Source organism: Peromyscus maniculatus, chromosome 11 (genome assembly GCF_049852395.1).
Source record: "Peromyscus maniculatus bairdii isolate BWxNUB_F1_BW_parent chromosome 11, HU_Pman_BW_mat_3.1, whole genome shotgun sequence".
In the NCBI taxonomy this organism is placed as follows: domain Eukaryota; kingdom Metazoa; phylum Chordata; class Mammalia; order Rodentia; family Cricetidae; genus Peromyscus; species Peromyscus maniculatus.
The window spans coordinates 88,866,503-88,937,881 of NC_134862.1; the positions used below are offsets into that span (position 1 = coordinate 88,866,503).

The 71,379-nt window shown below is 49.6% G+C and overlaps 1 protein-coding gene across 7 annotated transcripts; it reads right to left on the minus strand.

The window, feature by feature from the left end:
- Positions 1-12,451: 12,451 nt before the first annotated feature.
- On the minus strand, positions 12,452-39,957 carry Psen2 (presenilin 2). 7 transcript variants are annotated; one of them, XM_076548081.1, is made up of 12 exons: positions 39,856-39,957; positions 28,652-28,812; positions 26,637-26,851; positions 24,847-24,988; positions 20,938-21,005; positions 20,085-20,305; positions 19,099-19,197; positions 15,264-15,347; positions 14,823-14,924; positions 14,226-14,344; positions 12,975-13,157; positions 12,452-12,875 (listed from the first exon to the last, which is right to left on the minus strand). In XM_076548081.1, the coding sequence occupies exons 2-11, from the start codon at positions 28,790-28,792 to the stop codon at positions 13,002-13,004; spliced, it is 1,347 nt and encodes a 448-aa protein (XP_076404196.1). In that variant the 5' UTR covers positions 28,793-28,812; positions 39,856-39,957; the 3' UTR covers positions 12,452-12,875; positions 12,975-13,001. The 7 variants fall into 7 exon arrangements, with proteins under 7 accessions (XP_076404196.1, XP_076404199.1, XP_076404197.1 ...); XM_076548084.1 differs by lacking the exon at positions 39,856-39,957 and adding an exon at positions 39,519-39,853; XM_076548082.1 differs by having other exon boundaries at positions 12,452-13,157; positions 14,823-14,921.
- Between the last annotated feature and the right edge of the window lie 31,422 nt (positions 39,958-71,379).

The following is a 71,379-nucleotide window of genomic DNA, read 5'->3' on the forward strand; positions in this document are numbered from 1 at the left end:
GTGCTGGGAACCAAGCTCTGGCCCTGTGCAAGTGTCCTTGACCACTGAACCATCACTTCCAGTTCTTGTCATCATCAGGACAAGATAAAGATTCACGTATCCCTCGTGGCCCTGCAATGATCTGCAATGATGAGAAGAGGGAGCACGGAGAGCACAGTCAGGAGGAAGCCTGCTGCCCGCAGAGGGAGCACGGAGAGCACAGTCAGGAGGAAGCCTGCTGCCCGCAGAGGGAGCACGGAGAGCACAGTCAGGAGGAAGCCTGCTGCCCGCAGAGGGAGCACGGAGAGCACAGTCAGGAGGAAGCCTGCTGCCCACAGAGGGAGCACGGAGAGCAGAGTCAGGAGGAAGCCTGCTGCCCACAGACGGAGCACGGAGAGCACAGTCAGGAGGAAGCCTGCTGCCCACAGAGGGAGCACGGAGAGCAGAGTCAGGAGGAAGCCTGCTGCCCGCAGAGGGAGCACAGTCAGGAGGAAGCCTGCTGCCCACAGAGGGAGCACGGAGAGCAGAGTCAGGAGGAAGCCTGCTGCCCGCAGAGGGAGCACAGTCAGGAGGAAGCCTGCTGCCCACAGAGGGAGCACGGGGAGCACAGCCAGGAGGAAGCCTGCTGCCCGCAGAGGGAGCACGGGGAGCACAGCCAGGAGGAAGCCTGCTGCCCACAGACGGAGCACGGAGAGCACAGTCAGGAGGAAGCCTGCTGCCCGCAGAGGGAGCACGGGGAGCACAGCCAAGAGGAAGCCTGCTGCCCGCAGAGGGAGCACGGGGAGCACAGTCAGGAGGAAGCCTGCTGCCCGCAGAGGGAGCACGGGGAGCACAGTCAGGAGGAAGCCTGCTGCCCGCAGAGGGAGCACGGGGAGCACAGTCAGGAGGAAGCCTGCTGCCCGCAGAGGGAGCACGGAGGAGCACAGTCAGGAGGAAGCCTGCTGCCCGCAGAGGGAGCACACTCAGGAGGAAGCCTGCTGCCCGCAGAGGGAGCACGGAGAAGCACACTCAAGAGGGAGCCTGCTGCCCACAGAGGGAGCACAGTCAGGAGGAAGCCTGCTGCCCGCAGAGGGAGCACGGAGAGCACAGTCAGGAGGAAGCCTGCTGCCCACAGAGGGAGCACGGGGAGCACAGTCAGGAGGAAGCCTGCTGCCCGCAGAGGGAGCACGGAGAGCACAGTCAGGAGGAAGCCTGCTGCCCACAGAGGGAGCACGGAGAGCACAGTCAGGAGGAAGCCTGCTGCCCGCAGAGGGAGCACGGAGAGCACAGCCAGGAGGAAGCCTGCTGCCCGCAGAGGGAGCACGGGGAGCACAGCCAAGAGGAAGCCTGCTGCCCGCAGAGGGAGCACGAGGAGCACAGTCAGGAGGAAGCCTGCTGCCCGCAGAGGGAGCACGAGGAGCACAGTCAAGAGGAAGCCTGCTGCCCGCCGAGGAGTCTAGAAACACAAAGCCTCTCCGCACAGCCTCACAGCCTTCTTTCATCCTGAGCTGTGATCCGTGCAGTGTGAATGTTTTCACGGACACACACCACAATTTTCTTGGCCAGAAGGAGATTGGCTGCAGTGAAGCCGTCAGGATTATGAGTTGCCCACACAGCTAGGTTTCCAGCATTTTCCCTGCTCTCCTTGATTATCTCCCAGGGATTCACAACAGAGCTGTTTCAGAAAAAGTAAATGAACGTCAAGAATCCTTGGAAATTAGCAACTCTTAGGACTGTACCAATCGGGTCCCAATGAAAGAAATGTAACAGGGGGGCCCGAGAGATGGCTCAGTGGGTAAGGCTTGACCTAAGCGCAACCCCCAGGACCCACAGTGGAAGCAGAAAAGCGACTCCCCAAAGCGGGGCTTCCTCTGAGCTCCACACGTGCGCTCTGGCATGTGCCTGGGCCCACCGCCCACATACGCTAAAGGTAAGAAGACATCTTTAAACCGCAACAAGACACACACCCGCACGCACAGGACTGGAAGCGGATGCCCACCATGAATGACGTGTGTGGGGGTAAGATGGAGACACTGGTGTGGTGATATTGTGTTCCCCCAAATATTGTGCATGCTAATAAACTGATCAGGGGTCAGAGACAGAACAGCCACAATATTAAACATAGAGGATAAGCAGTGGTAGCACACGCCTTTAATCCTAACATTCCAGAGGCAGAAATCCATGTGTTCAAGGATACAGCCAAGCATGGTGACTCATGCCTTTAATCCCAGGGAGTGGTGGCAGAAAGCAGAAAGGTATATAAGGCGTGAGGACCAGAAACTAGAAGCATTTGGCTGGTTAAGCTTTCAGGCTTTGGAGCAGCAGTTCAGCTGAGATTCATTCTGGATGAGGACTCAGATGGATCCAGTCTGAGGAAACAGGATCAGCTGAAAAACTGGCCAGGTGAGGTAACTGTGGCTTGTTCTGCTTCTCTGATCTTCCAGCTTCACCCCAATACCTGGCTCCAGGTTTGATTTTATTGATAAAACCTTTTAAGATTCATGCTACACACTGGCATCTGGACTCCTGCCCCTGTCAGACACCGAGAGGGCCCAGCCAACATGGAAGATCCCGAGGGCCACATGGGGTAGGAGCTTCATGCAGATACCACAGGACATGGGATCCAAAGACATAATGACCATATCCTTACTACCCTGCTCCACACGGTGACCAGTGACATGAACTTAGCGATGACCTTGTCCCCAAGGACACAGCTATAGAAACACTTCTGACTGTGGCGCTGCATGACAATGGAGAATCTCACAGCCCGGAGTTATGTGACCTGGCACTTTCTGCATCAGGGTGGCCGCTTGGAAAGCGATGGTGCCGTGCCTTTCTCAACAGGAAAGCCGTGTGAGGGGCAAAGGGACGAGCCCGGGCTGGGCTGCCTTTATCCCTGTTCACGGTGATACAGGACTTTAATCTGAAACCTCTGGCTGATCCAGAGGCCAGTGACACCACCTCCGCTGCCAGCTCACTGGCCGTGTGCCACCCGGCCACAGCTCCTCTTCTTTGCCATCTGAAGGCAGCTGGCCCACACAGCGCCCGCTGTACTGCAGTCTGTAACTCCCTCTTCTGGAACACCTCCTTCCCCGTGATGGAGGTGAGGTTCTCTAACCCTCTCCCCTCTCTCTCGTGGCTCCACTACCTCAAGACCCAGGCAGCAGCTCTGTCTGTGCTGAAGCATTTCCAGGGGGCACATTTCTGTTCCCTGTGCTATGTTAACACCCAGCTGTTCGTGTAGTGCTAGAGCATGCCCAGTGCTGGGCGAATTCTTTTTTTTTTTTTTTTTCCGAGACAGGGTTTCTCTGTGTAGCTTTGCGCCTTTCCTTGATCTCGCTCTGTAGCCCAGGCTGGCCTCCAACTCACAGAGATCCGCCTGCCTCTGCCTCCCGAGTGCTGGGATTAAAGGCGTGCGCCACCACCGCCCGGCGAAGCAATGCCATTGCTAGGGGTGGGGGCAAATCCACAAGGCCGTCAAGCAGACCTGAGGGCACCTGTGTTCATGACGGAACCACTCAGGATAAGGCTCGCCGTATGGCTCAGCAGGTAGAAGAGCCGGATGCAGCACACGAGGTAGAAGAGAACTGGCTTCCACGGGTTGTCCCGCGATTGCCATGCATGCACCACGGCGTGTGCAGTCTCCTCCATACGATAAGTGATGGAAAAAAACGTAAAACAAAACACAGCAACTCACAAGGTGGATGCAACCCACATGTCCACCAGTAAAGATAAAGAACAAGCCTGTGCACCCAGTGGAATATTACTCAGCCTCTTACAAGGGGCGAGAAGCTCTTTACACCCTGCCACACAGACAGGACCCTGAGGACATTGTGACAATTTAAATAAGCCAGACACAGAGTGACAGACACCGCACGAACCGGCTCATAGGAAGGATCTAGAGCAGTCAAAACCATAGAAACAGCTAACGGTGAGTAGGTGCAGGAGCCTGGGGGTTGGGGTGGCGGGGGTGGGGGTGGGGGGTTGTTTAATGAGTACAGAGTTTCAGTTTTGCAAGATGGGAAAGTTTCAAAGCTGTTTCACAAACCAAATGCAATCGGCACTGCTGAACTATACGCTTCAAACTGGTGGAGATGATACATTGTATGGTTTGTGTTTACACACACACACACACACACACACACACACACACACACACACACACTGAATCCCACATGTACCCATTAGATTCCATCCCTCAGTGTTGCTGTCACACGGGCCATAGGGACAAAGAAAAAGGTGACCCACAGGAATTTACCAGGAATTAGTTGAGAGTCTATTTTTCATCTCTAGACAACATGGTACTTAAGTTATAGAAAAATGAAGGAAGTTACTGAAGCAAACAGTTAGCCATCCTCCTTTCTACCATTTCTTCCTCACTAACTGAACTCTGTTTTGTATGTTGGTGCCCACCCCTCCCCCATGAAGTTGGTCTAGCCATGACAGCCATGACAATTCATGTCCATTAGCCACGGTTGGTTTAGGCATGGGATATGATACAGTTCTGACCAATGAGGTTCAAGGGGTTGGGGGAGGTTCAAGGGGTTGGGGGAACTGCCTGGGGGTTTCTAAGAATAGTTTTTATTGACCTTAAAGAGTGACTTATCTCATTTTCCATTGCTATAACAAAATACAAGACCTAGCAATTTATGAAGAACAGAAGTCTGTCTGGCCCATGGTTCTTGAGCACAGGAAATCCTAGAGAATGGTGCCTGTATTTTTTTTTTAGCATCTGGTAAGGGCTTTCTTGGTGCTTCATAACAGAGTGGGAAGCTTTCCCTATAGAAGACACAGTGAATGTCAATCAAGCTGGTCTTCTTCCTTTCGTTCCCAGGTAGCTGCAGCCTCCCGGTTGTTCCTTGTTTCCACTCACTGATACCTGGTGTTGAGCCGTCCCGTGGTGAGGCTGGCTGGGGTCCCCTCACATACTCCAACCTGCATGCGTCCAAGCAGTTCTCCTTTTGCCTCTGGAAATGGAAACATCTTTCAGAGAATCAAAACCGAAGACTGTGAGACCCAGGCTCTGTCTCCACATTGCCTAGGACACACCAGGTAGATGGCAAGCAAGTTCTGGTGTAGATGAAGGACTTTTGACCTCAATTCAGAACTGCACAGGTCCTGTCCCTGACCACTGTTCATGGAGTCCCTTAGCCACACTACCCTGAGCACTGCCCTTAACCCATGTGGGCCTGGGATGGTAAGATCTGATCGCCGGGACTGAATAGCGGGCAGAGCCCTGCCAGTGTCTGGTGCCCGCCTCATTCCTTTCCTGTGTGCAGTGCACCAGACCCATGTGTTATTCTCGGGAGCAGACTCTCGATGCCATTAGGAAATAGTTTGAGCAATTCTGTCATAGTCTTTAAACCCACTGAAATACTATTTGGCTTATACCTGTACCCTTTTACCCCTCACTCTTTTTTTTTAAGTAGTCCTGGAGACTGAAGCCAGGATCTCTAAGTTGCCCATACTAGCCTTGAACTTGTGATCCTCCTACCTCAACCTCCTCAGTAGTTGGGCATGGGCTCTAGAACCCTGTAGTTTGGGGATCTGCAATACGTCTTAAACCCTTCACTTTATAAACATTAAGAAACAAGAGCCCAGAGAGATGCAGTGGACATCTGCCCATGGCTATCAGTGGAATAGAAAGGAATCTGTGGATACCACATTCCCATGATTTCTTATTGTTTTAGGGCTGGCGACTGGAGGCCAATCCCTGTGTCCACCTTCCTGTCTTTAGGAAGATACATCTTGAGTTACTGAGATGGGAAACAACAGAGGACCTGGTTAACCTGGCAAGTGTTTCCAGCAGCAGACTTGAACCAGGACTGGGTGTACCAAGTTCCTGCTTGCCATGAAGAACTCTCAGAAATGGGGCTGGCAAGATGTCTCTTAGGTTAAGAGCACTGGCTGCTCTTGCAGAGGACTTGGGCTCTGTTCCCAGCACCCACAGGGCAGCTGGCAAACATCTGTAACTCCCGTTCCAGGGGTTGAGAGACCTAATATGAGAGGGAATGTCTGGAGAGAAAGCAGAGCATAAGTAGGAAAATCTTCTGAATTCCAAAGATGCAGACATCCAAAGTGAGCAGACCGAGGTGTGCCGAGCACCATGGTTTGGCAGAACCACATCCTCACCAAGACTCCCATAAGCCCCCTGTTCATTCTCACCACAGCAGGTTGGGTGATTTGGTCCAAGGTTAGGAAAGTGTCCTCCTAGTCAGGGTTACTATTGCTGAGCATGACCAAAACAACCTGGAGAGGAAAGGGTTTATTGACTTACATCCCACATTGTAGTGTATCACTGAAGGAAGTCAGGGCAGGAACCTGGAGGCAGGAGCTGATGCAGAGACCATGGAAGAGTGCTGCTTACTGGCATGCTCCCTATGGCTTGCTCAGCCTGCTTTCTTATAGAACCCAGGACCACCTGCCCAGGGATGGCACCACCCAGAATGGGCTGGGCCCTCCTGTGGTGGTATTGTGTTCCCCAAAATATTGTGCACGCTAATAAACTTATCTGGGGTCAGAGAACAGAAAAGCCAATAGATACTTAGGCTAGAAAATGTTGGCACTCACACCTTTAATCCTAGCATTCCAGAGGCAGAAATCCATCTGGGATCTCTGAGTTCAAGGCCACATTGGAAACAGCCAAGCATGGTGACTCACACCTTTAACCCCAGGGAGTGATGGTAGAAGGCAGAAAGATATATAAGACATGAGGACCAGGAACTAGAAGCACTTGGCTGGTTAAGCTTTTAGGTTTTGAGCAGCACAGTTCAGCTGAGACCCATTCTAGATGAGGACTCAGAGGCCTCCAGTCTGAGGAAACAAGACCGGCTGAGGATCCGGCGAGGTGAGGTAGCTGTGGCTTGTTCTGTTTCTCTGATTTTCCAGTGTTCACCCCAATACTTGCCCTCAGGTTTGATTTTATTAACAAGAAATTTTAAGATTCCTGCTACACCCTCCAACATCAATTACTAATCAAGAAAATGCCCTACAGCCGGGTCTTATGGAGGCATTTTTTTCAATTGAGGTTCCCTTCTTTCAGATAACTCTGGCTTGTGTTAAGTTGAAACCAAACTAGACAACAAAGAGAGCTTGTCTTCTTCTCTTCTGAGGCCACAGCTGATGCTTCTCTAAGAATTATTCTGCAGGGCAATTCAGCTCCCATTGCCTGACCAGACACTGTATCAACAGAAGCCAAACAGGACTCATTTTTTCTTACAAGTCAATTGGGTTATAAACAGAAAGACAATCTGTCATGTGTATGGTTAGCTGCTGTCACAAGGTCGTCTAAATGGCTCTATGCCTTCTAACCAAATGAAGTTCGGATCTGCTACCAGGGTGGGGATGCTGGAGATAACTATTGGAGAAATTATTTTGGCCACTCCACGTAGTTAAAAGGATATTTATTTAATGGCGTAACTCACAAATTAAGTAATGGGTAGGTCGCAGGGTCTGGGGAAGGTGTAATGCAGTCCAGCGGTGTTCTCCGGAGCTCTGCACAGTCAATCTCCACCGGTCAGCGTTCCGGCACCGAGAGAGCGCCCAGCGAGAGCGCTCGCCCATCCAGTTCTCGGGTCCCCAGGCGCCTCCCCTCCCCACGCCTCGTAGGCGTGACAGTTGCCAGAGTCTCAATGGGGGTTGGAACTTCCAGAACCAAGCTGGAATGGCTACCCACTACAATAACCCTCAGAGGGAACATGTGTCTATGATGCCCTGTCTGCTGGGATGCATGAGAAGTTCCTCATTTAGGAGACAAAGTTCATGTTCAAGAGGTTACATCAGAATCCTGCCCAATACCTTTCCTTTGTTTCTCTCCTGTCTACCCAAGCTGATGCTTTTTATTGCGGCTTTTTTGTTGTGTTTTAAATAAAGCTGCTTGCTAAGAAGATTGTGGGCAAGCTGCTAAGACAAGCACTTTGGGGTAGTGAACCCGAGGGGAGCATTTCTGGGGTGTTGGAGGAAGGCGGAGAGGGGAGATGGAGATACTGAGGTAGAATGGTGATGGGGTGAGCTGGGACATCTGACATAGAAACACATTTGAAAATTGGATCAGGGTTGCATTTAATTTTATGTCCTAGAAACACTGCAATGGTTCAGTCAGAGGAAGGTTTGTGTTTTTATAGTGTCCCAAGGCCGCAGGAAGCTGGGATAGCTGCTCAAGGAAGTCACCAAGTCTCCAGCCTCCTTGGAATTCCCTTCTCTGCTGTGTACACTTTGCTGGTGGCACTTATCTTCACGGTTGCAAAGAGGCTGTGACATCTCACAACATCACGTTTGTGTCCCACACAGGAAGAAAATAAGAAGGCATAAGGCAGATCACCATCATCAAGAAAACAGCTTCAGGGCGGCTCAGCCCTGGACTTCTGCTTAGCCCTCAACGGCCAGCGCTGAGTCAGATTTCCACAGTGCTCGGGAGCTGAGGCGGTGAGTATCATAAAGCAAAGGATGACAGAGTCGACAGAGATGAGGGGAAAAAAGCAGACCCCTCCTCCCCAAAACCCCACATTTAGAGTAAAAGTAGAAAATCGTCAAAGAAAGAATGGGGAGGGGGTTGACTTCTAAATGAAAACAGAAATGGATTTAGTAGGGTTTTGAGTCAGGAAGGATGTTACAGAGGGATGCCTGTGAGTAAGCGCCAGTCTGGAAACGGCCTTTTCTTTTGATGGGGGAGAGAGATGATTAGGAAGCCCAGGGGTGGGAAGTGGGAGGGAAGGGTGGCCGGGGGGTGTGACAGTTGAGGGGTGACATGCAGGTACACCTGCCACTGTCCTACCCACAGTGGTGAGCAGGGACACAGGGGAGAAAGGACTGGGGCTCCACTCCAGTCCCCCTCTCATACGGTGGCCACGTGTGCTGATCCCTGTGTTCCACGCTGCGCCGCTGGGAAGCTTTGCATCTTTTGGGTGGCCTGGGCAGAGTTCTAGACTGACCTCCCTCTGCCTCAAGGTCCTGGGGCTGGGTACTCTCAGGGGTGCTATCCCCCCACCAAAGAGTTCTGTGGCTTCATTCACCTGGCAGACCCTGGTCTGGGAGAGCCAGTGCCATAGGACGGAGCAAAGAGTCCAGGAATCCACTGCCCCCCTATGAAAACTTGGCATATGTTGAGAGAGTTTCACAATACACTGAACACCTGGGTACAGATCCAGACAACACCAGTAAGCTCCCTCCTAAACAACCATAAAAATCTCAGATGAATTAAAAATCGTATCATCATAACAAAAACTCAACTTTTAGAAAACACTTGAGGGTGCAGAAAGACTTAGTAAGATTCAAAGGCACATAAACAACAAAGACAAAAGATTCGTTAAGCAAAGCACATTTTCAAACTAATTTGGCATAGCAAAAGCCCCCCCCCCCCCCCCCCCCCCCCGTGGAGGGGCGTGGGTAGGAGGGCCAGCCATAGCCACACATAAGACATTTTGCAACACATTTACAGCCAGGCTTCAAGATGGACAAGAAAGTACAGGTAAGGGACAGTGACATGACTCAATCCATAAAGACAGTTACCACCAAGCCTGATGGCGTGAGTTCAAACTCCTGGGACAGATTTAGTGCAAGGAAAGAACTAATTCATGCATATTGTCCTCCAGCTTCTAGATGTGTGCTATGTGTGCACACACATGTATGCGTGCACATACACACACACACACACACACACACACATGCACTTGCATAAAGTAAATGTTAGAAAAGAAATAAATGAAAGAGCATGCTGCATGCTGACATGTTTTTGTTCATCGGTCAGACATCACAGAACATACTCAAATGGTGATGGCTGTGACATCACTAATAATGTAGTTTGTTATTATCTGAAATGTCAATGTGCTGTGGTGATTGTGAGTGACGACCGAGCTAGCTAGCATGTCTCCAGAGTTGTGCATTTTTAGAGACATGGAGGCTGGTAAGTAAAAGACAAAATGCAAAATGGGCAAAGGATGTGAACACAGAGCTAGCGGAAGACGAGAACTGCAGCCACATGCGTGGATAACTCCATCGCCCCGCAGTCACCAACCTGAAAGAGATGACACCCAATCCCCTAGACCACAGGGAAAAAGTGTGCCACCACCAAGTGCTGGCAGAGCCAGGGAGGAGGGGGCTCTGAGATTACTCCTGGGAAGTACAAACAGTCACAAAGCACTAAGGGGGCCTCCAGGACATCTCCGAATTCACAAAACGGGATGTACTGCTCATTGCCGAAACACCGCAAAAGCCCAGACGGCCCGTCAACAGAGGAGGATACAGTGGAATCTCCCACCGTGAAAGAGCTGTACAAAATCAGACATCAGAACCAGCGTTCATACACATGTCTCTGGAATACAACAGGGAAAAATCATCAGGCTAGGAGTGTGGCTCAGTGCTTGATTAGCACGAGACTACACATTCATCCCTACCATGTGCGCACCAGCCCGGAATACAAACTGACTTCAGGCCTATCAACAGTCCATCCTGGATGGGGGAAGGCTGTGCAAGGCCCCGCCCCTCCCTGAGGAGTTACCAGCCAATCACAGTTGCTGGGGAGGAGTCACAGTTCTGTAATCACCAGCAATTTGCCCTTAATGGGACAAACAACCCCTCACCCATGCTCAAGCTCCAGCCTTAATCAAATGCAGTGAGCCACAGAGACTGTAAGAGGGTGACTGGGCGGGAAGAGGGTTCCCGTGGGAAGGGGGAGGGGAAGGGATTACAGGAAAATGGAGAAGATCAACGTATATCACATATGAAATTGTCAAAGGATCTTTCAAAAAATGAACTGACCCGGCTGGATGGTGGTGGCACATGCCTTTAATCTCTGTGAGTTCGAGGCTAGCCTGGTCTACAGAGTGAGCCTGGTCTACAGAGCAAGATTCAGGATAGGCACCAAAACTACACTGAGAAACCCTGTCTGGAAAAAACAAAACATAAAAAATGGATTGACTCGAGGGTGGGGACAAGCAATAGGATTGATGCATCATTTTTTTTTTTTTTTTTTTTTTTTTGGTTTTTCAAGACAGGGTTTCTCTGTGTAGCTTTGCGCCTTTCCTGGAGCTCACTTGGTAGCCCAGGCTGGCCTCGAACTCACAGAGATCCGCCTGCCTCTGCCTCCCGAGTGCTGGGATTAAAGGCGTGCGCCACCAACGCCCGGCCTTGATGCATCATTTTTAAAAATCACTTTAGAACCCTGCAGTTTTGTTTCTGGGACAAATAAGGAAGCTGTTAGCTCACTGGCTCCTTGGGGGCAGGTATGGGGTTTGCAGACCTGCTCACCCTCCCTTTTGGAATGCTGGAATCTATCCTGCTTTCTGTCTTTTCCACTCCGGTCCTGGGTCCTCCCGCTGTGAAGACATCAGGTTGAATGACTCAAGGAGCTTTCCTCTCTCTCCCGTGATTCTTCACAGACGTGTTTTCCCAACCTTTACACCGAGTCTTAGCCGGGAACCACTGGGCCCTTCAAGGACCAAGCATGCTCACTCCCCTGGTGTCAGCATGTTTACACGGTGGGGTGCTGGGGACACACACACCTCTGCTGCCACTTTGACCTCCCAATGTGGCCTCGTCCCCAGCATCCCCTGGCTAGCTCTTTCAGAAACCTCTCTTTAAGCTGCTAAGATGAAAACATTTATCCGATCTTCTCCTTGGATGCGTCTCCCCAGAACCACTCTGTGTAAGATTAACATTCCCATAACTGACAGATTTAGTGAACTTCTCGGTTTTTTTCCCTCCAGCCCCTGGGAGCTTTTACCACCAGGGACCATCTCAGCATCCTCGGCTGCTCCCTGGTCTCACAGGCTCTGTATCAGTCACCAGGCACACCCCAGCTTCCAACCACCTCCCACCCCAGCAGCATGTGGCCTCTGCCGGTCTTCTGGGGTCTCCTCTGTCTCAGCAGGTAGCTCGGCAGGGGTGGGGGTTGGGGGTGGGGGAATCTCCCATCAAACACCAAGACACACACAAGTTCGTCCCTCTTTCCTTACCCGGCATTCCACAGTGTTCCCTCTGGAGCAAAGGACAGAGCTAGCACACACCCGGGTTTCCTCAGCAGCCCCAGAAGGACAGCCACGTGCTCAGCAGCTTCTGTGGCCTCATATCCCCACCCAGAGGCACTTCTGAGATTCTGAAACCCATGCCAGGCTGACGCAGAGCAAGGGCAAAGCTGGCCTGCCTTTCACCACAGACACGGACTGGGAGCAGCTCTCTGAACCCAGACGGACCCTGGTTCTGGGCCTGCTGGCTCCTGAGAACAGGCATCTGTCAAAGGAACCACTGCGCATTTTAGCAACTACCCTGCAGCATTTCCCTACATACAACCTACCAAGGCCAAGGCCAGGGCTCTGTGGGGTCCCAGTGCCTCCCAATACCCTGCTGTGGAACTTTCTAGTTAAAGAACCGGGTGGTTAAGGCTCTCTCCTTGATAATGGGTTAAGTCCCTCCCTCCCCCGCACACCGTGAGCATCACCTCGGGAGAGCCCTGGGATGCAGGGAGGGACAGTGTTAACAAAGGGGCCAAACACTAGCATTCCAACAGGAGCATCTGTTTATTGGTAGTGATAATAAGCCACTCCCCAGCAGTCACTGCTGTAGTAAGACAGGACTCGGTGTCTAAAGGTACTAAAGTGACAGAGACATCACAAAGCACTGGGGACATTCATGACTGCAAACTGGCTCTTCTCCTCTGGTCAGGGTGATGGCACTTAGTGTCCTTCCTGACCACGCCTCCTGGTCCCCGCTGATGCACACGTTCCTTCCGTTCGACCCTGGAGGATAACAGACCTGCTCCACGCATGTGACCTCATCTCTGAAGATAATCTCGCGGAGCATCCAGCTGGTGCCACAGACGCTCCAGCAGGGACGCCACAGTCTGGTGACAAGATGGTTAGCACCAAAGAGCAGCTTCTGCTTCCTCGTCACGAGTAAACACGACACTTTTTAAATTCTTTTTTCTTTTTTTTTTTGTAAGGAAAGAAAAGTTGTCTTTTAAAAAATATATGGCACTAGAGTGTAAAACTATACACCTGCATCCAGGGAAGCTTCCTACGGACCTCAGAGCCATCCATGCCTGTCTCCCGTCAGATGTAGAGCTGGTGAGAAGCCAGAGTGTCCATGAAAGGACGCACCAGGTTGTCTGTGGAGAAGTAAAAGATGAGCCCGAAGGTGATGGAGATGGGGAGGGCGGGCAGGGCCTTCTTGAACACGGCGAGCAGCAGGAGAGTCAGACACAGACCCTGCAGGACATCAAGGTGAGGAAAGGCGGTGACGCGTGGTGGGTGGCGCAATCCCTCAGACTAGCCTGAACTGCCACAGACATGCAACCGTCTTTTCTTGATACGCAAGAGCCCCTCCAAGTGCACGGGCCAGGCTCCTCTCTCACACACCTCCCTCAGTCAGGACACCTGGGTGTCGGCTAAGTGTGGACACAGCCCTGGCCAGGCCATGTTGCCTCTCCATCTGGGGACAGCAGTCACACAGGATGGCAAGAGTGTCTCTCCAAGGAACATGCATTTACAAGAGACCCAGATAGGCTAAAGTGAAATCCTCCTGAGGTGCTAAGCAGAAGACACCACGGAAATCATAGATGCCATGTAATCCAGCCCTTTGGAGGCAAGCATGGTGGTGGCCCTTGCCACCTCCACCCTTGGTGTCCAGGGTAAGGACAAGGCACCAAAGTCCCCTGCCCATGGGACAACAAGTCCCAAGTCAGATAGTATGGTATGGGAGGAGCCCAGGGTCTATTATCCCGTGTGGGCACAAACAAGCTCTCCGGAGCACTGGATGACAGGCCTCTCAGGGACTCTCCCAACATCTAAAAGGAAGCATTCTCTAAGATGGCACTGCGGGATATGTCCCCCAGCTTGAGTACCAGCCATCAGAGCCTCCAGATGACACTGTTGCTGGGGTCGGAGAAGCCAGGATTCAGCCTTTATGGGGTCCTGGTGGCACAGAGAACGTGTAGCTGTGGAATGGGCGGGGAGTCCTTCCACACTCCTCCCTGGCGGCATCGAGGTAAAGGCCTTTGGCTATTCCGTCTCCCATAAATCTCAGGCAATTTGCAATCTAGGAATCAGGGACCAGGGCCCGAAGCTTTCATCCAGAGCCCAGAGTGAGTGAGGTACATGTGGCCAGGGAGACGGAAGCCTCTTGTCCCTCCCCGGGTGCTCTCTCTCAGAAGGGAGCAGGTCCTGGAGACCACACTCTGGGCGAGGCACCTCTCCCCTCACAGCCCTTGCCCTAAGAGGGAAGACAGCAGCCACAAATGCCCTGTGCGGCCCCCCTGCACCACGCAGCCCACTCACAATGAGGATGGCGATAAAGCAGGCCAGGGTGGTGTTCCAGTCTCCATTGCCGGCGGCCGCCGCCTTGCCCACCAGGACACTGTAGAAGATGAAGTCTCCCAGGCCCAGCTTTACGCCCCCTATATGGAGAAAAGAAAGCGGCCCCTGTCCAATCCCACTGATGGGAAACCTCAGCAGGAAGCAGGCAAAAACAAAACAAAAACTGGAAGTGAAGGGCTAGGACACTAGCCGAGGGACCCAGCAAACGGGTCAAGGGGCAAGATGAATGTACCCCTCAGTAGCACCGCGGCAGACTGGGTACAAGATGAACTACCTAGGAAAAGATGGGGGCGGGGACAAGGACTGAGTGACTGGCAGCCTAGGCAGAAGCCTGGAATTGAGGAGAGCCACTTAGCTAGAGAAAGGAGAAAGAGACAATCGCTCCCTGCCGGGGCTGCAGGCTGCTGTGTGGTTTAGCATGGAATCCGACTACAGGGATTTTTAAATAAATTTACAGTCACCACCCTCCAGAACAGGGATAATGCGGTGACAGGAGACTCGAGGAGGCCCCCACCCTGCTGTCCCGTGAAGCATGCCATCTGAACTCGGGCACCTTACTTTCCTCCTCTTCCTCCAGCTCTTCCCCTGGGTAGCCAGGAAGGGGGGCTTCAAAGGCTTCAGGGTATGAGGGCTCCCCAAAACTGTCATAGGAGTCTTCTTCTGAGCATCCAAGGAGAAAGGACCCCCGTCATCACACACCGTGGGGAATGGCAGGGAGAGACGAAGGCTGGTCAGAAGGTACAAAAATCCAGAAGATTCTCCAGCACCCCCCCCCACCTCAGGGCTCCCCACCACCAGCCCCCAACACTATCCAGCAAAACTGAGGTAAAAAACTGGGCACAGGATGGACAGTCCAACTGTCACTGTCTAGGACAGGTGGCAACGTCTGGCTCTCAGATAACGTGACCGCCATTCTGAACCTTAACCCATAGAGGGGCCAGGCCAAGCGGGGTGCAGGAGAGGCTCTCCCCTGAGACAAGGCTTGAGTCCTACACTCACCCATCTCTGGGTCATAGGGGAGCTGCAGTGTTCCTTGAGAGGAGGGATCCAGCTTCGCCATGCCCACGGTCCACACCATGGCCGCTGCAGAAAGAGCAAAGGGACGCACCTCAGGTAGTACTCACAGGAGCTGCCCCTGGCCCGGAGGAAGTGGAGCCAGTGTGAGTCCCCAGAAAGGCAGCACAGCCCCTCCATCCTGCAGGGGTGCTCATGCTTGGCCGATAGGGGCCACGGGGGCAGGAGTCCAGGGTCACTGGCTGGGTGGGCATGGGTATTTCACCTTTGTCTTTTTTACCCTCCTCTCAAATAACAACAGCGACAAGAGTGATCAGCGAACAGCGTGCTGGACTGTGTCTTTTTAAAAATAGTCTTTTATCGTATTTTTTAGGTTTCAGTTTATCACAAAAAGGGAGGCGTGGAAATGATTTACATGATGAAGTAGTTCAGAACGTCCGTGGGATGGGCGGCTTCTTGTGGCGTCATTTCAACAGTGATTTCAGTCCACAGACTTTCCAAGAATGTCACCACCTCCAAATGAGAAGTAATTCTTGTTGCCTAGAACAACTTCCCTGCCTCCGTGGTCTGGGAGATAAACTTGTCTCTGACTTTCACACTAACTGGCTGGATCCCTCCACCCCTTCCTTTAGAGACTGATAGTACTGCTGCTTGCAAACTCTTCCGTGAAATTTTTTCTGAATGCATAATGCCATCTTTGGTCTTCAACCAATACTCTGTCAAACAACAGAAGAAACCTTCGAGAAGCCTGTCATGATTCTTGCCATCGCAGCTAGAACCTAATAGTCTTTTTTTTTTTTTTTTTTTTTTTATGCAACATAAAAATGCAACCATGAAGGGCTGGAGAGATGACTCGGTGGTTAAAAACACAGATTGCTCTTGCAAAGGTCCTGGGTTCGTTTCCCAGCACCCACATGGTGGCTCCCAAGTGTCTGTAACTGCAGTTCTGAGGGAGCCAATGCCCTCTTCTGGCCTCATGGGTACTGCATGCATGTGGTGCACAGATGGCCATGTAGGTCAAACACTTACATACATAATAAAGACAAAGCTTTTTAAAAACAACTTTTAAAAGTTCGGTCCTGGGGCTGAAGAGCTGGTTCCGTGATTGGGAGCCCCTGCGGCACAGTCATGAGAAGCAGAGCTCACAATGACTCCAGGGCCCTTAACAAAGCTAGAGGTCTTGTAAATGCCACCGCCGATGCCAGCCCTGAGGGAGCTGATGCCTGCCTTCTGGCCTCTGTGTACATGGGGTGCATATATGTTCAGATGCTCATACAGACACACCTGTACACATAAAATAAACATTTTAAAATGCAATGTCTGCAGATCTGTGTATTCAGATCTGTGAAACTAACCCCAGTTCTTTTCATCTTATAAGATGGGAACTCTGTACCCTCTAAACACCCCCCCGCTCCCTACAACAGGCCTCTTGTGGGAGGCCAGCTCCCACCTTTTCAAGGGTTCCTATGAGGAGGCCAGAGGGGTAAGAAAATATTAGACAGAAAGAGAGTGAAGAGGAGATAGCTTCAGGAGGACCTGGGTCAACACCCAATGGCCTTTTCTGTTTATTCAAAAGGGCTTTTTATAACAATGCCAAGGGGTGGGACAAAAGACCTCCCCCTTGCTAAATCAAAGTACATCATACAGCCAAGTGAGGACCCTTCCAAACACCTGGTAACCCCACCGGTGGTCAAATCATCCCCTTATGCAGCCCTGCTGGGTAAAGCAAGCCCAGATTCTCAGACCCTGAGTAAGTTCTCACCAGGAAACCTCTGTGGGTCTCCACAGGCCCTGTATTCACCACCCACTTGATTTTATGTCTTTAATTTCACCTACTCTTGATCCACCTGTAATTTAATTTGCTTATGCCAGTGTCCACAAGGTTTAACCACATCACCATCTCAGTCAGAATCTCCTTTTGTAAAGGAAAAGCAATATTCCACTGTATGGGAATCCCACATTTTGGCCATCCATTCACCCTCTGGACACCTGGATACTGCTAGCTCTGAGTGGCTAAGGATGATGTTGACATGGACACAATGTCCCAACACTTGTTTAGTCCCCGCTCTTCATCCTCTCGGGTATACAGGCACCATGGAAACATCAGGGTCACATGGTACTGACTGAACTGTTTCTCTCCACAACTTAGGCTCCCCTCGGAGTTTATTACTCCGCGTTTCCACTTCCCCAGTGGGACGTTCACACTGCACACAGCCCAAACCCACGCTCAACACCCCCACCACCTGCCCTCCCAGCCTGTCCATCTCTGCAAAAGGCAGTGGGTCTTCCCTGTCGTCTGGACACAAAGCACTGCCATTAACCTTAACTTACAGCCCTGGCAAGCCCTGCTCAAAAACTGTCCCAGAATTCACTTCCCCTCATAGTCTCTACTGGTCCCCCATACAAACCCCGCTTGCCCTTCGTGGGTTGTTTCTTGGCCTTCACACTGGCTCTGGACTGGACTACTGTCCTTGCACATTTTACTCTCCCCTTAGTAGGCAGGGTGATCCTGTGAAAGGGTTGGCCCAAAGCTTTCAGGGGCTTATCTCTCCTTCAAGAAGAAGGGCCAGAGTGTCACACCGTGGTCTGCAGAGCTCACACTGTCAGGACCCTTCTTCCGTTATCCCCTCCCATCTGCTCTAGCCACAGACTCTGGGTGCCCTCTGAGCACACCTAGCCCAGGCCTACCTCAGGCTCTTTAAATCTACTGTTGCCCCCCCTTACCCCAAGCGCTGGCCTTCAGATTTCTACCTAGCGCTAACCCCTAGCAAAGTCAGGTCTCTGGCCAAGTGAGACCTATGAATGAAGGCTCCCTGGTCACCTTTAGCAAAAGAGCCTCCCCCATGGCCCCGAGGAAGTCCTTGGCCCCTTGCCTTCCTCTAGTCTTTAACGGCATTTGCTACCTCCTGGCTTACACTTGTCTACCTCCCTAGTTTATGTCCACCCAAGAATGAATCCTCCTTCACACACAAGGGAATGCACGGCCTCAGACACCCAGACTGACCAGAACCGTCCATCCCTCATCCTTACAGCATCCTGGGATGTGCTTTCCAGCCAAGGGGCATGCTGCTGCCAATCCTCCGCTCGGAGCTGGATTCCTCACTCGTTATGATTACCCAGGTCTGCAGATGGTTTCCTGGGTACCCGAGGCATCAGAACCCGGAATCACGGGCTCTATACTTACAAAGACCCACTGTCAACAGAGAGCGGCCGCTGCCACCACAGGGAGAGAACTCTGTGAGCTATAAGCTTGCCTCCTGCAAGACCTCTATGTTGTACACAGGGCCTACCAGCAAGTAGGGGCTCGACGTAAAGTGGTAACATTCATTAAATACATATATAAGCCACATCCCTCAAACGCGACCCCAAGGCTGGAGGCAATCCCTGTGCCTTCCCACTGCCAAGCTGCTGTCCGTGAACCCCAGAGAGAAACCGGGGACCCTGTCCCCCAAAGCTCATAGGACTCTGGCGGTTACAAGGCTCTAAACGCTGCAGGTTCATAGGGATGTGGCCTATACAGTGCAGACTGCCAGATGGTAGACAGAATATGGCCACAGGACTGTCCACACCCCCCTAGGCACCCCCTTCCAGCCCTGATTTCCAAACCTTCTTCCTGGCAAGGTCCAGCCCACCAGGGTCTCTAGAAGCAGAACCCTCCTGTAGGTGGTGACCCTCACAGTGTTACCATGACTTGATCCTCGCCTCTGGTTGAGATGGAGTACATATCCTGTCAACTAGCAAAACCATGGCCAACTACCATGTCTCCACCAAAGGCTACCTGCTGACCCCCCTGGTCTAGCAGAGGCATGGAACCACTCACATGAGTATATCAGGGCAGGAAATATGGGCTCATTTCTCTCCTGGGCAGTTTCCACCAGCATCCTCAGTGGCCCCTTGGGGCATAGCACAGCCACAAGATCTGGGAAAACAGAGATATCCTTGTCATATTAAAGGGGACCTTTATTTCACAGTAGTGCGAAGAGGAACCACCCCTCCGTCACCAGGAACCTAAGTGAGCTCCAGGTCACACCTTGCTGCTGGCCTGGTGTCCCAAGCCCACCAATCTGGAGTTTGCACTGGCTGGAGCCAAAGCCAAAGTAGAGAGAGCAAGGTGTCGAGACCCACAAGACGGTCTTGGAAGTCCTACTTCCCTGCGTCCCCAAATGTTCACCCTTAAAATGGGCGTGGTGGCACAGGCATGGTACTGATGCTACTTAAACAACCGCTCAGACCTGAGGAACCATGGCTCGCTCCTGCACATCCACACTTGATGAGTATATTGGCAGTTTCGGGCAGTAAGAGTGGTCACTTTGGGGTGTGTGCCTCAAGTATCACAAAGGGGAGTCTGTGGGAAGGCCTTCTCAGGACAGGAGGTGGAATGTCCCGCGTGCCTTCCCACCTGTTATCATCTGAATGTGAAATGTCCGCTGGAGGCTCATGTTTTGAATGCTTCTTCTCTAGCTGGTGACACAATTTTAGGAGGCTTTGGACTCTTCAGGAGGTGGCCGCTAGCTAAGGGGTGCAGATCACTAGAGGTGGCCTTTTAAGGTCAGACCCATCCCCGAGCCCCCATAAGTTCCCTGTTTCCTGGGCCACTATAGGAAACCTCTGTCACTTGCTCCTAGTGAGCCACGCCCCTCCTATGATGGACTGACACCCTCCGACACTGTGAGCCAAAATAAATCTTTCTTCCCTTAAACTGTTTCTGTCAACTATTCTGGTCACAGCAATGCAAGGGTAACTGAGATACCACTCCACCATTGAGGCAGATTCACCCAGGTTTCGCACCAGGCCCCAGCTACCTACCATACACAGAGATAGCACCCAAGATGACCCAGGCAGACCACTCCGGCAGGTACTTGATGAACACCAGGGCCATGAGTGCGCTGATCACGATGAGGTAAGCCTGCTGCAGCATCAGCGGCCCCTTCCAATGGATGCATACCATGCCCACAGCTCCGAAGTTCCAGATGGCCAGGAAGAGTGTGGGGTAGTCCATGGCCACGTTGTAGGTCTTGAGTACTTCTCTGCAGTCCCAAGGTGAAGCAGGGCATGGGATACTCGGGGTGGGGGTAGGGAGGGTGCCACACCCTAAGGTGTTGGACACCCTCTGCTCTCAGCCATTAAATCCCAATTATTTATTTTCAACATTCCCATCCTCCATCTCCATGGGCCCCCACTCCTAACCACTCAGCATTTTCCAGAATGTGGTGGTGGTGGTGGGGGTGATAGCTGATACGTGGGTCACACAGCCATGCAATGGACCCACCTGGACAGCCCTGTGCAAAGGTGAGGACCTAAAAAAAGTGTTTCTCTTTGAGCCTCTGGGTTAGGCTGATATCCAAAATCAAAGGGCAAGGGGGGCAGATAAACTAGGAAGGACCCAGGCTTAGCCCACCCCTCTCCCCAAACAGAACGTCACTTGGAGAGGTTTCCACCTGCTCAGTGTTCTCGGAAGGCTTTACCATGCTTCCTTTGCTCATTGTAAATCAGGAGTCAGAAAGAAACCTATGACCTACCACGGAGCCCACGCCTGTGTCAAAGCCTGGAGGCCTGAGCTCCTGGAGCAGCTGACACTGAGGGAGACCACCTTTCCCCACCCAGGTCCCTCTTATGCCGCTGTGCCATAGGGAGCGGCTGCTCAGCAGCCAGCACTCACCCGAGGTAGATGTAGGTGAACAGGAACAGGAGCATGAGGGACGACATAATCAGCCAGCCATGGATGAACTGGACAACAGAGACAAGAGTGCCATTAGTGCCGGGCGGTGGTGGCGCACGCCTTTAATCCCAGCACTTGGGAGGCAGAGCCAGGCAAATCTCTGTGAGTTCGAGGCCAGCCTGGTCTACAAAGCGAGATCCAGGAAATGCGCAAAGCTGCACAGAGAAACCCTGTCTCGAAAAACCAAAAAAAAAAAAAAAGAGTGCCATTAGCGCCGGGCGGTGGTGGCACACACCTTTAATCCCCGCACTGGGGAGGCAGAGCCAGGCAGATCTCTGTGAGTTTGAGGCCAACCTGGTCTACAGAACGAGAATCAGGAAAGGCTCCAAAGCTACACAGAGAAACCCTGTCTCGAAAAACCAAAAAAAAAAAAAAAAAAAAAAAAAAAAGAGTGCCATTAGCAGGATGGAGATACGCCAGAGAGATAGATACTTTCATCTGTCCTTCCATCTGGCTACCAAAGGTGGCACTGGGTGGTGGTGGCACACGCCTTTAATCCCAGCACTTGGGAGGCAGAGATAGGTGGATCTCCAAGTTCGAGGCCATCCTGGTCTACATAGAGAGTTCCAGGACAGCCAGGGCTATACAGAGAAACCCTGTTGTTTTTTGTTTTTTTTTTTGGGGGGGGGGGAGTTGGACCCCAAAGAATTAAAATTTCCCTAGGAATTTCATGCTTTCAAAAGGAAAACAATGAAGGTTGGCACTGGCCAGAGGAACTGGTCTCCAGGAAAAAGACTTCACATACTTCTGACAGAGCATCAGGATGAGTGAAGCCCAGATAGTGATGGGCAGGACCGGGTCTTGACTGAGACTGTTTAACTACGCATACCCTCATGTTAGGACTGGAAGACAGACCTGATGGGGCGTCAATTGCTGTGGAACATCCTTTTCTACAGTGTGAACATGTACTACTCTCACTGGTTAATAAAAAGCTGGCAGGCCAGTAGCTGGGCAGGAAGTTAGGTGGCGCGACCAAACTAAGGATGCTGGGAAGAAGGACCTAGTCAGGAGTCACCAGCCAGACACAGAGGAAGCAGGATGAGAATGCTGTACTGAGAAAAGGTACCAAGCCATGTGACTAAATATAGATTACAATTATGGGCTAATTTAAGTGTAAGAGCTAGTTAGTATACCCCAGCAGAGCATGTCTAAGTAATATTAAGCCTCTGAGTCAATTATTTGGGAAATGGCTGCTGGGTATTTGGGAGTTGCTGGGGGACAGAAACTTCCGCCTACAGCCAATGGATTTGGAGGGCCACTGGATCTCCTTGTCCCACTTCCCAATATGGCCACACTGAATAAATCTCCCATTTCTGCTTTTTTACTATTGATTTGACTTTTTAAAACTGGCTTATGGCTAACAAGCAGCCAAGTCTAGCTTCTTAGGGTTGCCAGAGGCACAGGTTCCAATGCTAACTCTGGTAACTAGAGCCTAGACATGCTTCTTGATTAGCCTACTTTGGGCCTATTACAGGAAAGGAGGGCCAGGCCCCTTAGGGGGTTCTCCCTAGTCACCTACAAGCGTCTAGGGGAGACGAGAGTCCTAAGAGTCTGTTGAGCCCCAACCTGTGCTGGCCTACCTCTGCACATTCATCATGGGCAAAGAATATGCTGTGTGGGTGACCAGCCCCCACTTTTACAGGGTTCCTATGAGGAGGAGAGAGGAATAAGGAACTTGTACATAGAATGATAGGCCTAGCTGAGAAGAAGACAGACAGAAACACAAGATAGCTTCAGGAGGACCTGAGTCAATTCCCAATAGCCCCTTCTGTCTCTTCTAAAGGGCTTTTGAAAGGAATGCCAAGGGGTGGAGCAAAAGACTTCCTCCTAACACAGCCAAGCACAGACCCTTCCAAATACCTGGTAACCACACATGCACATGGTCAACCCAAACCTTTATGCAGCCCTGCTAGGTAAAGCAAGCTCAGATCTCACTAGGAAACCTCTGTGGGCTCCCACAATGCTGGTAGTCATTACTTCCAGATAGCATTCTAACTCCCTGAAGAGAGCCTTCAAAGTTCTGGCTGGAAGACATCACAAAAACAGGCGATATTTAATAGGTAAGATGAAGGCTAATCCAGACAGAGTCAGGGGACTCACTAGCTGCTGTTTAGAATGAGTGACCAGGGCAAGCCTCCTGAGGGGCCTGACAGAAGGAAAGTCACTTCCCACTAAGGAGCTCCAGACAGGCCCTCAGGAGAGCTGTCTCTCCTTCCCTGGCTGAGCATAGAGGGGTCAAGGACAAGACTCAACTCTCAAGGGTAAGCTGTGACACTTCCTCCCAGCCTCTCTTCACTTCTAAGGACTAACCTTGGTCACCAGCTCAGCCCACTGGGTCTCCATCAGACCCAGTCTACCTGGAGGAAGGGCCACGGCTGAACTGTACACCCAGCCTTACAGAAAGTGTGGCCTTTGGAACCTACTCAAAGTCTTCACCCCAACCATGATGTGTCTGGGGTACGTCATCTTGGAACTTCCCAATGACCCTGACTGAAAGGGTGGTCAAGCCACTTCTATGGGTCTGGCCATGTGACATATACTGACCCCAGCAGGGTCACTCCCCATGCTATTTCTACTTTGTTGTCATGTTCTCATTGTCTAACCAGCCCTCCCTCGCACTCTGACCACATCCGCCCCTCCTTCCTCTCTAGTACATATGGAAGCCCTACCTCGTTCACATGGGCAATTGTCACTGATGAGCTAAGCTTGGGTTCCTGGAACATTTCCTGACAGCCCCTCTTGTGGGTCAACCCCTATCACCCAGCGGAGCCAATGGCTGGCTCCCTCTATCACCATGGCTTCCTCTTCTTCTCCTGCTCCATAAACACAGCTGCCAGAACACAAAGGACCACAAAGCCTGTGGCAGCAGTTTTGAATAGGTAATGCCTAGCACAACTTCCTGTTAGTCTTAGGGTTTCAAAGCCTACAAGGCTCAATCCAGTGTCGGAAAGTTGACGGCACAGTTAGACCTAGTAGCACGGGTCTGTAACACCAGTCATAGTTCACTGGTGAAGCTGAGGAGTTTGTCTACAAAATTATATATAGAAAGTGGGCAGGAGAGATGGGTCAGAGGGTAAAGGCCATTGCTGCCAAGCCTGGGGACCTGAGTTTAATCCCTGGAACCCACAGGATAAAAGGAGAAAGCTGACTCCAGACCACATCGGGCACCCGCTCCGCTTCCAAGCCAGAAGTGTTGAGGGTACAGCTCAGTGGTTTAACTAGTGTGTGCAAGGTCCAAAATTGAATCCCCATTTGGGGGTGCTGGGGTGGGGAGTATGACATCACTGGGGATGATGCTGTCTATAACTGGGGTCACACAGGATGTGACTCTTCCAGTACTCCACGGGGAGGCTCAAGGGCTACAGAAGAACGTGACCCAAAGGGTTCTCAGAGTCAGGAGACCTTCACACGGCACATGAGCATCTCTATCTTAGGGGAGATGGAAAGATAAAAATAAGCCTAGAGAAAGTCTTGGGGTGAGGCAAACTAAAACAGAACTGCAGAAGAAATAAAATTAACTGCAGAGCAGGAGAGTGTGTCAGGAACGCGGCAATGGAGCGCTCAGAAGACAGTGGGTGGGGGGGGCATGCCGTTTAAAAGTCAGCTTTAGGTCAACTTCCCACGGGGTCAGAGAGCACGAAAAGGCAACCCACTCTGCAGAAGGAAGGAACCTGGGTAGGGTTTAGACAGTTGCCATGTGGTAGTGGCTCCATCCACATCTCACAGCAGGGGTGGGGTAGAGGGGGCGGGGCAGAGGGCAGGGCAGGGCAGGGGGCGGGGCAGAGGGGCGGGGCAGAGGGCAGGTAAGGGGCGGGGCAGAGGGGCGGGGCAGAGGGCCACAGACCTCACCTTGTAACATCGATACTTGTAGAGTACCACTAGGAAGATGGTCATGACCACGATGACGCTGATCATGATGAGGGTGTTGAGCACAGAGTTGAGGAGACGCTGGCCCACCGAGGGCGTGTCCTCAGTGAAGGGCGTGTAGATGCTGAAGAGGTCACCGGAAGAGCTCAGTTAGAACCCTGGCACTGGCTGGGCCCTGATGGGGCCATTGCTATCCATGAGTGTCCTCTGCCTCTAGGGCCCGTGACCTGTAGCACTCTGATAACTGGAACCATCATGGCAGCAAGGACAGGCGGTACCCCATTGAGACCTGGCTCTTCCACTGGACTTTCCCACTTCCAGGCCCTCAGCTCTCGTCCCTACCGACAAGACTGGCTGCCTGCTTCTCCCCGTGATGATTAATTTTGATTGTCACTGTGAGTGGATCTGGAATCCACTAAGTAGCATGCCTCTGCGTGGGTCTGTGAAGGCGTTTCTGGGCAAGATTAACCCTCCCCAGGGTGGGCAGCCTAGGTAGAAAGAGGTTAAAGCAAACAGTGCTCTTTGCCTGCTGTCCTTTGTTGCTCCTTGCCAGTTAGAGAATCCACCCTGCTGCTGCTGCTGCTGCTGCTGCTGCTGCTGGGACCCTTCACTAACAGCAGAACCTCTGTCTTCCAAAGTGCACTAAAGACTCTCTGGGGATCTTCCAGGCATTCAGCAACAGATTGGGACTGCTGAGGTATCCAGCCTTGTGGACTAAGCGGCTATGGGGTTCTCGGCCTCTTTAATGTGCAAACAGCCATTGTTGGACTACCTACACTGTTGTACACGCCAATCTAGTATATCCCTTAACGCTACTTTATTGGATAAGCCGATTTAATAGATCCTTTTTCGTATTTGGTTTCTGATCCTCTAGAGAACCCCAACGACACATTCCATCGACGTTCTGCAGCCTCACACTCCCAAACCCCCTGCTCCCCCAACTGCTGCCACAGGCACTGCCCCTACTCTGGAACCGAGTCACAGGCATCCTGCTCTTCCCAGCTCCGAGTGCGGGAGCTATGCTGGCCCCGCCCTCCCAAGGCCTTCCATCCATATTACTATGAGTCCCCCGCAGGCTACCAGCCTCTTAGGAGTGGGGACTCTCCTACCTCCTCCTTTCTAAAAAGGAAAAAGGATCCAAATCCAAAGTGAACAGTAAGTCTCTAATGGCAACGATGTTGACGATGTGCTCAGCAGTGAGGAGCCAGGGAGGGAGAGGAAAGGGCTGAGGTTAGGGAGTGCTCAGTTCTCTGTTGTATTTATTAAAGTAATAGAAGGGCCTGATAAATCTCCCTCGTCTGCTGGAAGCGTGCTAAGAAATCATATGGTCCGACTCTGTCACCTCACATCTAAGGGAGCAGAGACCCAGACAGGACGCGACTCCCCTGGGGTCACATGGTGTTTGAGACACAGTGGGCCAGGACCAGGTACTTGGTACATGGAGCTCAGTGCTCTGATACCAAAGCCAGTCTGTATTCAGACTCAACTTGGCCTTCAGTGAACACTGTGGGACCTTTCATGCGGATTAGCCCACTTAATTCTCCAGGGAGCCCCATAATTAAACCCGAGAAACAAACAAGGAAATGGAGGTGGCACAGAGATCAGACACATGCCCAGACAAGTCACATGACAGGAGGCAGTGAGTCAGGGTGTGAGCCTGGTCTTGGTCACTGTTCTCCATGGCCACCAGCACAGAGCTACAGGCACAGTAGCCGAGGGAGCCTATCAATCACCACCCCAACCTCCCAATGCCAACCCGGCCCCCAACTCACAGCTGCCCATTCTTCTCTGTGTAGAAGCGCACGGACTTGATGGTGGCCACCACCACAATCATACACAGCGTGACAGGCACAAACAGCATGATCACATGCTTCGCCCCATACTTGAGGGTCAGTTCTTCCTCCAGGCCCGGCGGACGCCCAGGAACCCCGCTGCAGGTGTAGCGGTCTGGGTCCTCCTCCCCGTCTTCCTCGGTGTCCTGGCTCCTCTGTGGGAAACCACATAGTGAGGGCCCCAGAGGCCCCCACGGCAAGCTGCTCCTGCAGGGGCTTTTGGAAGTAGAACTGAGAAGGCCAATTGCTGCTTTCTAGACATGAGGAGTGTGAGCTCCGATTTGGGTCTTGGGACATATAAAAGGTTTAGGACAGTGGTGGAGAAGGTTTAGAGCTAGCCTGCGTAGCCACAGAAGGGCACATCAGAGACCCTTATGCTTCCCAAGGACAGGGACTAAGGCCGCTAACCAACACGGTCACTTTGGACAGATGGGTAGGAGAAGGGAAACTGAGGCCAGACATTTTGATTGGCTAACTGGCAGAACCAGCATGGAGGGGACTTTCTCTGAGCATCAAGATACAGGGCTCCTTCAATACCAGTTCTTGGCATGGAGCACTCCAAGTTAGCTGTTCACTTGAGGCCAAGGAAGAAAAAAAATCCAGTAGACAGGAAAGGAAGTAACTAAAAGGCACAAACACCCAGGAGATAAGAGAAGAAACCACGGAGAACCAGTTGGTAGTGTGACCTTGAACTGTGAGAACCCACCAGGGCTCAGAGGCTAGGCTTGATGAGAGCAAGGGAAAGGATTAAGGGTGGCTGGAGGGGAAAGGGGCCTCTGAGCCTGGAAAGGTTTTAAATTCCTACAAGGAATAAAATGGAATGAGATCCAGGCAACCTCAGATGCGGTTCGCCTGACCAGGAGGGAGACGGCCAAGTCAACCAGCGGACTCTACCGTTGTCCTGGCCTGAGGCTGCAGCAGTCAGGGTCACAGTGTGGCACCTTTCCCGGCACACAGTCAAGCCTGACTCAGGCCAACTCAGCTTGTGGTTACCCTGTCTGGCTATCGACCCAAATCCTTCCCTTTCAAGTAGCTTTCATTCCTATCAGCTTAATGTCTCTGTGTCATTGGCCTGTCCCAAGCACCCAAACTCATGGTACCTGGAAACAGCAGCCTGCATTTGAAAGGTAGGTGAGGGGTGGGAGGGGAAGGGGAATGTGTCAGCCAGCCCACTGTATACCATAATTGTATACAAAGCCCTTACAGATAGAAGATGCAGATGTATCATGGCCAGTAGACACCACTTTGGCCAATTTCTATGTTTATTTGCTCTTCCTGAATGGAAGAATGCCTGGTTTCATCCACAGGTTAGTAAGCTCTCTCGCTATAAGAAACACCTGAGATAATTCAGCTTATAAAGGAAAGGGTCTAGAGGTCTCAGTCTGTGATGGATTGACCCTGTTGCCTTGTGCCTGTGATAACCACACTGTGGCAGAAACCACGGAAAGGTGTAAGCTGCTCCCCTCATCGTCAGGACACAGAAAGAGGAGGCAGCGGGGGCTGGGGGTACAGTTAAGCTCCACCCCTTCCAATGACCTGAAGCTCTGCACAAGGTTGCAGTCCTTAAAGGTTCTGCTGCCTCCCAATCATAGCACACGAGGAACCAAGGTTCAGCACCAAAGTCTTCGGGACGCATCTCAGCTCCAAATTCGGTAACCCGTAAGACACAGGCGGGGTTGGAGAGATGGCTCATCAGTTAGATGTAGAAGACCTGAGTTCAGCTGCCCAAGTTAGGAAGCTCACAACTATTTCTCCAGCTCCAGGGGTTATGATGCCTCATTCTGGCCTCCATGGATACATGAACTCACATGCATATACCTCCACACAGGTATACATTAATACACATAATTAAAAATCACAATGACATAGGAACCTCAGGGCCTTGGGTTTTGCTTTTGTTTTTGTTTCTCCACAATGGCCCCGTTTTAAGGCCAACAATTGCTGGTGGGACCTACCCACTGGGCAGTGTTCTCTCCATCCTCCGGGCCTGGCCTGCCCTCCTGGCAGGAGCGTGACGTGGGGCTCTCGGCTGACATCAGGGATGTCCGCTCGTCACACACCTCTTCCTCACTGTCAGAGGCCATGAATGTCAGCATGATCCTGCCTCAAGTAGCACCTGGAAAAGAATCACAGGGACCTGATTCCACCTTCCTGACAGGTGAAGGCAGTGGGGGATGGGGTGGGGGGGGGGTGGGGGACGACAGGGTGGCTTGAACACCAGGCACAGGTCTTGCCTCTCTAACAAGCGTCCTAGACATACACGTCAAACAACTGCTGAATACAGTTCCAAAAGCCAGCGAGAGGCCACAGCAGCCTTGTCTGAGACTGGCTGGAGCGGACTCCTATCACATGGAGAAAAATGTCCAATCGGAAATTGTCCGGGCCACTCCGAACTGTCAGAGTTTGTTCAATCCATAAACATCTATGGTTAACCTACTGTGCTTGGTTCTGGGGCTTCCACCTTGAATAAGAAACACCCACATCCCATCAAAACAAAACAAAACAAGTCATCCAATATGACAAATGACATACCATCAAGATGATAAGGGAATGTACCTCAGAAGCAGAGATTTCATGTTTCCTAGAGAGGACTCATGCTGGAGGTTAAGTTCTTGCCAGTGGGACAGTGGACAGGCCAGACTACGGCCACACCAGGGAGGCCCATGTCATCTCAAGGAAAGCTGGGTATTGACAGTGTTCCCTCTAGCTGGTGACTGTGAGGGGAAGCACAGAAGCCAGGAGGAAGTGTCCTGATGGGGGGAAGTGGCCCGATGGGGGAGGGAGCCTGAAGGGAAGACATAGCTGATGGGAGGGGCTTACATGGGGGACAGAACAGAGGATAGAACCCAAGATACTGGCTAGGCTGGACTAGGATGAGGAAACAGGATGTTATCAAGGAAAACTGAATGTGTTCCAAAAACCCAGTGTCTGTGCGTTGAAACTGAGACACCATCTAGGGGTTCCTGAGGGTGGGGTACATGGAGATTAGAGTCTTAAGCTCAAAAATGGCAGCTAAGTCCCAGGAGCCACCCAGACAGTGGGGGGACATGACCCCTGGATGTACCCACACAGAGGGATTGGAGGAGGGAGTCGCACCGCCCCCAGATTTTCTGTATGGTTCTCCATGTATTCTGACACAGCGGGACCCAGTACAACTCCGAGTCTCCGTGTTTTGGGACCAGGAACAACCTCTGGGAGGATGTGACCATGCACATGTCTGGATGGACACTGCCACTACCAACAACATTACCTCAGAGTCAAGCTTTGTGTTACTGAGTCAGGAGCAGGCCTGCTCTTCGACGAAAGCCTGTCTCCAGATAGGTCACTCTTGGAATTTATGTGACCTTCAAATGATTAGACGGGGTCCTTCCACCAAGGCAGGGCCTGTGGCTGCTCTTCTGAAGTCAGCCATGCTGGCTGTGGCCTGGGTAGTTCCCACAAGGACTCCCCCCAATCTGCCATCACAGATATGATACAGTGCATGTGTTTGCCTCTCTGATTGGGCCTACTACAAAGGTACCCTCTGTCTTCACAGGATTTGCAAAGTGAAGAAGCCCAGAGCCCCCAGAAGTTGCCTCTCGGGTTCTCCCGGACACTGAGAATGGAAACACAGCTGTAGAACCCCACCGGCACAGAATGGGGTGCTGAGGACCCTGTACAGTATGTCACTCTTAGAGCTGGATGATCTTGGGTCTTGAGGACTGAGAGGGACAGGGAGTGGGCCGGGAAGGTGTATGAGCGGAGACCGAAGGAGGTAGGACATTCTGGAAAGAGGTAACTAACTATTCAACTATATGAACAAGATGGGAACATAACTTGATCTTGCCTCAACAGCACCAAGAGACTTGTGGTGGAATCAGGTAGGGTAGACCATCCCAGGGTGAAGGGTCTGGGTGTCTGACCCAGGGGAAGGGAGCTTAATCCAGCCCAGGTATCTCCTAGGATAGAAGTGTCCTTTACCTAGACTAAACACAGCAGAGCATGCTCTAGGTGAGTGTGATCTACTGCCCTAATACTTGGATTCTAGAAGGGCAACTGAGCCTGGGGCCTCAGGGGAAGGGGTTCCACTTCCTGGAGACCAGGCCGTGGAACCAACAATCTATCCAAGAGAACTCAGTTTAAGGGGGCGCAGCTTCATAGGTCGACTTGCATGAGATCTAGGGAAATTCTTAGCCAGGTCGGGGTCTACAAGATTGTAAGGTCCCCTGTCCTTTTTGTCCTCTTTGAGGCCTGGTTGCCATATCTTAAACACATATCCGGGAAACCCAGGAGTTCTCCTCACTATCCCTTCCAGCAACTGTGAATTCATTTACTCACAGGCATCTAGATCAGGGGTGTGCCTCAGTGGCAGAGTTTGGCATGCTGGAGGCCTTGGGTTCCATGTGGGGGGTGGGAGGGCACAGAAAAAAACTGATAAAATTCAAGGTTACCCTTAAGCCTGGCTGTCCTGTTTCTGGTCTCTATGCTAGGCTATTATCTGAGCTGCTGTGATAAGTACTCCCATGGAAGAACTCAAGAGAGTTTATCCTGGCTGGTGGCTCATTATGGTGAAGTCACGGTGGGAGGAGCTTGAAGCAGCTAAGCAGTCTGAGAGCAGAGAACAATGAATGACTGCTGGGCTCAAAGTCTTTTCTCCACTTACACAGTCCAGGTACAGTAGCACCCGCAATGGGCTTGTCTTTACACCCCAAGTAACAAAATCAAGATAATTCCCCCCAGGCACGCCCAGAGGCTCCTCTCCCAGGTGACTGTAGAGTCTGTCAAATTCACAATCAATTGTCACAGCTATAAATTGCACTGAGCTGCACTCTGAGCCAGTCTGGGCAGTGTGTTTTGAGATGATGACTCTGTACACTCAAGGCCTGCCTGGGGTGGGCCGGGCCCAGGAAAGAAAGGGAGCCTTTTCACCCAGTACCTTCCCACTCCCACGTCCAGCACTACTTGACTTCAGGAATGAGGGTTAAAACTGCACAGCTCAGCCGGGCGGTGGTGGCGCATGCCTTTAATCCCAGCACTCGGGAGGCAGAGCCAGGCGGATCTCTGTGAGTTCGAGGCCAGCCTGGGCTACAGAGTGAGTTCAGGAAAGGCCAAAGCTACACAGAGAAACCCTGTCTCGAAAAACCAAAAAGAAAAAACAAAAAATACTGCACAGCTCTTTGTCTTGAACAAAGGGCTTGGTCACACAGAAAACAGAGGGAAAAAAAAATACTCTCAGACTAGCAAAATCTCCAAATAACACTAAAGGAGGGCTGGAAGATCTGGGAGTCAGATGCTGGTGTGTGTGTGTGTGTGTGTTTAAACTATATGTATAGTACTGAAAACAGGAAAACCTCAAAGCTACGCAAAGCCTCAGACCTTTTGATCCGGAAATGCTCCTTCTTGGTATTTTATCTAAGAAAAATAAATTCATACGAAAATATGTGCTGTAGTTATTTGCTATCACAAAAGTAAAAACAACTGAAATTTCTGACTCTCTTCACTGGCACAGGAACCCCCCTCCCCTTATCTACAATTCTACTTCCTGTGGTTACAGTTATCAGTGGTCAACTGAGGCCCAAAAACATGAAATGGAAAATTCCAGAGTAATCAACTCATACATTTTAGGTAGTTTTTGTTCTGGTGGGAGTTCTACCTCAGCCCTGGTACCCATATACCCAAAGAATCTGGAATGTTCTGGTGGAGGCCCCACCTCTCTGCCCAGCCCCAGCCCCTCAGAAAGTCTGGCCAAACAAGGCTCCTTCTCCAGAGATGCTCAAGACCACTCTCACAGGGTATTTAAACTGCACCCCAGAAAACAGACATGTATTTTTTGTTGTTGTTGTTGTTTTTTTTTTTGTTTGTTTGTTTTTGGTCTCTCATCCTGTCTCCTCTCTGGGGGGCTAGAGAATCACCTGGGAATGCTTTACCCATTAAACTGGGGCTTTTTTCTAATCCTGTTTGATTTGAATTGAGGCTTATGGGGATGCAAAAACTTTTCAGTTTTCACTATAGTATACTGTTCTAATTGCTGGTTTGTTCTTAATAATCTTTTGTTGTGTCCAATTTATAAATTAAACTATCACAAGTGTGTATGTTCAGAAAACAAAACACGGTTTCCACAGGACTTGGTATTCGTCATGACTTTGAGAATCCATCCAACTGAGGACAGATCCTCCCCAGCTTGTATGAGGAAGAGGACCCACTCACTGCCTGTTCCTCTGATGGGGACTATTACAGGACCACTAAAGCCTTACTTCAAACAGTACTTAGTAATTAAAGTATGAAGTTAAATTTAACAGGATGTAAATGGTCTCCTAATCACCTGAACTTACACACACACACACACACACACACACACACACACACACACACACGGAAGACTAGTAAAACTATTACAAAACATTAAAGGTCATTATCTTTAGACCAGCATGGTTGTAGTTTTTTGCTCTGTATTTTTCAGCATTTCTCCACTTTATTTTCAGACAGGCTCATGTATCCCTGGTTGGCTCCTACCTTAGCTATGTAGCTAAGGATGACCCTGAACTTCTGATCCTCCTGCCTCCACCTCCCACAGGCATGCACCACTACACCCAGCTTATGCTGTGCTGGGGATGGAACCCAGGGCTTGCACACTAGCCAAGACTTTACAGAGTTACATCTCCAGCTTTTTTTTTTTTTTTTTTTTTTTTTAAATAATCAAGATGGGTTGCATCTTCAACCTACTGCTTTTTTTCTTTTGAGATAAGGTCTCACAATTAGCTCTGGTTGGCCTGGAACTAGATTGTGTAAACCAACTAGTCTGGAACTCACAAAGCTCTGCTTTCTGCTTCCGGGGTGCTGGGATGAAATGCCTGCCCACAGTACCTGACAAGCTACTGGTTTGTAAAGGGAATAATAGACATCGACACATCCAGGGTTTCCTCTCCTTCCGGAATCACCGGCTTGGCCTGGGGAAAGAGATGAGAACCCAGGGAGCCACTGGCATTTTCTCCAAAGTCCCGAATGGCAACAGCTGCTTCTCCAGGGGCCCCTTTGGATCCCCGAGGGCAGGGTCAGCCAGGCGTCTCTGTTCTGAAGCCTAATGGCACCGAAATTCTCAGAGGGAAAACAAACCACCACTCAAATGTGCAGATAAACAACCCCGCTGGATCTGCAGCCACACCAGAGCGCTGCAAAGAGCTAGCTCCTGGGGGGCCTGACTCAGCACAGGTGAGGATGCGCCGGGCTCCCCCAGTGCTGACACACGCATGCTCAACCAGCTCCACAGCGCTGGCGTCCACGGGAAAACAGAGGGGCTGACCGGAAACAGTGAGGGGAGTGCGGGCACAGACTGTTCTGGAAGCCCTGCCTGCACTGTGGCGGAGGAGGGATTAAGCACTCTGCTGATTTTTACTACCTCACTGACTGGAATCAAAATGTTGATTAGCTGAACTCAGGGGCCCGTCTGAGGCACTGAGAGAAGTTTCTCAGCCCGCAGGGTTCCTGCAATTATCATGGAAACCAGGTGACCCAATTTCCTCAACCTGCTTCTCAGAGAAGGGAAGCAAAGGTTTGCCCTAATGTTTAAACTCAGTGGCCCCGGTAGGAAAGAGCTTTGAAAATGACACAGAAAATTCCAGCGCCTGGTGGAAAACAATGCTCCAAATGTGGACTGGAAACTACATGGAGGGCCGCAGAGAGGCTTGGATTCCCTGACCCCTTCCCAATGGGCCAACGGAGCAATGTCCTTGGCTTTCAAAAGGTCACCTTCTGCCGGGCGTGGTGGCGCACGCCTTTAATCCCAGCACTCGGGAGGCAGAGCCAGGCGGATCTCTGTGAGTTCGAGGCCAGCCTGGGCTACCAAGTGAGCTCCAGGAAAGGCGCAAAGCTACACAGAGAAACCCTGTCTCGAAAAAACCAAAAAAAAAAAAAAAAAAAAAAAAAAAGGTCACCTTCTGTGGTCACATGGCTACTTCCCAGAATCCCCATGACCGCTGGAAAGTCCCAATCTTCCTCTACACTAGGGGTTTCCCCCAATCCAGCAACACCCTGAGACATCCCAGATTCCAGCCCTACCTCTATCCATTCCCACCTGACCACGTGTTTGGCTGGTCTGCCTGGCACTTGCTGAATGGTTCTCTTGGATTCTGGGAGGTCTCAGGCAGAACTGGAGTTAGAGCGCCAGACCCCAGACCCTCAAGTGGGGCCTCCTGCCGTGGTCCTTGTCTTAGCCTCTGGACTTGGCTCCATTGCCTTTTTCTCTTGAAGAACCTGGGTTGGGGCCACTTTCCTCATTTCCTGAAGTGGCCTGGAGGAAGGGTCACTGGGAGAAAGAGACAGGGAGAGTGTCTCCAGCACATACCCTCAAGTAAAAACTGCAATAGTTTTTCTTTAAATGAAACACAGCCACCAGTGGTCGGAGATGTATGTGGCATGAACCATATATACTGGACAGCTCCTGACCATGCAAGGTGACAGGAGCTATTTCCTCTTTGGTAGACAACAGAATAGGTTGCCTCGTAAGATTGGGGGGTGCAAAGTGTCTAGCCACGGTGGATGTTCAAAAGATGGGAGTTACCATGGAAACAGGAGGGGACACTGAGAGGGGCTGACTGAGGGCACCCGGTGCCCTCCTTAGGAAGCTAGGGAACTGCTAAGTCACCAGAAACATGTACAAAGGCCAGGCACCAGGGAGATCCTGTTTCCATCCAGCCTCAGCCGGACAATGGGTACATTCTGTCAAAGGAATGAGCTCGTCCATAGGATGACGTGAAAGCTGGGCTGAGTACCTTAAGTGCCATCCGCTGGTGCCCTGTTTCCTAGTTCAGGAAACCGAAGCCCAGGGTCGCTGGGGGCGAAGGGAGACTAAAGGAGTCACATGAGGACCAACAGATAACAGGTCTCTAAACTGCCTGCAGAATGCCATTCCCTGTCCAACCAGCCCTAACAGGTTCCTGCACACAGAGGCCAGACAGCCAACCCCATCCATACCCTCAGGCTCTACTCATGGATTAAGACGGCACCTGTCTGCCATGGACAAGGATATATCTAGAAATGCCCTGCCCACTCCCAGATGGTGCCAGTTTACAATCCTCAATGAAGTCTCTCTTATATGCCCCATCTCCGACTCCTGCAGGTCTGTGAGGCTCAGAGCTGGACTTGACAACCCATGGCAATGAGGGAAGGGGATGGGCTACTGCTTTCCTGGGTCAGTTCAAAAGACAAGCAGGAAAGGGTCCTGCCGTGGGACTAGTCAAAGAAATAAAGACATTTTCATTGACTGGCCGCACCCATCACATCTGGTTTTCCAGACATCACATCTGGTTTTCCAAGATGTGTAGGGTAGTCTTCTGTTACTAAAACAAACACATGAGATACAATTTACATTAAAAACAAACAAAAAAAAAATAGTTTTACTTTCTTCAGCTTAAAAACAAAACCCAGGGTCAGGTGGGCCTGTGGCTTTGGGCTTCTGGTACAGCAAAACTACTCAGCTCAGATTCAGAAAGTAAAAAAAAAAAACAAAAGTGACAGTTTCTCATTCTCACCTCCAATAACTAGAAGACCTCCCAGCAGATCCCACCTGCAAAATATCTGCAGGGACCCAGAGCAGTTATTCCCGAGCTGAGGGCAAAGGGATGTCTTTTTTGTCAAGGCTTTTTTTTAGAATAAGTATGTATTACTTTTATTTTTAAAAACACGAGGAAGTTTCTGGCTAAGGTATAACAGGAAGGTGGGAAGTCTTTCGATTTCCTTCATCGGCAAAGATGAACAAAACAAGCCAGGCAGACAGTGGTGGCGCATGCCTGTAATCCCCGAACTCGGAGGCAGAGGCAGGCGGATCTCTCTGTGAGTTTAAAGCCAGCCTGGTCTACAGAAGCAAGTTCCAGGACAGCCAGGGCTATTCCACAGAGAAATCATGTCTCAAAAAAAAAAAAAAGAAAAGAAAAGAAACAAAGAAAGAGAAAGAAAAAAAGGGAAAGATGCACAAAACAAGCAAGCTGTTCTCTCAATCAATGCACAGGCTACAGAGAGTTGTCTCCTTGGAGCATGCCTCTTCTTTCCTGAGGACTGACTTGGAATCACTTTCCCCAAAGTGTTCGGTGATGCCATCCCTAAGCCTGGGGGGGTAGACTATATGTGGACTGAGCATCACTCCCCAGGGGCCACGGTCCCAAGACAGATGGGAACAGTGGCAGAAACATTTGCTCTCTGCAGGTCCCAGCTGAGCAGCATCCAACCTCAAAGCAACAGCTGAAAACCAGCCACAAAGCTTTCTGTAGAAATACCATGTGACCGACTTACACACACACACTTACACACACACACACACACACACACACACACACACACACACACACACACGAAGCTTTGATGGCTTCCTCTCTCTCCCTCCCCTTTTGTTTCAGCTTTGGTTTTCTAGTGGGAGAACTCACTATTACAGCCAGGACAACATTAAACCCTGGATCCGCTTGCCTCTCTACCTTCAAGTGCTGAGATCACAGGCCTTCTGGTTTACTAGAACTCACAGAGATCCCCCTGCCTCTGCCTCCCGAGTGCTGGAACTGAAGGCCTGTGCCATCATGTCCACTTGCATTTTGGTTTCTTCAGGGTGAAAACCAAAGGCAAGCCAGGGCAATGACACTTGTCTAGAACCAAACGCACTGGGAGAAAAAGCTGAGGCAGGGATCCTGCCATTAGTTTAAGGCCAGCCTTGGCTACATAAAGAACACCAAACCAATCAGGGCTACACAGCAAGACCTTATCTCAAAATACAAATTTGTTTTCTCCCAGGTTCTCAGGCTTGTGAATGAAGACCTCCCAGAAATGTTCTGGGTAGTAGTGTAGACACGGGAAAGAGGTGACTACGGGAAGTCTGTGGATAACCCCAAAGGGACAGATAACACATGGAGCAATGTCCAAAGCCTGTGCTGACAGGCAGTGGAGCCACACAGCTGGGCAACTGTGCCCCCCATCTCCCCGCCCCAAGGCCCCAGAACTCAAGTTCCCTGACTTTAGAAGAGTCATACTAACTGTTTCAGTATCCCTTTAGTTTTGTCTGGTGATTTACATTGTTGTCTTGTTTTGTTTTGTTTGTTTTCTGAGACAATGTTTCACTTTGTTGCTATGCTGGCCTGAAACTCACTCCATAGCCTAGGCTTGCTTTGAACTCACTATCTTCCTGCCTTAGGGATTATGCACTGGAACTACAGACATGAGCTATCATATTACTTAGGTTCTTTTAATTACATTTTATGTATTTTGTCTGCATGTATGTCTGCACGGCACATGTGTGCACGCCTGGTGTCCACAGAGGCCAAAATAGGCCTGGAACTGGAGTTAGAGATGGTTGTGAGCCTCCATGTTGAACATGGGTCCTCTGGGGGTGTGACCAGTACTGTTAACTGCTGGGCCATCCTTTCAGCCCATTACTAAGTTTTTATAATAACTGTGATAACCACTGGACAAAACGGCTTTTTTACCATGGATGCCCAACTCCTAACACATGGGCATGTCACATGGTTATTACACCAACAACCCAGAGAGGCCAAGTCTGGCAAGGAACTCACATGGCAAACTGTATGCTACAAGCCTTCGAGCCACCACAGAAGGGCCACCGGACAGGGTTCCGCCAGAACCCTCTGCTCCTGGCCATCAGAGCAAGCAGCAGCCTCTGGCAGCATCCCTCATCCTGGTCTGTCTCTATAGTAGGGCGTTCATTTCCACATACAAACGTGCACGGCCTATACTGGGGTATGGGCACGTCCACACAGTTCTCCAAACCCGGTACAGCTTCCTCCCATCCTGTACCTCTGCCCCACCCCACCCCCATCCCTGCCAGCCTGATTCTAGCCACCGTCCTGGGAGCCAAGGAATGAACCTGGATGGCCACCTCTGGAGCCAAGGAATGAACCTGGATGGCCACCTCTGGACTGAAGTCCAGACGCTGGCCCCTTCACCAACTGAAGACACAGGACCTGATACTGTTCCCGGCTCCACAGAGTCTCCTGCTCCCAAAGGGGAACCTGAGCCCTACACACCTGGAGCGGCTTATGCAGAAACTTTAATTACTGCCGGAAGTCTTGGCTGAAGGCCTGGGAGGCTCAGGTGTCCACAGAGGGACTCTATAGACATCAGGTGCACCCATTCTGCATGCTGGAGTCTCTCTGTCCCCAACAGACTATTCTGGGGGACAGCTGTCCATTGAGTTAAACTGGTCTGCATCTGTGCTGATATAGATCCTCCATCTGTAAATGGATGCAGTTATTTCAACAAACAGCTTTAAAGGCGAATGATTCCCTAAGCAGAGATGCTAAGACATTTTAACTAACTAGCAAGGGACTTACTGGACAGCAGAAGTAGAGGCCCAGGCACCAGGCTGTAAGCCTGGCTCTACTGTATCATACCCAGGAGACCTCGGGCAACTGCACTTTTGGTTCTGAGAGTTGTTCTCCCCGACCCTCCCTTTCCTCCCCTGGCCTCACGCATGCTCGGCAAGCACTCTACCATAGAGGGCATCCTTAGCCCTAGGCGCGGTTTCTTCATCAGTAAAATTCAGTGGCAACTAGATCTTGCTTTCGAATTCCTTCGGCTTCAAAGGCTTGATTCTGGGCGTCTCCCCACTGCTGTAAGAGACTTACAAAACACCCAAACACCACTGCTAACAGAATGCCAGCCTCAGAGCCAGCCTTGGGCCCTGTCCTGCGCCCCGCTCCGCACACAAGGAGTTCCCACTCACTCGACATCTGTAGCAGAGCCCAGATGACCCAGGTCAAGTCCTAGGTAACAGGGACCAAAATCCATGGTCAATACAGCTGTGAGACCCACGTGCACTGGCCCTTTAACACCTCGCTCCGCGCCTACCCTGCCCGCGGCTCCCGAGGCAGGAAGGGACGCTGAGGGCACCCGGACGGACGCGGCCAGAGGCCCAGGGCCTCTTCCTACGCTCCTTCCAAGCCCCAGTTCTGGGCGGGCCACACAGCCGCCTCCCCGGCGCCTTTTCCTCGCCCCCGCGCCAGCCAAAGAGGCCGCGATCGCTGCCGGGGCCCGGACTCGGGTACTCCGAGGGGGCCCGCAGCCGCAGCGGTCAGGAGAGTGCGCAAGAAGGGCCTCGCTGCATCCGGGCTCTCCATGCGGCTGGCTACCCGCGATCAGTGACAGGTACCGGGCCGCACGCACCCCAGGCCCGCCCTCGGCTCACCTGCTCCGCCGCGGCGCAGGGTAGAGTTTACGCCGCGGGCGGAGCGCTTCTCCAGGGCTAGCGCCGGCCCCGCCCACTACCGCGTCCGCCCACGCCCCGGACACGCCCCCGGTAGGGACCCGCCCATTGCTCTGGCTCCACCCCTGTCCCATCCCCTAGGCGGTGCCAGGCTCCCCGGTGCACTTGGCACTTCTCCGGGTTTCAAGAGATGCACTGGGTGCAGAAGGTCCCAGCCTCCGCGGTGATTCGCCCTGGAGACCGCGACATCATACTGACATTGAAATCTGAAGTTGGGTAGTGCCTTTCCTTTTCTTAGGTGCCACGGGGACAGGGGGTGGGTATTTGCTTTGTATTTCAGGGTCCCGGGCCACCCCTCCCCCGGATTGCATGTACTTTAAAATGGAGTCTAAATAAGGTTCTAAAGTAATCTAACATCGTGAACATTCCCCTGATTGATTTTCTAGAGTGCTTCAGAGACTTGGGGAGCTCTGGATGAATGTGGACCGGGATAAAATTGCATCGAGACCTGAGCATCTGCCGGGGGTGGGGGTTGTGATCGCAGGATCTGGGGGCTGTGGAGTGATTTGAAATTGTCAACAATGTATCATGGCTCTCAGTATCTCAGGAGTTTTGTGTCCCCTTTAATTACTGTGACATTCACATAACATTAAATTGTCGTTATAGGGCTAGGGAATGTAGCTCAATAGAGTGCTTGCTTAGCACTCAGGAAGCCCGGGGTTGGATCATCAGTACCAAGAATGCCTGTGGGTAATCCTGTCACTAGGAGTCCAAGGTTATCCTTAGCTACATAGCTAAGGGATACGTTAGACCTTGCCTTAAAAAAAATAAAAATAAAAAAGGCCAGGCAGTGGGAGCGCACAACTTTAATCCCAGCACCTTTGGAGGCAGAGGCAGGTGGGTCTCTGAGTTCAAGGCCAGCCTGGTCTACAGAGCAAGTTACAGGATAGCCAGGGCTACACGGAGAAACCCTGTCTCTAAAAACAAAACAAAACCCAAAAAAAGTGTTCATTTTAATTCAAGGTATTTAGTGAATTCAGTGTATGGTTGCAAAACAGTCCATCACTCAAAAAACAAAAGGCAGTTGTACACATTGAGACGTTTCTTTCCAACCCCTCTCCTCGGCCCTGTTAGCCACCAGACTACTTCTGTCTCTCTCGGTGTATTGATTTTTTTTTTTTTTTAAACACAATTGAGAATGCCAGTTCTACCTGGCAGACAGCATAGAATCGTGGAAATCTGAAACCTTGCTCTTCTGCCTGTCTGTCACCGTTCCTAACCCTTTCTGGGCCTCAGTTTCCTCATTTTCGAAAGGACAGTGTGACAGCCCTCAGGGGAACACAGAGAAATGAGGGTGCAGGGCCGTGCCGGACGCTGAGCAAATGGTCACTGTTTTCCTTCCTCGCCTTCTCTGCTTGAGGTTTGGGTTTCATTTTGTTCTGTTTGGCGTTGAAATGATAGACTACAGAACTCTTCACAAGTCTGCTGCCCTCTCCCACCCTCCCGTCATCCTTCTCTAGTCCAGCACAGGTGGCTCTTACCAGTGGCCGCACAGTGCCACCTGGAAGTTGTGCCCAGAGGTTCTGGCCCTGGGGCATGCTCACCACACTCGAGCCCAACTGTGCTTTGATAGCGGCTGCTCCAGTGAACAGGACTCACACCTGACACAAAGGGCGCTGTCTCAGTCTGTGCAGGCTGCTAGGACGATCCCCTAGAGACAGGCCACTTCTAATGATAGAAATGTGTTTTCACTGTTCCGGAGGCTGGGCAGCCCAAGAGGAAGACCTTAGTAGGCTTCTTGTCTGGCGAGGACTTGCGTTCTAGTTTATAAGTAGCGCCTTATATAGTGTCCCCTATGATATCTACCTGGCAGACAGCACAGAATCAGGGAACCAAGGTCTGAAATTTCCCTCTTCTTGTATGGGGACATCATCTCATCCATGAGACCTGGGTCCCTATGACCTGATCACCGCCCAAAGGCTCCACCTCTTAATCCGTCAGCTTAGGGGTTCCAGTTTCAGCACAGCAACTTTGAGGGGACAAAGCCACTCAGACTACAGAGCAGATGCAGAGCGTAAGCAATAAAACAACAACAAGGCCCAAAGCCCTGGCAGTTATCTGCTCTTGCGGTGCAGCTTCGCCAGGTCTGATCTGGGCTGCACATTTAGCATTTAACATCTTACAGTTCTGGGCAATGCTTTCCCTGTTGGACTTTATAAAAGGTTTAGTTACATATTCATTTTTTAGTGGCAGGTACTTTAAAAATTAAGTACTTGTTTTCTTTAAAAAATGTTTAGACTTTGTAGAAAAAAATATAAAATACAAAAAAAAGAAGAAGAAAAGGCATGTGTAGCATGAATCTTAAAGAGTCTTGTTAATGAAATCAAACCTAAGGCCAGTTCATGGTACGAATTCTCGGAAAAGCTACTTGCCTGTGGCCTATTGGGGCCATACTCAGACCTGAGCTACCCTCAGCCTGTTGTGGTGAAGCATGCTGGTTGGATTTGCTGAAGGAGGCAGAGGCAGGAGGATCCCGAGTTTGAGGCCCGCCTAGGAGGCTTGCTAAGGAGAAGCTTCGGCTGGGGTCCAACCACAAACGGTATCAGGAAGAGGCTGCTGCTCTGAGTTGCTGCTTCTTCTCATCGTGTTGGTGACTGCGGTGATGCTGCTACCTGGGACGAAGAGTTTACCATTGCTTGTTCAGAGAATTGCCAAGACCATCATGTTACAAGAAAGCATCAGCAAAGGTCAGTTTGGAAAAGTTTGGCAAGACAAATGGTGGGTGTTAGTTATTTAGCTGCGCTGTGTTCTTACCCTGCAAGGAAGTGTCACGAAACACGACAGAATCTGCTTATAAGAGTTTATTAGAGATAAAGGGACAGAGTGCGCAGGCCTGTGGGAGAGACACGTGCGTGGAGAAGAAGAGAAGAGAGAGAGAGGAGAGAGAGCCGGGAATATGGCGCTCCGCTTTAAAAACCGGCTGGGGGCGTGGCCAGGTCACATCACTACTCCACGCGTGTGTGCAGATCACATGGTCACGTTGCGCGCTTATGTAGCCATGTAACGTCACGGATTCTGGTCACGCGAGATGCCTTGGCCGGAACTTGCTAGGCGGAGGTGTCCGGCCTGACCAGAATTGGCTAGGCGGAAGTGTCCGCCTGGTAAATGCGACCGTGGGGGGGTGGGTGTGTTGTAAACCCTTCAGTGGGGAGAAATTACTATGAAGATTTTCTCTTCTAGGGAAGAACATTGGTGGTTCCAAGAGACAGACAGACATCAGACTGTGATTGCTCCAAACCACAGAGGAGGCACAAAAAAAAAAAAAAAAAAAGAAAAGAAAAGAAAAGAAAAAGAAAAAGAAAGAAAAAGAGAATATAGATATGAGGTAGATCATTGACTTTACTCTGAGAAAAAAGATAAAGAAATAATAGGATAAATGGGTAGATCACTGAGTCTACTCTAAAAAGAAAAAGGGGAAAATATAAAAATGACAAAAGGTAGATTATTGAATCTATTATGATAAGAAAAAAGAGAGAATATGGATATGATAAGATAAAAAGGGAGATTATGGAATCTACTTTTAAAAAGGAATTACTTGTTTTAAATAGGATAAGTAATGAAATTTTTTGTCTGATTTTATCAAATGTTACTGGACTGGACATTGTTATATATTGCAGTTTTTTGTCTGAATCTGTCAAATGTTAATGGACTAGACATCGTTAATGTAATCTTGACTGTGTATATTGTATATACTTATTGGATATAATTTTTCTTGTATTAGTTATAAGCTTTTTTAAATCTTAGACAAAAAAGGGGAAATGTGGTGGTATTATGTTTCCCCAAAATATTGTGCACTCCAATAAACTTATCTGGGGTCAGAGAACAGGACACCCACAATATTAAACATACAGGATAGGCAGTGGTAGCACACGCCTTTAATCCTAGTATTCCAGAGGCAGAAATCCCTCTGGATCTCTGTGAGTTCAAGGCCACATTGGAAACAGCCAGGCGTGGTGACTCACGCCTTTAATCCCAGGAAGTGATGGCAGAAAGCAGAAAGATATATAAGGCCTGAAGACCAGAAACTAGAAGCTTTTTGCTGGTTAAGCTTTCAGGCTTTCGAGCAGCAGTTCAGCTGAGATTCATTCTGGATGAGGACAGAAGCTTCCAGTCTGAGGAAACAGGATCAGCTCAGGAACAGTCGAGGTGAGGAGGCTGTGGCTTGTTCTGCTTCTGTTTCCACGAGTCCTCAGACTGAAGCCTCTGAGTCCTGAGGGTCTCAGCTGAACCGCTTTAGCTGCTAGCTCTTACCTCTACCAAGTCCTCAGTCTAAAGACAGTGAGTTCTGTCTCCTCACGCCTTATGTACCTTTTCTGCCTGCCATCTTACTTCCTGGGATTAAAGGCGTGAGTGCTTCCCAGGCAAAGATATGAGATCTCAAGTCCTGGGATTAAAGGTGTGTGCTACCACTGCCTGGCTCTGTTCCCAGTGTGGCCTTTGTGGGAGCCCGTTCTCGGGTTCCTCGTGGCTTTACCCAGCAGGTCCGCATAGAGGATCATCAGGACCACGGGCCTGAGTGCAAGTGTCTGAGATGGTCCGCACTTGGCTGTGCTGGGGGAGGAGGTCTTTTGCTCCACCCCTTGGCGTCTCTATAAAAAACCCTGGGGCAGAGACAGTCAGGGGCCGTTGGAAAAGGTTCCAGGCCTTCTTGAGGTTATCTTTTATTTACTGTTTATCTCCGCAAGATTCTCTGCTATAAATCCTTCTATCTAATATTTCCTGCTGCTCACACTCAAGAAAACTCTGGGGAGCTGTGGGGTTGGTGGGTAAACGCCCCACAGGCCTTGAACTCACAGAGATCCAGATGGAAACTCGGTCTCCCAAGTGATAGGATTAAGGGTATGTGCCACCACTGTCTGGCCTCTATGTCTAATCTAGTGGCTGGCTCTGTCCTCTGATCCCCGATATGTTTTATTGGGGTGCACAATACATCACCACAGTTTACTTTCTTAAAACCAATTGAGAACGTCCCAGACGCTTGTACTTATGTGGTTTATGGCGATCCATACTTTCCCTATGTGCTACCCAGCTTTCTGGGACTGTGAGAAAATGCCTGTGATATTTGACTTCAATTTTATTTAGGTTCATGATTTCTGAAGTTTGAATCCATAGTCACTTGTCCTTGAGTATGGTGATATTTCATTTGTGCTGAAATGTGATTTTATTTGTATGTTAATAAATAAAGTTGCCTGGTCAGAGCTAATAGCAAGCCATAGCAGAAGCTGGGTGGTGGAGGCGGTGGCGGCGAGGCGGCGGCGGCGGCGGCGGCGGCAGCGCATGCCCTTAATCTAATCACATGGCAGGCAGAGTCTGTGTGTTCAAGGACACAGCCAGCTTGGAGACACAAGCCTTTAATCTCAATACCAACCATAGAGACCTGGAGGTCTATATAGACAGGCAGTGACGAGGAGGTCATGTGGTTGGGTTTACAACCAATGAGAAGGCAGAACAGAAAGTCAATAAAAAGACAGACACACAGGAAGTAGATCTCTTTCGGAGGGGAAGGACGGCAGCAGCAGTGAGGGGTAAGAAGGTGGTTTTAGTCTCAGCTCTTAGCTACTGCTCTGACCTCTGGGACTTTTAACTCTGCATTTGTGTTTCTTATTTAATAAGACCGATACATCTACACTTGAGCCTACAGTGAGACAGAACATGGTGGCCAAGACATGTGACAGAGGAAATCTGTGCCAGTCATGGTGGCCTGGCATCAAAGAGAAGGAGGGGTGGACATTCCAGTGTCCCCCTCCGGAGCATGGCTTCAGGGACCAGACTTCCTGTCATGAGACCTCGCTTCTACTCAGAACACTTTGACACCAAATGTGGGGGGTGGGGTTCCACACTAACAGCCAATTATCTGACCATCTAGACACCAACGCTTGTGACATTCTACACTTGAATTTGATTCTCACACTAGGTCCCTGAAGTTAGGGCGGACCCCACAAATTTAGGGCTTGATCCCCTGAGACCTACCCACTCCTTCAGAGACAATTTCAAGTCTCTGATATTTTCACCTCTTGGGTACAAATTAGGGGTTCCCCCTGGCCCCTTAGGGTTTGAAAACTGGTAGCAACAGCTCGTGGGACATGGAGGAAACACTACATTGCTTCTCAGCTTACTACAAAGAGGATGGTAACAAGGGACAGAGAGGAACAAGCCGGTGAGGGTGGGCAGAGAGCTAGCCCTGCCATGGTCCTGAGCCCAAGGGCCTCTGTCCCTGTGCCATCCTCTTGACACAATGCATTGCATGCATTCACCAGCTTTGAAGCTCTCTAGATTGAGCAGTTTAAGGATTTTTTTTCTCCTAGTGTTAAGGATTGAATGACCTCTCTGTGTCCTACCCAGCCACTAGTTTAGGGCTTCTGGAGGCAGATTAGGTTTTCGTGGAGGCTTCATCCCATAGGCCTCTTGATTAACCCCATCTCCAGCTCCTTCCTCTCTCTAGATGGGCCCGGGCTGAAAGTCCTAACTCCTAACCATAATGCAATCAGACTGCAGCATCTCTCCGCATGGATGCGGCATCCATAGCTTCTGCTTCAAGTTACTCTTTCCGTTCCTGCCCTGACTTCCCTCGATGATGAACCCTTTCTCTCCCTAAGCTGCTTTTCTTCAGGGTGTTTGATCACGACAACAGAAAGGAAACTGAACCCCTCATTTATACAAAACCGAGATCTCACCAGTGTGAAGGATGCAGATAATCAAGATACACAGGCAGCGTCAGCGAAGATCTGGGACATCAGCGCGGTGGCTCCCAGCTCTGCCTCCCCATATTAGACATCTGTTCTCCAGCACAAAGGGAGAGAGGAAGTAGCTAATGAGTGTTGCCGGTTACCTCACACAGTGAGGAACATTTAGGTGGCAAAGCATCTCTACATGACTGCACTGAGGGTTGCATCGCCACTGCAATCATCCTTGGGCACAAATCTATAGACCCCAGGAGTGCTTATCACCAGCAGTTCCAAGCCAGAGCCTTCATGCTGAAGGAATTCTGTCAAGAAGGGCCTCTCCCCCACCTCTGCCAATATCCAGCAACCGTAAGACTTACAAGGGGTTGACCCTACTGTGCCATAAGTCATCGGCTTTTATTCTTTCTTTCCCCATTTTCCAAGGCAGCTAGTTCCATTTTAATATAGCTTTGAGTCTAGAAGTTCAGATGAAACTCTCACTATAACTAAGGGGCTTTACAGTCTCAACTATGAGGCAGGGTTGTTTACGGCAGCCAGCTTCTCCCACAGACAACAATGATCAACTCTGGACAAAACATCTCAAAACCAAAAAATTTCAAACAGCCTACAGCAACCCCAAACAGGCAGAAACAGAGTATCCGACTTCAGAGGAAGGGAAATGAATTTTCAGGGTCCTCTTTGCAGTTCTCCCCAGGGATCAGATTGTCTGTGACAGCTTGTGAGTGGGGGAACTAACACTTGTCACAGCCATGTTGGCCCTAGGTCCCACAGATGTAGCTGGAGGCTGCCAGAGTGTCTGGACAATTAGAGAGGCAGGGCTGAAAAGAAGGTGGCCACAGAAGGAAGACACCTGCCTCAAACATGCACATAATTCTCCCTCCCATCCATGGCCGTCCCCACATGTATCACTGTATGACAGACAGGGTAACGGTAAGAGAGAGGACTCATCGGGAAGACGTAGCTGTACTATTGGCACGTGGAAACGTGGACCAAACAGGAAAGTGTCTGCGTGTGTGAAAACAAAACTTTGCACTAAAGAAGGAAGTAGAAAAAGATACAACAGAAGTTAGAAAGTTTAGCAGTCCTCTCAGGAGTTTCTGAAAAACATACTCTCTCTCTCTTACTCTCTGTCTGTCTCCCCGCTTCCCCCCTTCTCTCTCTCTCTCTCTCTCTCTCACACACACACACACACACACACACACACACACACACACACACATACACAGACATAGTTTGGTTTTTGGGTTTTTGTTGTTGTTGTTGGTTTTTCAAGACAGGGTTTCTCTGCATAGTTTTGGTGCCTGTCCTGGATCTCACTCTGTAGCCCAGGCTGGCCTCGAACTCACAGAGATCCACCTGGCTCTGCTTCCTGAGTGCTGGGATTAAAGGTGTGTGCCACTGCCACTCGGCTGACATAGATTTTTAATAGAGAAAATACCATGCATATACATTGGAAAAAATGTAAATCCTTTATCTATAAATTCAGTTATATCCATTGTAGTCCCAATTTAAATTGTTGGTAGAAATTGCTAAGTTGATTACAAATTTTTAACAGGCCCTAGGTGTGGTGGCACATACCTTAAGTCCCAGCCCATAGGAGGCGGAAGTCAATGAATCTGTAAGTTTAAGACCAGCCTGGTTTAGCTAGCTACTTTCAGGCCAGCTAGGGCTACCTAGTGAGACCCTATCTCAAAAAATAAAATAAAATTTTAACGAGAACATGAAGCATCTCAATGGTGAAAATAGTTGTGCAATAGTTAGAAGGCTCTCAAGCGTGACTGAAAGATGTCCGGAAGGCTGTGGTAATCAAGGACAGGAAGTATAAGGCAAATAAGAGAATAGAGAACTCATGGAGAGATGGCTAGTTGCTTTTTGACAAAGAGGGATATTTAATAAAGAAAAGGAAGTTGGTTTTTTTGTTTTTTGTTTAGATTTGACTGTCTTTTGTGTGTATTAGTGCTTTGCCTGCAGTGCCTGTGGAGGCCAGAAGAGGGCGTCAGATCCCCTGGGAGTGGAGCTACAGGGAGTTGTGAGCTGCCACGGGGTGCTGGTGCTGAGAACTGAACCCAGGTCTTCTGGAAGAGCAGCCACTGCTTGTAACCGCTGAGCCATCTCTGCAGTCCCAAGGAAGTCCTAACAAATGGTACTGAAATGATTGGATAAATGTATAAGGAAGATGAATTTTGTCCCCTATCTCATAAATCCAAATGTAAATGTTGACGTTATACCTAGAAGAAAGTCCCATGGCCTTGTGTGCACACAGATGTGTGTATATGCATTGCACACACATACAAACAAAAATGAAGATAAAACCTTTTCCATTGAGTATCCTTATGAGATATTGATATTGCCCTGAACTCCCAAAGCCTTTGTCCCACAGGAGTTCTTTTGCCCTTCTCTTCACGCCCCCCCCACGTCCTTTTCTTCTCCCCTCCTCCCCTCCCTTCTCCTCCTCCCCTCCAACCATGTGTGGCCTCCAAGCATAACATGTGCCTATACGTAACAAAGCCTTCCTTTCCGTCCGTGACTCTCCTTATCATTGGCAGGTTGCTCTCTGACTTAAGACTCTGATATGAAAGGGATGAAAAACATGAACGTATCTCAAAAGTATCAGAGTTAAGGACAGTAGATTTACAAAAACTAATATCTACAGATGGGGCATGGAGCATGTGCTTAGTTTATGCAAGGCCCGGGGTTTGATCCTCAGCACAAATAACTCAACAACCCCATTTACATGGCGTTTGACATTAGACACAATCATGTGAAAGACCTGGAGACAGCGATCCTTGGAGAGATTGACTGCAAGGGATACCCAGAACTTTGTGGGTGATAGAATTGTGGTATGTTGGGCTGGAGAGATGGCTCAGAGGTTAAGAGCACTGGCTGCTCTTCCAGAGGTCTTGAGTTCAATTCCCAGCAACCACATGGTGGCTTACAACCATCAATAGTGAGATCTGGTGCCCTCTTCTGACACACAGGCACACTGTATACAAAATAAACAAATCAATAAATTAAAAAAAGAAAGGATATAGTTTTTTTAAAAAAAGGAATTGTGGTTATGTCTTGTCAAGATATAGGATACAAGGTCATATATACCCATTCAAATTCACTGCACTATATACCTAAAGTCTGTGTGTTTTGCTGCATATAAAATGTAATATATATTTATATATAATTTATATACATATTTTGTATAATGTATAATTTATAGATAGTTTTAAATTGCTGTTTAAAATGAACACAGAAAACAAAATAAAATACACATTCCTGGGCCCCTCCCCATTGTAAATATGTGGTATCTTAAACTGACCAATAAAAATTCTAAGTGCTTATTTAATCTTTTATTTGTTTATCTTTTGTTTAGCCCCCATGCAATCTAAGATGAAAGAGTCTTTGTCAATTTAGGAATCTGGGAAATGTTATTTCATTCATTTATTTATTGTCGTCCGTCCCCCCCCCCCACAGGGTTTCTCTGTATAGTTTTGGTGCCTGTCCTGGATCTCATTCTGTAGACCAGGCTGGCCTCGAACTCACAGAGATCCGCCTGGCTCTGCCTCCTGAGTGCTGGGATTAAAGACATGCACCACCACCACCTGGCTTCATTTATTTTTATGTGTGTGTGTGTGTGTGTGTGTGTGTGTGTGTGTGTGTGTGTGTGTGTTTCTCATGTTTCTCTTTAATCCATCCAGAATGCTCTTGGAGGGGAAAACATCTGCTTTCAATCACACACACACACACACACACACACACACACACACACACACACACACACACACTTTCTGTTTTCTTTCAGTTCCCCCTGGGCCCCTTGCTCCTGGGTACCTGCTTCCTCAGGCCAAGGGAAGAACTGACAGCTAAGTGCCAGGCAGCCATGGAAGGTGTCCCGGGGCATTTACCTCTCCCTGCACATCATTTCTTTCTCTAAGCGGCCTCAATATGATGGATACAACTTGAAATGGGCTTGTCTCCCAATTCATTATTAAAACAAATTATAGTCCTTGCAATGTTTGAAAGAGGGCAAAACAGATAATGCTGGGAAAGAACGGGAATGTGCCTTCACAGGAATGCATGGCCACCTTGTGATGCCTGGGAAGTGTGTGCTGGGTTGGAGGAGCCTTGGAGATGAGTAGTGAGTGAGTGATTTTAGTTAGCACTTGAAATGAAGGCTTGTGGGTAATTGGAAGTCTGTGCAGCAGGAGCTGCAGAGTCTGACTAGGTTTATCTAAGTGATAGGATTTGGGTACTCATGCTTTATCCTCGAGCTAAACAGCTCACCCTGGCACAAGGTGAGGATTTCAGAATAACCTGGGATGTGTGGATGCTACCAAATGTGAGATAAAACTCACAAAACAAGCAGACTATCACATCCTCCATTCAACCACTAGGGGGATGGTGTCCATTCCTCTGCTAAAATTGCCCTGTGAACTCAATGTATAACCCCCATGAGGAGAAATTAGTTTCATTTTCCTACTTCATAACAGTTGGTTCTGAGTAACTTGTGGCCAAAAATACAATCTGTCCCAGAAAGGACAAAGATTTGTCACCTGTGAGGACATTAAAGGGGACATGCTTCGGATTCTTGGGACATTTTACCAGTAGACGTGTAGATGTAGGTCGGCGAGTTGGTATTGACAAAGGGTCTTTGCTTAGCCTAACTTAGCTAAGTCTCATGAATCTTCTGGATCCATCTATACGTTACTTCCTTGTAAAGCCTGCCTTTAGCAAAGAATTATCCAAGCCAGTTTAACAAGAACACCCCAGGTCTGAAGGAACAAAACAGAAAGTGGTCCTGACTCCCCATTCCCAGGACTAAGAACAGGAGCTGAGAAGGGAAGACCAAATGGACTCAGTGGGCTATAAAATTAGAAAAAAAGAGAAAATGAAGCTAGGAGAGGGGTGCTGCTGGGTGAGAAGAGCAGGAGTTAGGGGAGATTGAAGAGTGGACCTGATCAAAATATGTTGTATACATGTATAAAATTATCAAAAATAAATTAAAATGTTATTGAAATAGGTGGATGGATGGATGGATGGATGGATGGATGGATGGATGGATGGATGGATGGGTGGGTGGGTGGGTGGGTGGGTGGATGGATGGATGGATGGATGGATGGATGGATGGATGGATGGTTGGATGGATGGATGGATGGGTGGGTGGATGGTTGTGTGGGTAGGTAGATAGGCAGGCAAAATGAACAGTAGCTGACATCTGCCTGGATACCAGACACAGCTGAGTTCCTTCCATCTTCACACATTCATGCATGTCCCTCCATCTTAGATTTGCTCCTCCAAGGTACCAGAATGTTCCTTTCAGATCTAAAGTTCTATAATGTTTGCTAGCCTCTGATTTTTTGTTTTGTTTTGTTTTGACACAGGGTTTCTCTGTGTAACAGCCCTGGCTGTCCTAGAACTCACAGTATAGACCAGGCTGACCTCGAACTCACAGAGATCTACCTGCTTCTGCCTCCAGGGTCTGGGATTAAAGGCATGCACCACCATGCTGGATGTAAAACTGCTTCTGGATAGCCTCTGGGTTTTGTTTTGTTTTTTAACTCATCATACCTGCCCACACATTTTCTGACTTTACCTGAAAATCACGCTCTCAATTGCACTTTTTTTGTTTGTTTTTTGAAATTCAAATGATCTCTTTGGTTTACATAAAACACTTTAAATTATAAAGAAATACTACTGTAACTTCATTTGTGGTATTTATTTTTTTCTTTTTCTTTTTTTTTCTTTCTTTCTTTCTTTCTTTTTTTTTTTTTTTTTTCAAGACAGGGTTTCTCTGTGTAGCTTTGTGCTTTTCCTGGAACTCGCTCTGTAGACCAGGCTGGCCTCAAACTCACAGAGATCCACCTGGCTCTACTTCCCAAGTGCTGGGATTAAAGGCATTCGCCACCACCGCCTGGTCATTTGTGGTATTCTCAGTGTGCAGTTGTCTCTGGTCCCTAACTTACAATCCAATTCTGACCCATTTTTCTTCTCTTTGTTTATTTATGACTCCACTCTAAACAACATTCATTCTTTCCATTCTCTCTCTCTCTCTCTCTCTCTCTCTCTCTCTCTCTCTCTCTCTCTCTCTCTCTCTCCAGCTTCCATTTCCCAAATTCCCAATTGCTTTAATTTCAGCACAGGTACTACCACACCTGGCTATTTTATTTATTTTTAATTGTAGCAAAACACACACAAAATAAGATTTATATTTAGCCACTTTTAGTCTGTAAGAGCATTCACAATGTAACATTATCACCACTATCCTCTTCAAGAACTTTTAAAGCAATAAAGATTTTAGGACACTTTCGGCTCACAGAAAAATTGAACAGAAAGTACAGAGAGTTTCTTAAATTCCCTGTGCTTGGGGCTGGAGAGATGGCCCACGGTTAGGAGCCATTCATCTACTTACCTATTCATATCAGTAATATTTTTATTTATTCTTTGATAATTTTATATACATAAAGTACATAAAGAATGTATTTTGATCAGGTCCACTCCCACCCCACCCTAACTCCTGCCTCCTCCTTGCCAAACAACATCCCCCCCCCAACTTCATTTGCTTCTCTAATTTTATAGCCCACTGTTCTTCCAGAGGACACAGGTTCAATTCCCAGAACCCATGGGTGAAATAGTATCATGTGGCATCCATGAGCCATGAACAGTACTGGACCCTACGCACAGTACATGCTTCCTGTGTGCTGTACAGCACTGGCATGTGGCGTCTGAGATAACCTGTCCTTGAGTGTTTAAACACTGGTGCTTTCTTTATATCATGGCTATCGGGCTTTGAGGTCAGTGGTCAGTCAAACAAGCTCCCTGGCGCCCAAACACGGTGGCCTGGGCCAGCTGATCTGGTAGAACCGAGAAGGCCGCTGAGCAGGGAAGGGTAAGATATACAGCGTGGATACGCAGGTGAAAGGGATGGAATATCTGAGCTGTGCTGAGTGGACAGGGCAAGATTTTGTCAAGTTACTCCGAATGGGGAAATCATTTGAAACATAAACGTATTTCTGGCGTTTTCCATGTGATTGTGTGTGTGTGTGTGTGTGTGTGTGTGTGTGTGTGTGTGTGTGTGTTTGTGTGTGTGTGTGAGTCATAGTTGACTCTTGGGTAATTGAAATTCTGGAAAGTGAAACTAGGCAAGGAACTGTCTGAAATCCCTTCCTTTCCACCAGACCCTGGCCACCACCATTCCATTCTCTACATGATCTCAGTGATTATGTATATTACATACGTTGAGTCCTGCAGTATATGTTCCTTGGGGTTGCTACATGTAGTGTGGGTCAGAACTTTATCATTTTTTAAGTTGAATAGTCTTCCATCGTATGGACACGCCGGAACTCTTTATCCTAGTCACCCACTGACGGACAGTTGAGTCTGCCATGCCTCAGCTATTGTAAACAACACTGCTGTACGTGTGCTTGGGCAAATCCCTGAGACCCTGCTTTCAGCTCCTGTAGCTCTCTTCCCAGACATGGTACAGCGGCACCTTACAGCAACACTAGTTTTAATTTTCCGAGGAACAGCCGTCCTGCCTTCCCCACGCAGCTGCAGCATCCACATTGCCACCCACAGTGGACTGGGTTCCAGTTTCTCCTATCTCCCCGGCCCTGGTTTTCTTTCTTTCTTGATAATGGCCATCTTAATGAATGTGAGGGGTCACATTCACTTCTTAAACTTTAATTAAAATCCCGGCGTCCCTTTCAAATGCTAAGTAGGCCCTCCATTCATTTCTACAATTCCCTCCCCAGTGTGTATGCCGCGGGGAGTACACTTTCTCTCTGATTCAAGCCTAACGGGGTTGGCATCCTCAACTGAGAGAACGGCTTAGCTAGCAGATGGATGGGCTCCCCGCGTGAATGTGTGAATGGTTCACATAAATTCCTCGGCTTGTGAGGGGCTCTGTCCTTTACTTCTCCGGAACAGCTGTCCTACCTAAAGCTGTGTGAGCCCCCCAGAGAAGAGCCTTGAGGACCTGGGTGGGAGTCTCACAGTATGTCTACAGGTCATATGGTACATGAGTATGAACAGAGCGCTGGAGGTCTTAACCTCTCCGAGAAAGGAAGTCTGTGACCCCAGAAGGTGATTTTTGTGAAAATATACACCTTATGTCCCACAGTGGCAACACATCCTAAAATCACTGATGTTAATGAGACACATGTAGCACATATTTTCTTCCTGGTCCTAGGCCGGGGTCTTTAGGAGGTGGCGCTCCAGGATGCTTAGGAGACCTGTCACTAGCCGGTCTGTTCATGGCCAGAACAGGGGGCGGCTTTTTGCCACTAGAGGGCGCCGGTACCCTTTGTTTAGCTCCCTCTGCAGGCACACAGGGAGGCGCCCTTCCCTCTTTAACTGAGCCTGCCTCTACGTGGGCTCTCTGCACGCTTTCAACGTTCAGATGGGAGATCCAGTTGAGACAGCAAAGGGACAATTTCCCCAAGGATATGGGGTGACACTCCCAGGAGGTCAGGGTCCTGTGGGAGGCAGGCTAAGTGAGCTAAGAGGTCACCACTAAGAGCGGGCGCAGGGGGAGTGCTCATGGACTTTTTCTCACATTTTTGGGTTTTCAAGAAGAAAATACAATTTCGAACTGAGAGAAGAGTGGTCTAGGTTGTGTTCTCCGTGGTACTTTTTGGAAAGCCAAGCTCAGTGTGGGAGGCCCTGGACACTGTGCGCCCCTTTTCTTGTCTGCCTCTTTTCTTGTCTCTCCAGTGGGACCTGCCACTCATATTTGGATCATGTGAGCCTAAGAGCTGACAGCTGAAGAAGCAAAGCCCCCCACCCCCAAAAAGGAAATAATAATAATAATAATAAACAGCTCCCCTTTCTTAGGCGGTCCAGGGTGTGGCTCCAGAATCTGCCTGTCCCTGAACATCTTATCTGGTCCTCAGGTAGGTAACAGACAAACCACAAGCTGAGAAAGTTTCCATCAGTCCTCTGGAACCACTGCAGTTTTATGGTAGCAAGCTGACAGTCTTCTCTTGTGCAATCCTGAGTCCCAGAGATGTGGCACCTTCCAATATCCCACCTCACTCAGCCGCTTCCTCTCTAGTAAGGACTCACCAGCTCCCAGCACTGGGGCTCAGTGGTCACCCACAGATTCCGAATACCAGAAACTCCCTCTTAAAGGAAGGGGGCCATTGAAAAGGGATAAAGAGATGACCTGGTGCTTGCTGAGACAGAACACCAGCACTAGAAGCGACATTGGGGAGGAAAGAGTTTATTTCTTCTTACATCTCTCGGGTCACACTCCATCAGGGAGGGAAGCTGTGGCAGGAACTCAAGGCAGAACCCTGGGGGGCAGAACCCTGGGGGCAGGAAGCAGAGGATGTGAGGGAGTGCTGTTTTCTGGCTTGCTCAGCTCAGTTTTATACAACTCAGGACCGCCTGCTCAGGGGAAGCACCACCCAGAAAGGGCTGGGGCCTCCCACATCAATCGTTCATCAAGAAAACGCTCCCAAAGGCGTATCCACAGGCCAGTCCGGTGGAGCGTTTTCTCCATTGATGTTCCCTCTTCCCAGGTAACTCCAGCTTGTGTGTCAGGTTGACAGAACCCTAGCCAGTATTCTAGTTGTTCGTTTGTTTGTTTGTTTTTTAATTTTCCAGAGCTGAGGACTGAACCCAGGGCCTTGTGCTTGCTAGGCAAGTGCTCTACCACTGTGCTAAATCCCCAATCCCAGTATTCTAGTTTGCTCAGTGGTGTCTGATGGTGCTGAGCCAACATCTCTTAGTTTGGGATACTGGCAAGAAGAATGGAGCTGGGATTCTGGACTGTGGTCAGTTCACCAGGACGGAGGCCTTGGTGCAGCCAGCCAACTGGCTGTCCCCTGAGGCACGCTGCAGCTGAATATTGGTCCCAAATGCACTCATGCTATAAATCCCTGGGACCCGGAACCATGCTGCCTAGTGTGCAAAGGGACTGTACAGATGAGCTGAGTCGATGTTCTGGGAATGCTGAGATCACCCTGGGGAAGGGTGTCCTTGTGAGATGGAGACAGGACAATCAGAAGACAAAGAGGGGCCATGGGCCATGAGAAGCAGGAAGTGTCCAAAGGCTGAGAAGGCAAGAGGACAGATTCTCCTCTGGAAGGGGTGCCAGCCTGTGAGCAACTTCATTAAAACCCAGTGAGACTGAGTCCAAAATTATGACCTTTAGACCTGCGAGAGAATGACGTACGTTGTTTAAAATCACTGGATTTGTATTCAGCTCTTACAGAGGTGACAGGAAAATGGCAACAGCGTTTGTATAGTCTCACCCTGTTCTCAAAACACACACACACACACACACACACACACACACACACACACACACGGGGAGGACAAAGAAAGAGAGAGAACTCTACCTGTGGGTTCCCTGGCTGCAGATTCAAACAGTCACAGGCCAAAAATACATGAAATGGTATCTATCCTGAAAGTGGGTAGCTTTTTTTCTTGTCATTTCCCCTAATCAAAGAAGCATAGTAATTATGGACTTAGAATTTATAGCATGTTAGGCATTAGAAGTCATCTAGAGATAATCTGAAGTATTCAGGGGCATGTGTATAGGATATATGCAAAAGAAGGCCTTTCTATATAAAAGGCCTGTCCATTTCCAGGCCTCCAGTGACTAAAATGAGGAGATAAGCATGTGCCATATTTATGACTGCTTAACTACTCCTATTTTTCAGGACTTCCAGGGCAGATGTTTTACAGGTAGGTCACAGACATGTTACTCTATATGTGAACAGACCCACACAGAGGCACCTTCTTAGGTTCAATGGAGCAACTCTCGAGACCTCCAGGACAGCCATATTGGTACTGGTATCCCATCTTACTAGCTGGGTGTCAGCAGTACCCATCTTTGTAGAATGGGAAGGAGGGCTTGAGTACCATCTTACACTGTAGCAGCTCCAGGCCTGATTTCCTGGCCTTCCTTATGATTCTGTTAAGAGCAGTGGTTCCCCACCTTCCTAATCCTGTGACCCTTTAATACAGTTCAAGTTGTGGGGAACTCCAACCATAAAATTATTTTTGTCGCTACTTTATAGAACTGTAATTTTGCTACTGTTATGAATTGTAATGTAGATAGCTGTAGCTAGAGTTTTCCTGCCTTGCCCACAGTCAGGACAAATCTTTGTCACCCGCCAGTCCCACAGCCGCTCAGACCCAACCAAGTAAACACAGAGACTTATATTGCTTACAAACTGTATGGCCGTGGCAGGCTTCTTGCTAACTCTTCTTATAGCTTAAATTAATCCATTTCCATAAATCTATACCTTGCCATGTGGCTCATGGCATATCGGCATCTTTTCATGCTGCTTGTCATGGTGGTGGCTGGCGGTGACTCCTTCTGCCTTCCTGTTCTTTTATTTCTCCTCTCTGTTAGTCCCACCTGTACTTCCTGCCTAGCCACTGGCCAATCAGTGTTTTATTTATTGACCAATCAGAGTAATTTGACATACAGACCATCCCACAGCAGATATCTGATATTAGACGACCCCTGTGAACGGGTTGTTCAGCTTGCAAAGGGGTCATGACCCACCGGTTGAGAATCACTGGTCAAGGTTCTTTCTCACTGAATCTGTTTGCTACCAAGTGTCAGACTGTAGATTCTTCTGCTCTGATGTGTCACTTCATGGCATGGGAGTGGCCTGTCTGCTCTAATGCTGGAAGGTGAAGCGCGGTCCTTTTGTGGCCAAGCAGAACTGTTCAGTGAGATCCAATGCAGATGAGTTCCCAGCTACAGCTGTGGAGCATCACAGCTACCACAGAGCAGCTGGACCTCATTGGACCTGAGGGGCCATGGAGGAGAGGGGTTCAGATAGTAATCGGGCTGGTAGGTAAACGTGGAGCTTGCAGATTGGCTTCAGAAAGGACTGTCTGGGGAGACGAAGGATAGTGGTAACCTCCTGGGATACCAGGGAGAAAGGTGCTGGGAGGATCTGAGTCGGTTTCCTCGGGGATAACAGGTTCCTGTTTTCTGCTTGGGGATGAGCTGCTTGGTTGCCTGATTTTTCTCTCCTTCCCCCTCCCTCAGGAGTCTGGGCCAAGCTGAGGGATGATCAGCTAGATGTGAGCCAGGCCTCCGCACACATCCCTTCCAGGAGCTCTTGTGAGGCCAGGAGCCCTGCCAAGGTGCTGAGAGATGCGCCTCCTTCCCTGGGTCAGCCTCCGGTGAAGTCATCCACTCCCTCTGCACTCCATCAAGACCTGTTCCTGGGATTTCTGACTCACTTGACAGTTTATAGCATCACTTTAGAAACCAGAAGTGTGGTGGGAATGGCTCCGTAAAGGAGGTGCTTATCCTGTGCCTTCACGTTCAAAGGAGCTCTTGAGACCGAGCCAAGAAGGCTGACCAGAAAACTCAACAGCACATAGAGAACTCAAGAGTGTAGGAGAAGGAAGGGGGCCAGTTGCTAAGACCAGTAGCTACTGCAAAATCAAATCCACATCTTTAACAAGGTTTCCACACTCTCCAGGGAGAGGCCATGGGTGAATGTTCTTGCAACTCATGAGAAGGTGTCAGAGGCTTGCATATGGCTTCGTTTGGAGATTGCTAATGCCAGGAAGACCTCTTCCTTCCACAGTACTGCAGAAAAAAAAAACTTTTAAAAATTATCATCACCTATAGTCTACCTTTGGATGGTGTAAAGGTTTGAATAAGAATGTCCCCTATGAGCTCACATATTTGAATTTTTAGTCACCAGGAAGTGGCACAATTTGAGAAGAATTGGGGATGTGGCCTTGTTGGAGTGGGTGTGGCCTTGTTGGAGTGGGTGTGGCCTTGTTGGAGGGAGTGTGTCACTGGAGGTGAGGATGGGGTATCAAAAGTCTACACCCAACCCAAGGTCTTTCTCTCTCTCTCTGCCTGCTGCCTGTGGATCAGGATGTGGCTCTCATCTCCTTCTCCAGCACCATGCTTGCCTGCCTGCTGCCATGATGCTCATGGACTGAGCCTCTGAAACTGGTAGCCAGCCCCAGTTAAATGCTTTCTTTCATAAGAGCTATCTTAATCATGGTTCTTTTCATAACAACAGAACAGTGACTATAAGACAGATGGGTTGGGGAGTGCCAGGAATAGAACCCAGGATCTCATGCGTCCTAGGCAAGTGCTCTGCCATGGAACTGTAGCCCAGTCTAAACGTCTCCAGGGGGCTGGTGAGATGGCTCAGTGGGAAAAGGTGCTTGTTGTCAAGCCGGATGACCTGAGTTCAAACCCTAAGACATATACAGTAGAAGGAGAGAATTGACTCCTGCAATCTATCCTCTGACCTCCACACATACACCATGGCATGAACACACACACACACACACACACACACACACACACACACACACACGGAATTAATAAAATATAATACAAACATTTCCAGGAAGGGTAAGACCTCATCCACAGTTCACAATTTAATAACAACCAGCATGGCATTTAATTGCATCTTTTCCAAAGAAGCGAAATGCATTCCCAAGAAGTGAGTTCTAGCGGTATCCTAATGGTTATGTTCTCACAGGCGGGAAGATAAGGATGGTCACTGAGGAGAGAATGACAAGCTGGAAGACAGGCTGCTGGGGGTCATTCTCCCTTCCTTGGTGGCATGTGGCCTTTCTCCATCTCACGAGGAAGCTTAGTCTCAGAGTTTGCTGTGGGCTTGGAATTTCTAGTTGAAAGTTCAAGTAGAGTTCTGATAGAAACCAAAATCACTACCCAGTGTTCGGGTAAAGCTCCACCTCAGCCCCCTGGCACCCATATACCCAAAGAGTCTAGAATGTTCTGGTTTTATTATTTTCTGAAATATTCTTTCACTGAACCTGGAGCCCATCATTTTAGCAACAGAGGTTGATCAGCAAATCCCTGGGATCTGCTGGGACCTACGGGTCTCTGCCCACTCCCATTGCTAGGGTTATAGATGTGTGCCACCATGCTCAGCTACTCCCTGGATGCTGGGCATCCAAACCCTGGCCTCTGTGCCTGTGTACCAGATACAATGCCATCTCACCAGCCCCTATGTTTTTAGTTCATTTTAACTAATGCCTAAAACTTGCACATTATGGAGGCATCAGGATACTACTTCTTGGCACTATGATAACATGCAAACCTTCTTTAGTATGATGGTTAATATCAACTACAGGCTTGATGGGATCTGGAATCAACTAGGACAAACCTCTGGGCAAGTCTGTGAGGTACTTTCCTGATTAGGTTAACTGAAATGGAAAGACTTACCAAGACTTAAATGTGGGTGACACCATGCCATGGGCTGTGGGTCCTGGAGCTGAGCATCAGTGTTCATCTCTGGCTCCTGCAAGAGCATCGGCCTCCCTCACCTAGCAGCTGTGGCTTCCCCCACCACGACGACGAGATGTACCCAAAATCTGTGAGCCAAAATTCTTCCCTGAGCTTCTCCTCAGGCGTTTCACGGCAGTAAGAGGAAAGTAACTAAGACACACTGACCACTTGTTTTGTGGGATTTGAACTCCCAGAGCTAGCAACGGACAATCTGAAAAGATCACCAGTTCACTTTCCCCAAGGCCGCTATCATCAGTTTCATTCCAAGATGGCCCATCCCGAGTGACCTATGAACCGTGTTGTTTGTGTGTGTGTTGCGAGGTGACCCCAGCCCTTCCTGCATTCCAGGAAACAGGATGTAGTTGCTCTCCAATAATCTATAAAATACCAAAATTACCTACTCGACCTTCTGAAAACGATAGGGAGCCGCAAAGGACAATCGGGGCAGGCGGACGCGATCACGTTTGTTCACATCCTGCTTTGGAGCTAACAAACATCCCCTCCAGTTCTGCGCTTCCTTTCCCTCCCCGAAGGAATTTGCTATTGTTTGTAAATATAGTATACCCCCGATATGGGCTTTGTCTAACCGCCTCTCAAGCTTTAGACTTGCTGAACATTCCTATCACAGAGGTAGAATTCACGCACAAGAAAATGAAGTATACAGCTCGGTGGTGTTCATCAAGTATATATTGGGCTCAAGATAATGTCTCCATCATCCTAAGGAGTCCCTCTTGCTCGTGACTGTCAACTCCCCCATCTATCCTCAGCTCCAGGCAACTGCTGTCTTTAGTCTGCCATATTCTGTCATTGTGCGGTCATTTTTATGACTTCGCTTTTAATGAGAATATACTACAAGGATAAAACAGGGTTCTCCATGCTCCCACTTGTTTTATTGAGACAAGCTCTCCTGTAGCCAAGGCGGGCTTGAACTTGCTGTGTGGTAGAGGCTGACTGGAACTCCTGTAGCCAAGGCGGGCCTTGAACTTGCTGTGTAGTAGAGGCTGGCTGGAACTTCATCCGGCTGCCTGCACCTGGGATTACAGGAATGTGCTACCATGCTTGGCTAGGGGACAATTTTAATAGGAAAAGAAGTAGCAATCTGTATGTTACTCAAGATGCACAACGTTTATCTCTTTGCAGGCCTTCTTTCATTAGTGTGATCAATTTTTTTTATTGTTTTCAGATGTGGTATGACCAACTGTCCTGTTCCCTATGGCCACATTCCTCTGTTCCTGAAGGACATCTGCCTGAATCTTCTAGATACCCCAGAGGCCTGCTAGATTTAAGGAACCTGTGACGGGTGCGGGGATTTGTACTAGGCATGCCAATCCACTTTGAGGATCTGGTCTCGTCACATCTCTTCTGCAGACCAGCAAGAGCTGCAGCAAACAAAAGTCGGAAATAAATTAATTGGTCTATGGTAGACTTAGACTCCACCTAACATGTTTCCAGAGGGCAAGGCAAGCTGGAGACACCCACATAAGCCTGCTGCCTGCCTTTCTTTCCTGGACATTTTCAGTTTTCTTACCTGGCCATTTTCAACTAAATCTCTAGGTTATGGAAAAATAAAGATCTTCCCTGGCAGCAACTCATTTGAATGGAGGAAGCCTCCTAATGAGCACATGTAAATCAGGGTTTAAGATGTTTGAATAACCACATGGTGGAAACAAGGACACCGGCATTTCCTGATAAACACAGGTGGTCCGCTGCTAGCAGAAGCCATTTGGAATTTGGACATGGATGTGACCATGGCTCTTGGGTACAACTTGGTATCCCTAGTTGGCAAGTCCCTAAGAGAAAGGAGGATGGGATAGGTGGAGTCTTCGTCCTGGACCAGGATGCTGCGCCTATGCATAGAGCTTAATATTTTAATGTTTTCAATGGTTGAGGTGGTTGTTGTTCCCTATGAACACACTGATGTGGATTCCCACAGTGTCATCTCCCAAAGAAGAGGGCCACGATAGCCCTATGAGTCTGTTAGGAAAACCACAGATGTGCAAGAGAGACCGGCATGGCAAGGATGGAGCAGCAGTGAATACAGAGCCACACAGACGGGCATCAAAGAACCAGCGTTTTCATTTCTGGAATGGCAAATCCAAAAGGGCTGGTCCAGAGCTTATGTAACGTCCCTCCGTGGTGGTGTGCCAGCAGTCTGGGGAGCTCAGTGTGCAGCCGGGGAGGTGAAGTGGTTTTTGTTATTCGCCTTGTAACTGAAGCTGGCCACACCCGCTGGCATCTGACTGAGTAGGAAAAAGGCCTCAGGGTGTCCTGTGCTGGGGACACCAGGTGACTGTCCAGAGTCCATGCCAGCTAGGAGATCCCAGCAGGTGCAGGGCTGACGAAATGCGCAAGCGTGGAGGGTTTTCCTGCCTGGGTGGGGCTTCCAGGTGAGTCACGTCTCCCTTGGCAGGGAGGGGGAGCTGCGTGTTCTCCTCCACTCCGGCTGTTCTGCTGGTTATTTCTGGCTTCCTCTAGGACAGCTAACTAACCGTACCGGGAAACCTCGCCTTTGCTCTTATTCTTCTTACAGATTCCAGATCTAAAAATAATGGTGAAATGGCAAACAGACTGTGCCCCCCGCCCAGCAGGCTACTACTATTTACTAACCCAAGCTACTAATCAAGGATTTTTAAAACCAAAACACAAGGAGGTGGGGTGTAGGAGTCCAGGGTCGGTGCGGTTACAGAGCTTCTCTACGTTTAGTATTTTTGCTGGCTGAGAAATGATGTGCCTGAATGATGACCTTCAAACAGATCTTCAGACATGTTCAGAAATTCTTCTCGAATTGTTATCCATATCTCATTTGTGTGTCACCTCAGTTCGGGTGGGGATGAAACAAGGCACCAATAACAACAAATGCTTGTGTTTATTTTGCTTTCACGGACATTGCGTGTTCTGTATTCTTGCAGGTTACCGAGCCGGTAGGGTCTTGAGGTGGGGGACTTCTGTTTGGGGGGACTTGTATGAATCTGCAAGGTCAGTTTGGACATGTGTGTCATCATCAAAGGGGCCAGGTGGGTGTGCCTGGCCTGGCCTGGCCTGCAGACGTCTGGCTGACTCTGTTGGTGGCTATCTTCTGATGAGACCTTAGGGAAACCATATTCATCTTCATGGCACCGGCATGCAGCTTTGTGGGCTGGGGATATTTTTCAGGTCACTATGAAGGCGAAGTTTTCTTTTGAACTCTTCCTTACAATCAATCACAAGCCACAGACACCTCTTAATGGACTCAAGTAGATGTGACATCACATCAGGAGGCTCTGGTGTCTCAGGGAACCCAAGGGCCAAGGGGCACTGAAGTGAGCGAGGCTTGGGCTCATACAAACACACATGTCAAAGGCATGTCACACTTCTGGATCTGAGCAGGGACTCCTGTGACCCAGCAGCAGTGGGCAAGGGTCGGCCCTGTCCAGTCAAACAGTGCAGCCCCAGCGTGAAAGGCACTTGGAAACCAGAAAAACGGCCTTTTAAGAATTGAACGTGTAACCAAGAAAGGTAATACACGGCACAATGGTCAATCGATGCTGCCAACACCCTTTTTATTCCACATGCCAAAGTAATGCCAATCTAACCAAAAGACAAGCATTTTTAAATGTTTTTTAAAGAATACCCTAAAAACTAAACCAGACTATAACATTAAGGGTTTGGAAAACAGAAGGGAGTAACTTCTAGGCCCAGAAACCATAGGAGAAAAATATCAAGAAAACAAAACAACAACAAAAAACTGTGTTTGTTTCTGTGTGTGAGGATGCACACACGTATGCAGGTACCTGAATAGGCCAGAAGAGGGTGTGGATCACTTGGAGCTGGAGCTGGAGATGGTTGTGAGCAGCCTGATGTCGGTGCTGAGAATTGAACTCTGCTCAATCAGCAAGGGTGGATCCATCCGAGCCAGGCCTCCAGGCCTGAGTTTGTGTCTTTATTTTATTTTATTTTGGTTTTTCGAGACAGGGTTTCTCTGTGTAGCTTTGCGCCTTTCCTGGATCTCGCTCTGTAGATCAGGCTGGCCTCGAACTCACAGAGATCCTTCTGGCTCTGCCTCCGGAGTGCTGGGATTAAAGGTGTGCGCCACCACCGCCTGGCCAAGTTTGTGTCTTTAAACACTTTGTTCATACTATCTAAAGCATCTTCCAAACTTATGAAGATGGCACTATTCTCTCTCTCTCTCTCTCTCTCTCTCTCTCTCTCTCTCTCTCTCTCTCTCTCTCTCCTCCCTCTCTCTCTCTCTCTCCTCCCTCTCCCTTCTCTCCCCCATTCTCTTCTCTCCCCTGAATCGTGCTTTTTTGTTGCTGGAGGGCTTCTCTCCAGGTTCCCCAAGCCCCGCAGTCCCACAATCCACTTATAAAATAATCACTCAGACGCTTATATCACTTATAAACTGTATGGCCGTGGCAGGCTTCTTGCTAACTGTTCTTTTATCTTAAATTAACCCATTTCTATAAATCTATACCTTGCCACGTGGCTGGTGGCTTACCAGAGTCTCTACATGCTGTTTGTCCTGGCGGTGGCTGCAGTGTTTCCCTCCTCAGCCTTCCGCTTCCCAGAATTCTCCTCTCTCCTTGTCCCACCTACTTCCTGTCTGGCAACCTACTTCCTGCCTGGTCACTGGTCATCAGTGTTTTATTTATATAGAGCAATATCCACAGCACTTTTTCTTTTAGGCCACCAACCAGCTCTCAAATCATGACACGGAGACTTATGAGTTATGAATGCTTGCTTGGCCTTATCTTAGGCTTGTCCCACTAGCTTTTATAACTTAACCCGTTTTTCTTCATCTGTGTTCTGCCTCAGGGCCTCTCCCCTTTCTGTCTGTATACTGAATTTCGCTGCTTCTCGTGGCTGGCTGGCTGCCTGGCTTCTGGCCCCGGGTGTGACCCTCTCTTTCTCCCTTGTTCTCTCCTCCTCTCTCGAGCCTAGATCTCTCCTCCCATTTATTCTCTCTGCCTGGCAGCCCCGCCTGTCCCTCTCCTGCCTCGCTATTGGCTGTTCAGCTTCTCATTAGACCAATCAGGTGCCTTAAGCAGGCAAGGTGGAAATAAATGCAACACATCTTTACATTATTAAACAAATGCAGCATAAACAAATGTAACACACCTTTACATAGTCACAGTAATATTCCACAGCATAAACAAATGTAACACACATCTTTACATAGTTACAGTAATATTCCACAGGGCTCCCCTCCCCCCCCCCACCCCTACCCCGGTTTAATCTAGAGCCTTGTGGATGCTAGGCAAGCACTCCCCTCCTGGACCATCCCTCGGCGTTCTCACCATTCAAAGCTCCTCAGCGCTATTCTCACCTTTCAAAGCATGGGGCTGTCAAGTGACCTGCCAGATCCTACAGGAAATGGTAGAGCCATCATGCTCCCCAAGACCATGGGTTCCCTAAGCCCTGCTCTTGCCCTCTGTACCGCTCATCTCCTGTTTGCAAATTTAAATTAATGCTGGCAGTGGTGGCGCTTTTAATCCCAGCACTCGGGAGACAAAGGCAGGTGGATCCCTGTGAGTTCAAGGCCAGCCTGGTCTACAGAGCGAGTTCCAGGACAACTAGGGCTGTTACACAGAGAAACTCTGTCTTGAAAAAAAACCTAAACAAACAAACAAACAAATAAATAAACTTAGGTTAAAAGGGGGGAAAGTATGCTGGGCAGTGGTAGCTCATACCTTTAAGACCAGCACTCAGGAGACAGAGGCAAGCAAATCACTGAGTTCGAGGCCAGCCTGGTCCAGGATGGCCAGAGCTACACAGAGAAACCCTGTCTCAAAAAACCAAAAGAAAAAACAAAACAAAACAAAAAACCAACATGTTTAACCAAAAAACAGGGGGTGGGGGCAGTCCGTCCAGTCACTCCTGAGTGCGTACAGATGACTCTGGGCTTCATCTTCAACACTGTAATAATAATAAAAATAAAGAAATGATGATGATGATCATAATAATAATAATAAATATTGTAGAGCCAGATGAAACTGGTACCTTTATGCATTGAAGACATTATAAAATGACATAAATTCTTTGGGAAGTAATTTGGCATGTATCATAAACTTTTATCATCTTTGACCTACTTTTTTTGACTTTGAAACTTCGAGTATCAGAAAAAGATGCTGTGTGACCTTGACATTTACTCAGGTGCACCAATGTTGAGATTTAAAGAAACAGTAGTAAGTAGCCGGACATGGTGGCACACACCTTTAATCCCAGTACTTAGGAGGCAGGGGTAGGTGGATCTCTGTGAGTTGGGGTCCAGCCTGGTCTACATAGCCAATGCAGCAGAGTTATATAGTGAGATCCTGTCTCAAAACAAACAATGAAATAAAAATTTAGAAATAAGAAAAAGGACAGAGTGACCAGGGAAGTGGTCACATACATTTTGATAACATCAGTTCCAATCAAATGTCATGTGGCCATCACCTATGATGATTTTTTTTTTTACCTCAAGTAACTACCTAGGTTCTGGACTATTCTATCCCCAGCTCCCAGCAGAGTGTCTAGATTGGTCCTAATGGGAGCTGAGGGGCTCGAAGAGGAGCCTGTCTCCAGCCTCTTACAGAATTCAGGCCTGGCTGAGGGGACAGGTCAAGCTTTGTCCCCTGAGGAAGGAAGTATGGCGGCCCTTGGAACTAACTGGAGTCTCTGAGATGCTCTGGTAAGTTGAGGAGGGAAAGTCCTGGCTTTACCTTAAGCTGTGGGATTTCTGACTGTGACCCTTGTGGGCCATACTGGCCTCTCTGACATCTGGAGCCTGTGCGGCCTCAGCGGGGAGCAAGGCAGTGGCCAGGGAGTGGCGCCCCCTGCTGCTGACCTTGTCCCACTATTCATTTCTCTTAACTTCTGCTTTTCGAGGATTTTCTCTTAAAAGCATCTGCAATCACAAGCCAAGCGGCTCAAGGTCATCATCCCCAGCCCCCACTCAGCTGCTTCGGGAGTATTCAAATGAAGGGTGTCCCGGGAAGGGCACGGTCAGGCAGCTCTGTTACCAAGCAATTTCTGTGACTGCGCTAAAGCCGGCTTGGAATGCACGCAGTCTTCGGCGGTTAGCTGGGATCAGCCGCCTTCACAGAGGGGTATTTTGTGGAGTCAAATGACCTCCTAGATTTTCCATTTGTGTAAGCAGGAGTGAGCGCAGCCACCTCCCCAACCGCCTTTGTTAGCACAGCCTCAGGACCCCTTGGGGCGGCTCTAGCCAGGCCCTTCAGGGAGGCCAAGGGAACAGAGGCAACTCCAGAGAGCACTTCCGCCGCACCACGGAAAATCAGAGATCCCAGACGCATTTCACACTCGTGCTGTGACTCCCCCGGAGAGACTACTGTATCCAAACACAACAGCAGTAGGGTACCTCCCTGGGTCCCGACCAGGGTGAAGCTGCATTGCTGGGGCGCCAGCAGCCCTGCCACGCCTGTCCCCCTGCACACAAGGCCACAGTAAGCAGTCCTCTGCCGTCGTCGGTAGGGCTAGGGCAGTGCTAGCAAGACCTCCATCCTTGGTTTCCTCCTGACTTCCGTCACTTGCTAACAGCCTTCCCACTCCAGGTAGCCACATATCTGCAGCCATCTGCCAGGCACGATGTAGAGACTGGGCACTTGACCCACACCCAACCCAATGGAAGAATTTTAAATATCTGGTGTGTTCCTCTCTTCACCTTAAGTGCCCACCACAGGGCAACCTGTGGAGTCCTTGTGGGAGTCCACTATCGTGTCCACGGCTCTGCTAAGGGGGATCCGCCCCCATGAACCCTTCTACAGGGACTGCACAAGAAGAGGGAGGAGGAGAAACAATCAAGGAAGAGAAAATATGGAAGTATGGGCAGGGCAAGCTGGTGGAAGACAATGAAGACGACGGGCAGGGCAGGGGAAGGTTCTCCACCAACCAAGGAAGAAGGAGGGAGGGGGAGGGGGAGGGGGAGAGGGAGAGAGAGAGTTTGTGTTTTGAATCTGGGCTCTGGAGCTCTTCCTGTGTTTGGGTTCCCATAAAATCCCCATAATGGCTCCTGTTTCTGGAACCAATCAGACTTGAGCGGCACGGTTCCCAGGGATGCGCGACTCAGTCTTTCCGCTGCCAGGAGCCTGCTTCCTCACCTGCCTTATCTGAAGAGCCGGCGTGGGTTTTCCTGATTTGTTCAGGAAGAACATCGACCAGCTGTTAGCTCTGCAAGGGAGCTGACAGGGCCCCGACCTGCTGATCCTGGGACAGCAGGAGCTGCGCCTGGTCCCTCCCGAGAGCCCCTCATTCCCTACATCGGGGAGCAGCATGCAGGCCCTCGGTGGGAACACAGTTATGCCCAGAGGTGCTCCCTCATGGGGAGGACCATCCTGAAAAGCTGGGCTCTGGGAGGGCTGTGAGTCACCTGGGCACCAGGAAGGCTGCCAAAAGGGCAACAGTGCTTCCCTGGGACGCAGAAGGAAGCAGCTGTTTTCCAGGCAAATCAGTGGTCAGCCGGGGGAGGAGAAGCCCTTTTGGAAGTGTTTTGAAGTGACCGGGTCCTCGCAGTTCACAATGCACTCTTTCCCAAGGCTCTGGACAAAAGGGTATCCCAGCCAGAGAACCTTTCACCTAGACAGATGGATCCCACGGGCCCCTAGGCTCCTGGAGATGCAGCTCAGGAACAGCCCCACAGGTGGGCCTGGCTTTTTTTCCAGGCCCCAGGAGGAGGAGGAGGTGGAGCTTCCTGTTATTCATTCTTGGTCTCTGTCAGGTCCCAGATTGCTCACTGGACCTTCTCCAAGGGGAACAACCACCACCATGCAGAGGCCTCTGCTGAAAAACCAAAGGGAGACCCCCAAATAAGATGCCTTAAGACAGCCACGGGAGCACGATTCTTCAGGCCCATCACAAGCGTAGGTGGAGGTGAGGACAGGGAATTCTGGTATTTATTTGCTGGGAACTGAGCCCAGGGCACATCCCATTTATCCCTTCCTCTATGGCGATAAAAATATAAACATGTTTTATTTAATTGTTGTTTATTGTGATATTGGAGATGGAACCCGGGGACTCACTCATGCTAGGCAAGCACTTTACTCAGCCACACCCCAGCACTTTACATTTTTAAGATTACATTTATTTATTTATGTGTGTCTGCGTGCAAATGCATGCATGCATGCCATGGTGTGCCTTTGGAACCCAGAGGACAACTTGCAAAAGTTGGTTCTCTCCTTCTATCACATGCGTTCAGGTTGTCAGGCTTGGCAACAGTCTTTACTCATGGGACCATCTTGTCTGTTTCTTATCGCCTTTATGTGGGCAACACACACACACACACACACACACACACACACACACACACACACACACACACACGCAGGCATGCACGCGTACACACACACACAGGCACACATGCACACATTTTAAAAAGCTTTTTACTAGAGAATAGGGAAGACAGAAAATAATACTGCTTAGAATTTTCCTTCTAGGTTAACAGACAAGAGCCTATTGAGAGATTCTTGGTTCTCTCTTGACACACCCCTCCCCTCCTCCCCCACAAGGCAAAGACAGCTACACAGACAAAAAGTGTCCGTTGAGAGAAGAATTTAAATAACTTGGCAACTATAAAAATCTGGCATTGGACACAGTGAATATACACAGTTCAACCTCCCAGTTAAATATGCATTGTGTACATGGGAGAGGAGACGTTGATGTAGAGGCCAGAGGACAAGCTCAGTCTTGATCGTCAGGCACCTTTTATAAAGACAGGCTCTTTCATTGGACTGGAAGTGGCCAAGTATGCTAGGCTGGCTGACCAGCAAGTCCCAGGGACCCACCTGCCTCCTCCTCCCAAGCTGGGACTGCAGGTGTGAGTTACCGCATTCGGTGTGTACATGGGTCCTGGGGATCAGGTGTAAGTTACCGCATTCGGTGTGTATATGGGTCCTGGGGATCAGGTGTAAGTTATCGCATGCGGTGTGTACATAGGTCCTGGGGATCAGGTGTAAGTTGCCGCATTTGGTGTGTACATGGGTCCTGGGGATCAGGTGTAAGTTACCGCATTCGGTGTGGACATGGGTCCTGGGGATGTAGCTAGGTCCTTGTGCCCACAGAGCAAGCACTTAACTTACTGAACCATCCCCCAGCCCTAAACATATTTTTAAAAGCAGCTTATTTTACCCCCACCCCCTGAATGGAATAACACACAGAACAAAACTGGACAGTCCCGGTGAACTCCCAAGGGCAGAGTCAGGTCTCCTTGTTTACTGATTTGTGAGTACCCTTGTCAGGTGTACGCTGGCACTCACTAAATACTGGCAAACAAATCAAACCCGGAGCTGCCTATGGTGCCTATCAACCTGGCTTCAAATCATCGACCCTCTTGGCCTCTGAATTTCTGGGCTCCTGTGACGCATGAGGGTCCCTGGGAGACCTTGTAAGAGCCTGCCTGGTCGATACTGTTTGCTGTGGGATTTGCACCTTCTCTGGCTCTACATGAGAAGGGCTGTCACCACTGCCCACTCCAGAGACAGAACACACAGCTGCAGACCATGCCTGCCTGCCTTCTGTGCCCTCAGCTCTCTCGGTGACTGA

Bases quoted from the DNA above. Each gene is read 5' to 3' on its own strand.
- Psen2 (XM_076548081.1), bottom strand. From the start codon at position 28,792: ATGCTGACATTCATGGCCTCTGACAGTGAGGAAGAGGTGTGTGACGAG. The intron at 15,348-19,098 runs GTGAGTGGTTCC...CTCTTTCTGCAG, and splicing joins TCCTGCCCTGATATACTCAT to CGGCCATGGTGTGGACCGTG. The intron at 14,345-14,822 runs GTAAGGTGCCCG...TTCTCCATATAG, and splicing joins GCTGGAGGAAGAGGAGGAAA to GGGGCGTAAAGCTGGGCCTG.